The following is a 72,089-nucleotide window of genomic DNA, read 5'->3' as shown; positions in this document are numbered from 1 at the left end:
AAGCAGAGGCTCCATTTAGGACCATTTTAAGCGCCAAAGTGCTTTAAAGGCGCCCGAGCGATACTTGTTGATTTTTCATAAATTTTTTGGACAGTCGTGCGGGTTGACAAGAGTTATTGGCCAATGCGAGATGTTGAGTCAAACGCCCAGGATTTTTCAGAGCTTAATTCGGAGTCCGGACGAGGAAATGGCCAAGAAACCGGTCAAGATGCGAAAAGGTGGACAAAATTTGGCCAAAATAAGCAAGTGACCCTTGCAAAATTTATATGTAGCATGAAACTTTTCATGCATATGAGTGAAAAAACTTGGAGAAAACATGGAGGAAGATGACGCCCGAATTTTGCACTTCTTGGATGGAGGAGGCATCATGGCTCTACTGCAAACAACCCCTCCAATTGATCACGGGGCTTGAATCCCCCCTGCCTGCTCATCTTATCGCCGTGCTTCACTCCTCCATTGGCAGTCTCTATGAAGAATTCTGATTTCAGTCTTTCTCTCTCCTCCCTCTCTCTCCCCTAAAGGCAGATTCATGTGGTGAAGAAGAAGAAGAAGAATGGATGATGGATGCTTGTCCAATGAAGACCGGATTGCTTCGTGGTGTAAGAGGAAGGAAGATTGCTAATTGTGGACTGTCATGAGCATTAATGGTGGCTGGAAATCAGTCCCGAGATATGGCAAATAAAAACCCGCAACCCGCAAAGAATGGTAATCTCATTTTTACAAAGAAAAATGGTGTTTTTATGCAATTTGCTTCATGAGTATTTGTTCCCATGGGATGATTATGCATTATAATGTTGTTTGCAATGTCTTCCAACTATTTGAAATCAGAAAATCACAGAATCATAAGTGTTGTGGATGAAATTAATGGTGTAAAACCTGTAAAATACACGCAATATGGGAAAATTGGGTGTTTTTGAGATATCAATGAAAAATATAATAAGACACACCAACTAAATTTGTCTTTTTTCTACAAATGAACCTAAGGGCCACATCCCACAACTCATTTTGAATTTTTAGTCATTTAATATTGCAAAAAATACAAGAAAAATAGAGAAAATAGGGAAAATAGGGAAAAAATGGATTTTGAGTGCCGAAAATTAAGAAAAAATAAGATTCATATTTGTGGATGTATGGGGGGTTTGAAGTATGAGGTTTAGCCTCAATTCAGCCCTACCTTTATGTTTTGGTGAGTTTTTTATTGCTTTTCATACAATAACAATGTGGAAAATGAACCCTAAACCTATGCATGATGCACAACCTAAACAGGTGAGGGAGTAGACTGTATGAAAGGTGTTTAAATGCTGAATGAAATGATGAAAAGCTTGCTAGTTTCTATGCATACCATTTAGGTTGGTCGATAATTAAAAATTAAGAACCTAGTAGCATGAGGGTTTCTTGGTGCTAGGTTCATGCAACGCCGCATACGAGCAATAGTCAAACTCATTGAAAGAAATGTTTTTCACATTTGCACAAATGTTGATTTTCTTAATGGCTTGAGCATGTGGACATTCACAATTTGGATGAGGCATGAACTTTAAAAAATATCAGACAATACCTCCTGGATGCATGGCAATTGCTTTCTAGAGGAATTTGGCCAACGTTGAGTGAGTAAGGTTATCCCAAGCTGTAGGTTAAGCAGTGGGTCTTAGGGAAAAGAAAGTGAGGAAGCATCGTATATCTCCTGGAAATATGTGAATCATAAAAGAGAGAAGTTTTTGTGCAATAATGTGTTATATATGTTTAGCGGCGCATCGAGAGGCCAATCCCCAAGATGTAGGAGAGTCGCAGTGAGGTAGTGGCAGTCAGCCGTGGGAGGACCTCCTATGTTTGTACTTTGCGCTATTTGGCAATGTGTTGGGACTCCCTCTGAGGATTGTTAATTGGGTTAGAGTTGGACTACGAGACGTGATACAAACGCAAGATGTTTAGGAAGATAATGTATGTGTCATCCACGCTCCTGGCCGCGAGGCCGTGGGGTTATTGAGCGCATGATAGAGGTCCGGCTGGTGCATGAGCCAGTGCCGGCCTGTTTTAGGTCCCATCAGTGGTGCGTTTGTCGAGAGCCGCTTAGAAGTGGCGGTCCTTGAATCCTGCTTGTCTAGGGACCAATTAGCAGTTTATGCCAAAGGATACTAAGATTGATCCGCTATTCATCGATAAGCATCGTCTGGCCGAAATCCAAAAGCAAGAAAGAGACGAAAGAGCTAGGCGACGTGCTGAAATTTTTAGGAGATACTCCCCTAAGCGTAGCGGTGTTGAACCCTTACGAGGGAGTGGATCTAGTGGTCTTGGTGCCACAAGCAGTAAGTTAGGAGAAGGTGGAAGCTCTAGTGCTCCTCTTTCTTCCATAAGCCAGTCTACATCAAGTGCGGGAGGTGTAACCCCACCGTCCCCTATTTCTAGTGCAAATCAAATTTCCGTCATGGCGCAGCCTATTGCAATTCCTGTGGGAACGACGGATTTGTCGGCTCTAGGTTACCCGCTACCCATTTTTAATGGACTAGTTGAGGAAGATGCGGAACTCCACATCAGGGAGTTTCAAAAGCTGATGTTTAACTATCGCATCCAAGAAGAATGACATTTAATGATGTTCTTCAACATGACTCTCAAAGGAAGAGCTGCCATATGGTATCATGGTTTAGAAGCCGGAACCATATTGAATATTGATGCATTTTATGGAGCTTTTCGAAGGGATTTTGCCCCTGAAAGGGGTGGGCAATATTGGTTGCGTGTACTCAACGTGACCCGCCAAGAACCACACGAGGATATTCGTGCTTACGTGAAGAAAATAAAAGAGATTTTCCGTAAGTTGGACACCTCTATTCCTATCCCCGCTGCTGCTCAATTGCAATATTTTGTAAATGGTTTGGATTTTAATATCCAGTTGCAGTTGAGTAGTGTCCCTTTGGGGGATATAGATACTACCATTACACGAGCATAAGAAGTGGAATCCCGACTACAAGCAGCCTATGCCTCTCGAGGCAATTAGAATATGGGTCTAGCATTGGGAAATAATATGGTGACGGCCAATGGCAGTGGTAGCCAAGGGATAGCGATGGCTAATCCTAATGGGAGAGGGAACATGATGCAGAATGTGCCTTTATTACCAGCTCCCCCTAGCATGACGATGCCTACGGGCAGTCAAATGGCTCCAAATGGTGGAAGCTAGGCAGTTAATCCTAATACCATGCTTGTGGTTCAACAACCAGTGCCTAATCGAATTGTTAGGCCGATGGAATGACAAAGTAATGATCAAGGCTACGAGTCGAGCGCTTCTAATGTTCTTGGCGAGGTTAAGGACATGATGAAGCATTATACCAACATGATTACGGAGCAGTATCGACAAATAGCCGTTGATGTCAACTTCCTTAAAAAACAACAAAATCTGATAGGAAGTAGATACCCAGATGAGGGTGCACCTTCGAGGTTTAGCTGCAAATGGTGTGGTGGGCAACATTATCCATGAAATTGCCCAAATGTCAAGTGCAACATCTATGGAAAATCTGGCCATTTAGCAGCCACTTGCTGGAGTAAGATTAGTTCCCTCTAGCGAGGTAGTCGGCAACCAGGGCCTGTTAATCATCATGCACAAGGAAATGATTCCCAGCGAGAAGACGGACCTAAACAAATACTCCAACGACCAAAGACTACAGTGGAGGAGTTGCCTAGTGGTAGTGGGGTTAGCTTGATTGAGGCTGTGCGTGTTAATGATGCTGAAACCTCTAATCTACGAGCTGTCCTTACAAGAGGTCAAAAGGGTAGAGAGGTCGACAATGATAAGCCTATGGATGGAAACCCTAAATAGGGTGACAAAGGAACGCAAGTTCTGGATCCTACCATGGAAGCGGGACCTCTGAAGCCCGTGCAGAGTAAAGCCGATGCTAAGAAGGATAAGGAACCACCGAGGAAGAAGGTAAAAGTTAAAAAAGAGGCAATAAAGCCGGTTCAGCGACCTAAAGAGCGGATGGTTTGGCGTGAAAAGCGAACTCTACCGAACTATCATGAATTTGATTTGGCGAGCTCGCTTTGTGAATTCAAGCCCGATGTGAATCTTTTATAGCTTAAGCTTTCCCCAAGAGTATGCAAGGAATTTAGAAAGATCCTGCGTACCAGGTATCTCGTGGAACCTTTGGGTATTGCGCGAGTTGGTGATGACTGGTTCGAGCATGCTGAGAAGCATTGCCCAAGGGTTGCACCCTATGTCGATGGGATATTAGTAGATTATGCCATTATCGACACAGGATCATCTGTTAACATTATGAGTTTTGAACTGATGGAAAGGTTGGGTCTTGCGATCAGAGAGATACCTCCACAATTCTCAGAATGGCGGATGATAGTTTGAGACAGCCGGAAGGCTGCATTACTAAGGTTCATGTCACTCTTGCAAATGTAGAATGTCTGCTGGACTTTAGGGTAATTCGTTTTGCAGGGCGTCCAAGTTACCAAGTATTACTTGGACGACCTTGGATCTTGCAAGCGGATTGCCAAGTGGATATACCGGCCGGTTGGCTGATATTCGGCAGAGGTGCTCAGCACGTGGTGATTGATGCCTATCCTGAGTCCCCATAGAGTGAGAGAGCTCCTCTATCTTCTACAGAATTGGAGACATTAGAAGATTTATCTGCCAGTGAGACATCATCAAGTGATGAGTCCAAAGAGGGATCCACCACGAAAGACATCTATGAGATCACTTTAAACGAGCCGATAGAGGCCCAAGATCATATAAGAGATGCAGATGTTATCGAGCTAGACCTTGGCACGCCAAATGATTCGCGGCCAATTAAATAAGGTTCTATGCTCAGCTCAGCAAAAAGGGAGGACTATGTGTCCTTGATTCAAGAATTCCGCGATATCTTTGCTTGGAGTTATGATGAACTCACAGGCATTCCTCCTAGTTTCGTCGTTCATAAAATTCCGTTAAAGGAAGGAAGCCACCCTGTACGACAGAAAGTAAGGCGTATGCCTTTTGAACTAAGGGACGGGCTGTTTGAAGAGTTACAGAAGCTTCAGAAAGTGGGTTTGATTTTTCTTGTACAACACACGGAATGGTGTTCGCCAGTTGTGATCAAAAAGAAGAAAAATAATCAAATTTGATTATGTGTAGATTTTAGAGAGCTGAATAAGCAGATAGTTAAGCATTACTACCCATTGCCATTTATTAACCAGATTTTGGATCAATTAGCGGGTAGGGAGATATATTCGTTTATGGATTGCTTTGCAGGATATAACCAGATGGCAATTGCAGAAGAGGACAAGTTGAAAACAACTTTTATTACTGTCTTTGGTACTTTTCGGTACCATGTGATGGCCTTTGATTTATGCAATGCGCTTGGTTCGTGGCAACGAACAGCAGATAAGACATTTGGTGACATATCCCCTGAAGAGTTGAAGGTGTTTATTGATGACTTAGGGGCCGGCACTGTGAGAGAAAGGCAGTTGATCATTTTAAGAAAGTGCTTTGAGCGTTGTAGACAATTTTGTATCACTCTAAACCCACGGAAGTGTGTTTTTGGTGTACCTTATGGGCTCTTGCTGGGTGTACCTTATGGGCTCTTGTTGGGCCATGTGGTCAGTTCGGTAGGAATTGCGACAGATCCTGAGAAGGTCAAAGTCATAGTTGCCATGGGTCCACCACGCACTCGGAAAGAAGTTCATAGCTTTCTGTCTTCGATTGGTTATTATCGTAGATTCATAAACGCCTTGGCAGAAAGAACGTTGCCGCTTACAAATCTATTGTCCTTTAGCTGTTTGTTTGTATGGAGCGACCCTTGTAAGGTAGCTTTCGAGGATGTGAAGCAGGAGCTAGTAAAAGCTCCCATTTTAAAAGCACCTAAAAGAGGTGAGGTATTTTATATATTTTCAATAGCCACCATGCATAGTATCAGTTGCTATTTAGCCCAAATTTGGGAAGAGAAGTGGTATCATCCGATAGCCTTTGCTAGCCAAAAATTGGGCATTTCAGAGATCAATTATATCTACATGGAGAAGTTGTGTCTGGTGATGGTCTTTGGGACCAAGAAATTCAGGGCAGGAGTTTGATTATGAGATCAGGAGTAAGCCACCAAGGTTGCAAGGCATCGTGGAATGTCTTGTGGACTTTGGGGAGTCGAAAGAATCTATGGCTGAAGGTAGTGACACGGAGTCATTATTTAAGATAGATACGGCGTCTATTCCCTCCTGGTATGCTACAATAACGCATTATTTATCGACAGGAGAGGCTGGATCCAAACTATCTAAAGTTGAGAGAAGGAAAATTAAGTAGCAGGCATTAAAATTTTCCTTGATCGCAGGTACATTATATTGGCAAGGGGTTGATGACATCTATCGCCGATGTGTGATGCCTGACGAGGTGCCATTCATTTTGGAAGAGTGACATGATTCCGCTTGCGGAGGTCATTTTGCTGGACGGCTTACAGCACAAAAGGCTTTAAGAGCAGGTTAGTGGTGGCCTGCCATTTTCCAGGATGCGTTTGCGTACGTTAAGAGATGCGATATTTGTCAACGACATGATAGTCGAGAGAATAGGAAAAGACCACTCACCCCTATTATGGTGATACTTCCATTTGAGAAGTGGGGAATAGACTTTGTGGGTCCTATTACTCCGTCGTCGTCGACTGCGCAAAAGAGGTATATTATTGTAGCAACTGACTACTTCACAAAGTGGTCATAAGCACCTGCAACAAGGAAAGATGATGCTAAAGAAACTGCTAGTTTCCTTTTAGAGCAGATAATATGCCGTTTTGGTCCACCGAAAGAATTAGTGTTGGACCTGGAACCCATTTCCTGAATAAGGTGATCAAAAGCTTGACAGAGGCTTGGCAGATCAAGCACAATAAAACGACCCCTTATAATCCGCAGGCAAATGGGCAGGTTGAAAGTACCAACAAGTAGCTTGTGGGTATCCTATCGAAAGTTGTATCTAAAAAGAAATGCGACTGGGATAAGAAGCTGTATGTGGCAGTATGGGCATATAATACCACATTTAAGGGAGCCACTGGCCACACGCCGTTCAAACTAGTTTATGGTGAGGAGTGCGTTTTACCCTTAGAAATTGAGTTACCGACCATTAGATTAGCAATAAAACATTCTTTGGGTAATGAAGATGCCCTATTAGAGTGATTTACGACTTTAGCACACCTAGATGAACTCAAGCTGCAAAGCCTATTACATCAAGAGGTGGCTAAATGTCGCATGAAACAGTTGCATGACCTGAAAGCGAAGAAGTATACCTTTAAGAAAAGACAACTGGTTTTATATTACGATGTGCATAGGGAGCTGTTCCCAGGAAAGTTGGAACCTAAATGGGATGGACCCTACAAGATTGTTAGGTTAGGGAAGAATAGGTCTACAGTCCTATTAGCTGATCTACAGGGAGTAGAGTTTAAAAACAAGGTTAATCTTAATAATATTAAACCTTATTATTTCTAAGTCTGCTAATACAAAGAAATGCATTGTAGGTCTATGCTAGGAATGATCTGAGACCTACAGAAAAGAGCTTAAAAGTCGGTTGATGGGTCGGTTAATCCCTTACTTGGAGCACCCATATCTGGAGCAAAGATACCATCAGGGGAAACTCATCTGGTGGAGCAAGGGATATAAAGTGATTGAGCAAGAAGACGGAACCTTTGTGTGGGAGATTAAAGTCCTTTGCCATCACTGTTTACGACTGTTGACGAGTATCCGTGTTGAGTTCAATGAAGAAGGTGGGATGAAGCTGTCAGTTCATCCTCTAAACATGCTAAACTTTGACTATCATAACTACGAATAGAGGAGTTCCTGATGGCCGATTGTGTAAATCCATTGTGGACGTATACATTATATTTTAACGGAGCGTCCAGGGGCCCTAATAAAAAAGGGAGTGTTGGAGTAGTAATCCGAGATCCCCAACGTAGAGTTACGATGAAGCTAGCTGCTTATCTCGGGGTAGGATTCACTAACAATATGGCGGAGTATAAAGACTTGATTATGGGACTGTATTTTGCCAAGCAAGGTGGTATTCGTCGATTGTTAGTAAAAGGGGATTCCCAGTTGATCCTGAATCAGCTAGATGGGACATACACAGTGCGGAATCCCATTCTTTGTATGTATCATCGGACTGCGATGACCCTACTTGAGGAGTTTGAGAGAGTGTCTTTTCAACTGATTCCACGTTACTGGAATCAGTTTGCGGATTCATTAGCAAATCTTGCTTATGAAGAAGACCTCTTCTTTAATTGTGGTCCTAGTTTGGATATTGTGATCAATGATGCAACAGGACCCGGTCGCTTGTGGGGGATGTTATCAGAACATGCAATATATGGCTGACGATGGTTGATATGGATGATGCAACGAGTAGCCGAGACCAATCTACCGTTATTATCTGGGACCCATAGGTTAATTCGACAACATATTATGCGTACGCCTCTTGCTATCTATGCAGGAGGGATGGGTCATAACCTTATGCACTGTAGTGAAGTGTTTTATTTCATTAGGCCAAGAGGGCCCGTTGTTTGTTTAGTGCAGGTGCGGTTAATGGTTTCTTGTTTGAGTCCTGTGCTTGACAGATTTCGTGGAGCTGGAGGGAGCCTTTGTCGCGGCATCGACGCTTCTTGTGGCCCTATCCAGGTGATATCTTTCCTTTATGAGTACTGCGGGTTGTTTGTTATATGTGTTTGTGTACTTATTAAAGGGGTTTTTCTTTTTCTTATTGGGGACCGACGTCCAAGGCATGAAGTCCTAGGTTTAGGTTCAATATGTTTGAGGGAGGTCTGAGTGGTTGTTGCCTCCTGTAACGACATTGTCAAGCGTCAAAAGTCCTGTTTCAGTAGGGAGTCCTAGTGACCCTGTTCTGCTAGTCTGCTGGCAGCCGTTCTAGGCGTTCTTGTTAGTTGTGAGGCAGTTAGAGAAGCGTTCTAGGAGAAAAATGATTATGATAAAAAGGGAAAGAAACCCTGAATATCTGACAAGATAATAAATATAGATACAAAGGTGTGTAAAAAGGGGTTCTAACCCCTATCAAAGAAAAGAAAAGAAAAGAAAGAAAATCTTAGAAGCAGTTGATCATTGCCTTGTGAAGGCTTGGTAGATTCCTGGGGACGAGTCAGACCCGGGGCCGATGCCTTGTCCTCCTAGGGGTGGCATCTTGCTAGAAAATAAGAAATTTAGGAAGGTTGGAGCTAAAATAAAAGTGAGCGTCAGAAAAGGATTAAGTATCACCTTGCGAGGGCTTGGTAGGTTCTTGGGTACCCAGATAGGTCCTGAGGCCGATGCCCTGTTCTCCTTGGGTCACTACGCTCAGCTCCCTCCTTTTTACACGCCCAAGTATGTTAATAAAATAAACACCCTAAAAGAAGAGATGTGTTATAAGGAAATACTTTTTGATCAGGCTATAGGAGTCCTCGCCTAGTAGGAACTCCTAGTTGTGTTTTCCTTAGTTAGGTAGGTAGTTCAGACCACCACTTAGGGCAACCTCTTTGATAGTTCTTTTTAGTTTGGCCGTGTTGGAGCGGTTGGTTAGTGACTAGCTTCGAACTTTCTATCAGATTGTGCTAGGCCTACTCTCTGTGGATGTCATGCCTTGGTTCTGTCAGGGGGTAGGGTGAGCATTGTGCTGAGTTTTATGGTATATTTGTTTTGTATCAGCTTGATGCTTCCTTGGTTGTTTTTGTGCAGATATGTTCGTGGGATTTGACGGGCTGAGTCGCCCTATCCCGTGGTCGCCAATGAGAGCGGAATTTTGGTGCCAAGAAGTGCTTAAAAATAGCTAAAAATTATGAATATCAAGGGAAAAATATTCAACGTCGAAGGCGGCAGCTCGATTTAGGACCATTTTAAGCGCCAAAGTGCTTTAAAGGCGCCCGAGCGACACTTGTTGACTTTTCATAAATTTTCAGACAGTCGTGCGGGTTGACAAGAGTTAGTGGCCAATGCAGGATGTCGAGCCGGATGCCCAGGATTTTTCAAAGCTTAATTCGGAGTCCGGACGGGGAAATGGCCAAGAAACCGGTCAAGATGCGAAGAGGTGGACAAAATTTGGCCAAAATGGCCAAGTGACCCTTGGGAGCCAAAAATTTAAATGTAGCATGAATCTTTTCATGTATATGAGTGAAAAAAACATGGAGAAAACGTGGAGGAAGATGGCGCCCGAATTTTGTGCTTCTTGGATGGAGGAGGCATCATGGCTGCTGCAAACAACCCCCCAATTGATCATGGGGCTTGAATCCCCCCTGCCTACTGGTCTTATCGCCATGCTTCGCTCCTCCATTGGCGGTCTCTATGAAGAATTCTGATTTCAGTCTTTCTCTCTCCTCCCTCTCTCTCCCCTAAAGGGAGATTCATGTGGTGAAGAAGAAGAAGAAGAATGGATAATGGATGCTTGTCCAATGAAAACCGGATTGCTCCGTGGTGTAAGAGGAAGGAAGATTGCTGATTGTGGACTGTCATGAGCATTAATGGTGGCTGGAAATCAGTCCCGAGATATGACAAATAAAAACCCGCAACCCACAAAGAACGGTAATCTCATTTTTACAAAGGAAAATGGTGTTTTTATGCAATTTGCTTCATGAGTATTTGTTCCCATGGGATGATTATGCATTGTAATATTGTTTGCAATGTTTTCCAACTATTTGAAATTAGAAAATCAGAAAATAATAAGTGTTGTGGATGAAATTAATGGTGTAAAATCCGTAAAATATACGAAATATAGGAAAATTGGGTGTTTTTGAGATATCAATGAAAAATATAATAAGACACACCAACTAAATTTTTCTTTTTTCTACAAAGGGCCACAGCCCACAACTCATTTTGAATTTTCAGTCATTTAATATTGCAAAAAATACAAGAAAAATAGGGAAAATGGGAAAAAATAGGGAAAAAATGGATTTTGAGTGCCGAAAATTAAGGAAAAATAAGATTCATGTTTGTGGATGTATGGGGGGTTTGAAGTATGAGGTTTAGCCTCAGTTCAGCCCTACCTTTATGTTTTGGTGAGTTTTTATTGCTTTTCATACAATAACAATGTGGAAAATGAACCCTAAACCTATGCACGATGCACAACCTAAACGGGTGAGGGGGTAGAGTGTATGAAAGGTGTTTAAATGCTGAATGAAATGATGAAAAGCTTGCTGGTTTCTATGCATACCATTTAGTTTGGTTGATAATTAAAAATTAAGAACCTAGTAGCACGAGGGTTTCTTGGTGCTAGGTTCATGCAACGCCGCATACGAGCAATAGTCAAATTCATTAAAAGAAATGTTTTCCACATGTGCACAAATGTTGATTTTATTAATTGCTTGAGCACGTGGACATTCACAATTTGGATGAGGCATGAAATTTAAAAAATATCAAACAATACCTCCTGGATGCATGGCAATTGCTTTCAAGAGGAATATGACCAACATTGAGTGAGTAAGGTTATCACAAGCTTTAGGTTAAGCGGTGGGTCCTAGGGGAAAGAAAGTGAGGAAGCATCGTATATCTCTTGGAAATATGCGAATCATAAAAGAGAGAAGTTTGTGTGCGATAATGTGTTATATATGTTTAGCGGCGCATCGAGGGGCCAATCCCCAAGATGTAGGAGAGTCGCAGTGAGGTAGCGGCAGTCAGTCGTGGGAGGACCTCCTATGTTTGTACTTCACACTATTTGGCAATGTGTTGGGACTCCCTCTGAGGAGTGTTAATTTGGTTAGAGTTGGACTATGAGACGTGATACAAACGCAAGATGTTTAGGAAGATAATGTATGTGTCATCCACGCTCCTAGTCGCGAGGCCGTGGGGTTGTTGAGCGCATGATAGAGGTCTGGCTAGTGCATGAGCCAGTGCCAGCCCATTTTAGGTTCCATCAACAGTGTATGGCCAGTGGTATTGGTGAACTATAATACTCCTCCATCCATGGCAATTAAAAAGGGACATGTAATGTTGTCCCTTCTGATTCCTGGAAAGCACAAGTTAAAAAACATGGAAATTTACTTAGAGCCTTTGATTGAAGAGTTAGAAATGTGATGGGAAGGTATTGAGGTGCAAGATACAAGTGCATCTACATCCTCTAGAGATTTCACATTGAAGGCTATGTTGTTGTGGACCATGCATGACTTTTCAGGATACTGAGAGTGTTCAGGTACATGTATATAACACTATATTTGAAATTTAAGACTTGAATCAATTGCATTTTATTAATTCACTTGTTTTTTCAAGTTTAACCACATCAGGATATCATGCATGTCCTGTTTGCGGTCCCTCTCTAGTTTCCTCTAGGCCAGCATGTTTCAAGAAGGTTATCTACGACAATCATCATCAATTTCTTCCTATTGACCATCCCAAATATGTTCTCCCTACTAATGGAATGACTCCACAATCTCTAACCATTCGAGATTGGAAGGAGAGATGGATTAATGCTGACAGCCACCCTCCACTCGGCATGAGTCGGTAAGCAGTGCATTTCTCTTGATTGACTATAAAGTATTTAGCATGATGAATTTTTTACATAATATATTGTTTGTTTGTTAGGTTCTCTATATTTTTTTGTCTTTTGTACTGGATTGAACTCAAGATCAATCACCTGTTGGACCCCATGCACATATTCAAAAATGTTGTATCTACATTATGGGATCACTTGATAGGGGCTCGTGATTCAATCAATATAAGGGAGGATTTACGTAACATTGGTCGCATGACACAAGCCTGGCCACGCATTGGACCTAGAGGAAAGATTGAGCTACCCCATGCACCTTGGATGTTGTCAAAGAACGAGGAAAAAATAGTGAAGGAACAAATATGTAGCTTTCGAACACCCACAGGATGTATGAGATGTCTCAAGGGAGCCTTCATAAAGAAAAAGAAAAGAGGTGTGGAGCAACTATCTGGTTTGAAGTCCCACGATTGGCACAAAATGATTCAAGTAATGGTATATCTAACCATGAATATAGTAATTAGTGGAGTAACTATGTGTAAACTTTGGGGTATGATGACTTTTTTCTCAACTAATCATTTGATCTACGAATATTGTTTACATTCAGTTCGTACTTCCTACTACCATATCCCATTGTGTATCCAAAGATGTACGTGATATCATTTACATGATGGGAGAGCTTGTGAGGTGTGTATACATTGTATTTTTTCATTATATATCTTTGAATTTCTACACAAAAATAAACAATTCTCAAATACATCCTGACAGATATGTGAGCTCGAAGGAAATTGATCCAAACACATTGCAAGATGCTCGAGTATTATCTGTTGAAGTGGTTTGTTTGGTGGATGAAATTTTTCCTCGATCCATTTTGACTACTCAATTACATTTACTCGTACATTTGATTGATGAGATCGCACTTTGTGGGGCAGTTCATGCAAGGTGGATGTTTTTTCTTGAGCGCTTCATGAAAACCTTGAAAGATTTTGTGAGGCAAAAAGCACGGCCTGACAGAAGCATGGCTGAGGATTGGTTAGTGCAATCATCCCTTGTTTATATCTCTGAATATCTTGCTGAAGTGGACCCCTCTCAACCACGACTATGGAAAGATGATGAAGAATTGAGGATGACCTCTATAATACCTCAAGGAAAAGGAATGAGTAAAGTGCTAACAAAAGAAGAACTTCGTAAGTTAAATAGTTTTTGTGTGCTCAATAGTGATGTAATGAGCAAATGGGTGACACTATATAATGAAGCAAGGGCAAGAAGAAAAAGCGAAAGACAAGCATTTCGCACCAGATATGGACGTAATGTCTCATTTCCAGATCATCTAAATGCGCTTCCACGTCATATTGATATAGATTGGTTACATGAGGAAATGGAGAGAATGGAAAAAGAGGAGGAAATTAATATATCTCAATAAGAGTGGGAATACGCACGAGGTTGCTTATCAAAGGTGAGACATACTATCAATTAATTTGTTTCTATAAGTTATATTTTATATAAATAATTGACATGTTTGATCTTAATATTTTACTACTAGTGCATATTATTCAATGCTATTTGGTGTGAGGGTAAACATCTTCGAACTCAACGTATAGATGAAAAGAGAAATGCCCAAGATTGCGATGTCCTTGCTCACTTTGAGGATGCCAATGGTACCATGGAAGATTATTGTGGCTTGATCCAAGATATTCTTAAGCTTGATTTCAGACGATGCTTTATATATGTACTGGATGTGAAGTGGTTTAAAGAAGTGGTAACAAATGTTGAGCATTGCAAAATCAGACGTCATCCAATTGGTTTTGTAATCATTGACTCTACAAAATTTCACCAAAATAAGAATGACAGATTAGTACTACCTTAACAATGTGAGCAGGTATATATGCAAAAGCTAAATTTTTTATATGTATACATGTGATACATATACACAATATAATAAGTTTTAAGTTTCTTGCTTTTGTTTTTCAAATACAGGTTGTGTATCATCCAATGGTAAATAGTAACCGATGGTGGTATGTCATCCCTATATCTAATCATTCAAAACCAATATATGGTAATATTACCGACATAGAGATAGCAAATGACAATCCAACAGTTAATGATGATATACATGATGACACCATAATGGATGATATGCGTGATATAGTACAATATGAACCTTGCGAGGATGTTCAAGGAAACACAGAAGAAGACAATAATGTGATTGTCGATGATATTGATGAAGTCATTGAGCAATATAGCAACACATCTGATAGTGGGATAGACTTATTTGTTTTGTTACCTCTTGGTAACATAGACCTAGAAGTAGATAGTTTAGCAAGGGCTGATGTCATTGAAGATGAGATGGATCATTCACTGTAACATACTTAATTTGCTTAAATGTGTATTCTTATTCTATGGTTTTTATCATGCGCACACGTGCATACTCAATAATCAATAGTCAAGTTTAACGCTAAATTGAATTTTCCATAATAAAAAGGAGGTATTTTTTATCATCTTCAAGTAGAGAAATTACGAGATACATATTACAATGCTTGCTACTAATTGTATAATAGGGTTTTTGTCACTTGCTGCTAATTAATTATATCAAACTTGTCAACTAGAGGAACTGCCATTCATTAGAGAGCAATGCAAAAATAATTATTAACTCTGGTTTTTTTATTCAATGATTCAATGTGTATTCTTAATTCTATGGTTTTTATCATGCACACACGTGCATACTCAAGAATCAATTTCAGGTGGTTAAATAATTATTAACTCTAGTTTTTTTATTATATTAAGTCCAATTTCAGGTGGTTAAATAATTATGCGTCTAAAGGCACGTCTATATTAGCGTCTATTTACACGGATATATAGACGCAAAATTTGTGTCTATTTACACGCTCTTTTACACGCACATATAGACGCAATGATAGATGCGCCCAACTTTGCGCATCTAACATGCACGTCTATGCCTCGTTTCTATTGTAGTGATGACGAATACGAACATTCTGCATTGACTACAACTCCACTCAAGAAACACTCAAACTTATCAAATATTGAATCATTTCCATAACGATCAAGCAACTATGGACGTAGGTATTCATGCACTCTAAAGGTTGCAACAGGTGCAGATTCCATGTTTATGTCCCAAATCTTGAGAGTCATATAGTCCCTGATTAGGATGTAGTGATCACCTCTCGAGAAATTAAGATCAGAAATAGAAGCAATGATCTCTGTATAGACAGTTCTTGCTCCTTTTGCTTCTTGTTCTTCAAACAGTTTTCTGTGTCTATCACACAAAGCGGATTGTCGCATGTCTATAGGTCGAACAGTGCCTTTTGAACTACTGTAAACAGTGTGCTACAATGAGATGGATGAAATTCAGTTAACGTGATCACCTCAGCCAACTCCTCCATGTTGGCAGGCTTTATATCCACTATGTTGAAATTTTGGTCACACCATTGATATCCAGACTCCACAAATTTATCCTCAAATCATCAGCTGAAATATAAGTTTCCCCATCACTGTCGTTGGAAATGGAGTTTTATGTAATAATCATGACAATGGGCATAGATTCTCCTACACCTAGCTACATGCGTCATCTCATTGCTTTGATAACTACCGTGGGCAAATGAAGTGATGGAATCCCCTCTACTGGAAAGGCATAGTCATTATATAAAAATATCACTGGCCATTGAGATGAGCTCCGATTCAATGCACGTGATGCAGATCTGATAAGAGGGCTTCCCCTTACTATAGATCCATTATCCGTAGGAATCGAAGGCTCCACATTCATTTCTATCAGTTTTTTTTTTAAAGCTTCTTCTTTGAGATCTTTCACCTCATAATTTCTTGCCCTCTTCTACAATCCACTTCATCAACTTTTTGGTTTTAACACCACCTCTCACAAGTAGGCACACCAACATTAGACGACTGAGAGAAACAATATGAAGGATTCTCCTTCTGAACACTATGGTGACTTGGTTTATTTATTTGGGTAGCTCTAATTGCTTATTTCCAAAAAATCCATAATTTCTCATTTGAATTTCATAGTGACAGCAACCGTCTTTAGCCTTAATTGAAGAAGTCTCCTTCAAGATCAAAAGTTCTAGCTTATATGAACTTCACCTTTTGAGTCTTTAAAAAATCATATTTTCTTTATAAATTACTTGGTTTTTCATGCGATGTGTCCTGGTAGAAATTTTCTTTGAAATAGAACTTCATTCTCATCAACTCATGATTCGAGAAAATATGCAATGTTGGATCAATGAGATGTAATCAATCAAACGAGGTCGACAGAAAAATTATGAATGCACTAAAGAAAATGTGCCTAGCCTATTTACATGTGCTCGTGTGTCATGCAAAATGTAAATAAGAAGACACACACAACGAAAAACAAATTCTTAATGATGCTGACTAATGAGTTTAAATTCCTGGTGAAAAACTCTACCCTCAGATTGCCAGTGGTGGACACACAACGCCACGACAACGTACCTCATTTTCTATGGGTTTGTCAAGCATGCCTAGGTCCAAACGTTCGTAACTTCTAGCAAAGAATGTGAAAGTAGAGTCGAGTCATTGAATGCATGTTACTATGTCACTCCCTATATACATGGCCATGTTGAAAGCCACTTCAAGAATGGATCGTCATTATTGTGGTAGCTTAAGGCTTGCATTAACTTTGGTTTAGTTGGACTGGACAAGTTGGGACATGATATTTTCACCTTAGGATTCTCATTGGGTTTGATGATCTTGGTTTGAGAAGTTTAGAGTTCAGTTGATTTGTTATCATCCATTTTTGCAGTGATAATCACAATAGAGTCATTAAGTAGGAGATCATTTATAGTTGGGTGCATATTGGGGCTAGGTTCAGTTTTTGTTTGATAGACCATTAAAATGCTCATGGATTGAGCACCCTGCCTCTTGATTTTTCTCCTACCTCGTTTTGATTTATATTTCTAAGCCTTATTTTTTGAAGCATGAGATGGAGGATCATACATGCCACTTGTGAGTTTAGGTAGCCATACCAAGGTGTTATCTTCGTAGTAACCTTGGGCACACAATAGGGATTTTGGGACCCAATGTGGCTTAGTCACCTATGAATTATGGAAGTTCCAACTCCTTAGTTTAGGTCTAGAGTGTGAGGCATGGAAATTATGAGTTCCAAATGGCTGGTGTTTGTAAGGTTGTGGTCTATTCCTGGGAAATCAATTGATTGTTTGGATGGTAGCTTTGATTCTAGTCTCTAGACACTAATGGGACTACACCATGGGTGTATGTTGTGGTGCACTACCCCACTCCTTAGGATTGATACTAGGTTTAACTACCAGTTGCACTACTAGCTCTTGGATGGCCATGGTACCCTTGTGCTGAAATCCCTTACTATTCTAACATTGCTAATGGCAAGGTGGATGCGTTGTGAGTCGTAGTCAATATTATAGTAAACTTAGTTTGTGAACACATGACAAAATAATGATTTCTTACCAACACTTTACTTGTTAGGTAGCACATAAAAATGATGGGTACACATTAGTTTGCATTTTTCCAAGAGTGGATAATATTTCCCCTAAAAAGAGCTAAGTTTTACATGGGTTAGTTGCAATTGGGTTGCCCCATAGCAATGCAGAGATCATGCGTTAAGATATGAGAGTTATCTCCCTCATCAATTAGCATGTCAAAGGTGTATGCCTTTTGAGAGGTCACGGTTATTCAGAGGTAGGCAAGTGCTATTGGTTACTCATCCTCATCCTCTAATTCAGTAATGGTTGTAACACTCACATTCATTGGTGGTTGTATCAATAGAGGTTCATGGATTGGATGTGATGGAGGGTAATACTTTTTTATGCCACTTTTGTTGAAAAATCCTATGCTCTCATCTAGGATTTCTAGTTAGATATTTCATGCTCCACTAATATTGCAAACCTTGAAAGGTCCTAATCCCCTAAATTCATCTTTTTCTTCTGTCCCTTAAGAGAGTATAGCAAGACTAGGTCTCCTTCTCGAAGTATCATTGCTTGATATGTTTGTCAAACCAACTCTTGCATCGCACATTGTCACAGATTAGAGCATGGGTTGCAATGACACAAGTCTCAATAGGTGTTCTAGCTCTACCAACCAATTTATCCATGCTTTCTTTCCCTCATATTTCTCTTGGACTGCTATTCTCAAGCTTGGAACAAAGAATTCTATTGGTAGAATTTCTTCAATCCTATAGGTTAATTTAAATGGGGTGTGTCCTATGGCCATTTTGTAGGCCTTTCCATATGCCCATAAAGCTGCCATGAGCAGGTTGTCTGAGTTACTACTATGTGGAGAAAAGACTACCTTTGTTAGGACATTCACCAAGATTTTTTTCGTGGATTTGGTTTGACCATTAGCTTGAGGATAATATGGTGAGTATTTCATGTGGATTATCAAGAAGCCTTGAATAACAAATGAGCAATCACTTTATAGATGAAGTGTGTGCTTTGTCACTGTCCAACTCTATTATAGCAAAACCAAATTGTGAGATTACTTGCTCCCAAAGGAACTTGGCCATGGTCCTAGCATAATTTTTGCAAGTTGCTTGAGCTTTTGTCCACCTTGAAGGATAGTCTCTGGTAACAATGACATAGTTGGCTTGTCAATAATGTGTTGTAGGGATGATTGAACCAATGAAGTCAATTCCCAATTTCTCAAATGGTTGGCATGTGATCACTGGGATGAACTCCATCTTGTTCTTTTATGAATAGGGACTTTGGTCCGTTAACACTCATCACAGTGATTTACAAACTTAGTTGTATCATAGAATAGCATTGGCCACCACAATTGAGATTTGAGCACCTTGTGTGGTGTGGTGTCTCCATTAAAATGTCCTCAAATAATCCCACAATGTGACTCTGTGTGAGAACATTATGCATTTCATATTTTCACACACATATCCTTAAGATTCCATCCTATCCTAATCGATACAATTGACTAGCAATCAACTGATAGAGTGGGATCTTGAAGATCAATCTTTTTAACCTAGATTTTTTGACAAAACATGGATCTAGAGCATAGCACTGACAATGGAGGACGGAAGTCGATAACAAGACTCATAGTGACATGGATAAGAAGAAAAGCTGATGCTCAAGTGAATTAGGTTCCAAGATGTAAGCTTGGACTCATAAACACAATCTTGAGCTGACCATGACAGAGACACAGAATGAAGTACAAAGTACAAATAGCATTGCATTGAAAAGTGAACCAAGTACATGTCTTTATAGCTTTTCAGCTTCTCCACTCTTCTCACTGTGCATATGGGATTCAGGACATCTCTTCCTAGAGCGTATATAATTCGTTATTTCTCAAAAGATTTTTATATGGGTTGTTCAGTCAATCCATTCTCTAGAATGTGGACTATATCATCTGCTCAATATGGTGTGAGTTCTACTTTAAACAAATCTTGTTTACTAGAAATTCTGAAAAGATGTGCATCTAGTAGGTCATCAATGATGCCCTCTACAACCGCTTTACCTATGGGTATCAGGACATGTGATCTACTATATAGTATGTTTTTACTTTGTGTACTACCATAGAGAAGTTAAATTCCAAAAGAACAAGTAACCATTGAGCAATCTGTCCTGTTGCATGGGTTATGTTCACAAGATAAAGCAATGCTTGATGATCCACAAAGAAGGTAAAGGGTGTCGCTAGAAGATAGTGTCTAAACTTCTTTACAGCAAACACCATGGCTAACCCTTTCCTCTCTATTGTGGAATAGTTCATTTTCATATCAGTGAGTTGTTTGCTAGCAAAGCTCACTAGATAATCAAGGTTATACTCACCAGTTGGTAGAACACTGTCCCTATAGCCTATTTTGATGCATTAATGTGCACATGGAAGGTGATGAAACAATCTAGGGCTCTTAAGATGGGGGATAAAGTTAGAGCCTATTTAAGACTATCATAGGCTTGCTGACATTCATTGGTCCACTCAAATACTATCAATATCTAGTTAGAGAACTCAGATTTATAAGATCATTCTCCTCCTCCTTAGGGCATCAACTATGTACACAAGTCGAGGCTTATCCCCTTCCCTTGCCAAGTCTATGACTTTCTTGTCAAGATTGTGGGAGAGAAGGAAGGAGTCTCACTTGTAGCTTTCTCACTTACATAATGGGGGAATATACATAAAAGTGGAGGCTAAAAACAGTTTTCCTCTTCTTAGTTGTGTAAGCCAAAAAAAGAACTCAAGTACAGAGAAATAGAAGAACCCTATATATGGGTCTCAAACCAAACTCAACTAACTAAGGCACTAACTGAGCCACGAACTAGAGTAGATAAGGATAGCTTTCATCTAGCTATTATTCATGGGTGGTGTACCAACCGCATCTGCAGAGCAGCTAATAAGTCGGTCACATAAATGCACAACGGTAACCCTGGCATATCACGAGTGGAGCTCGATATCTCAACACTCCTCCTCGAGCTCAATCCCAATTCCTGCACATCAAGCAGGTCTCTCAACTTGCGCAGCTTCTACGCGCCCAATGCCTTTGTGAATATGTCAGCTACCTGATCCTCTGTGCTGACATAAACTAGATCAATAAGACCTAGTAAAACCCTCTCCCGCACATAGTGATAATGCACCTCAATGTGCTTTGTTCTAGCATGATAGACTGGGTTATTTGCCAATTTTATACTGCTCATGTTGTCACAATAAATGACAACTGGCCCATCTGTAGGCTGATGCATATCATAAAGTAGCTTATGCAACCAAGCTACCTCACATGTAGCCATTGCTATACCCCTGTACTCAGCCTCTGTGCTCGACAAGGCAATTGTAGGCTGTTTCTTGCTGCTCCAAGTGACTACAGCACTCCCAAAAGAGAACACATATCCACTGGTAGATCGTCTATCAGAAATACTACCAGCCCAATCACCATCAATGTATCCATGCAACTGTATCTGAACCCCAGTCTCATAAAATAGTCCATACTGCAATGTGGACTTCACATACTTGAGTATGCGTCTAGCCACATCCAAATGCGGTTTCTTTGGAGCCTGCATAAACTGACTTACCAATCCAACAGCATAGCTCAAATCTGGCCTGGTAATAGTCATATAAATCAAACTTCCTACTATGCATCTGTACATAGTAGGGTCTTCCAGAAGCTCACCTGCATCTGCGCTCAGCTTCACATTCTGCTCCAAAGGAACTGAAATAGGCTTACAACTTGTCATCCCATATTTGGATAGCATGTCCAATCCATACTTCCTCTGTAAGAGTCGTATCCCACTTGGTGAGCTAATCACCTCAATGCCCAAGAAATAACGCAGCTCTCCCAAAATCCTTCATCTCAAACTTCTGCTTTAATAGCATTTTCACATGAAGGATATCTTCATCACTATCACCTGTCATAATCAAATCTTCAACATAAATGACAAGTAGCATAATACCTCTCTCTGTTTTTCTCACATAAAGTGAGAAATCTGCCTTGGAAATCTGAAAGCCAATAGTGACAAGATATTGTCCTATCTTGTCAGACCATGCTTTAGGTGCTTGCTTCAAGCCATACAAGGCTTTCTTCAACCTGCAAACAAACTCAGGATGAATAGCATGCACATAACCTGGTGGTTGCTCTATATAGACCTCTTCTTGCAAATCACCATGCAAGAAGGCATTCTTTACATCCATCTGATGTAAAGACCATCCCTTTGATGTAGCCATAGCAATGACTACTCTTACGGTTGCCATCCTTGCAACTAACCAGACTGAATGTTTCTTCATAATCAATGCCATATGTTTGTGCATACCCCTTTACTACTAATCTTTCCTTGTATCTGTTCACATAACCATCTGCATTGTGCTTCACCTTATAAACCCACTTACAACCAATTGCATTCTTATTTTTAGGCAAAGGTACCAATTCCCATATAGCATTTGCTTCCAAGGCATCCATTACTTCATCCATGGCTTTCTCCCATTTTTCTTTTCCCATGGCTTGCTCAAAAGAAGTGGGTTCTAGTTCCTATATCACTTTGACCATATAGGCTGTAACGTGTCCACTAGAATCCTCTAGGACACGTCTTGGCAGTCCATCGGAAGGCTGTCTAGAGAACTCCGCCCGGCACTCCCATGGAATGTTACGGGTTTTGTAATCTAGGTCTTTCCGCGTCTGCCACGTAGCGGAAGTGTCCTGGCCGTTTCCCACTTAGGATCGACCGGAATTAAGGTTTTCTAGTTTGGTCATTAGCTAGCGGCAACTAGCGTCAGACCCGAGCGAACTACTTTACGCAGAAACGCCAGGTCCGAAGCGGATTCACGCTGCACTTGGTTCAAGGAGAATGGGAAACGAGAGGGATGCCATGCTCAACCTCTCTGCCCTAAGGCATAGTCCCATTCCGTTCCCCTAAAACAGCGTGAATCGGGTAACAGGTAAATCTAAGTCATCCTTCTCGTTATTTGCTCGGTGATGATGATCATCCCTCTGTTCGTTGAAGATTTTTGAGAAAAGTTCCCGGCTAACCGGGACCACCCATCCATAGGACGGACCCATGGTCCATCCTCCGCACTTTCCTCGGTTTGTTTTAGTTATGTAATTACCTACCACATTAATTTGACATATAGCAAACAGCTTCTTTGATTAACCCTGTTAAGCACTGGTTCCTTCACGTAATCTTATCACAGGACATAAAGAAAACAATGTCAAACAACTTCTTTATTATCATTTTATCCTTTTATCTTTGAAATACAAGGAGTTCCGCCCGTAGGCTTGTACATAATCCGCCCGAAGGCTATCCAGCAATCCACCAGGGATCACTAATCCAAGCTTCTGCCCGTAGACTAGTATGCGGGCCTCGAGATCCAATCCCGAGTCACGTTAGCCTCTTGTGCAGGGCCCGGAAGGCGAGGGATTTACGGCCAGAGCCCCCTCTGGCACCCAAGCGTCCTCCTGCTCCAAGTAGAACTCAACGGAGAGACCTCTCACGGCGGGTTCGATCCACGTTCCCGGCGCGGTTAACAACCCCCTTGGTTAGGGTCAGGCAGGCAGTCGGGGGTAACTGAAGCTGCGTCTCCCTTCAGGCCTTCAACCTGAAGTATTTAGATATCATTTCATCCTTTAGTTCATTGAGCAAACAATGCAAACAGTGCTTTCTAAACTGTTACAAGCACAATCAATTCCAGTGGTCGTTTTAGCTGGCAAACTGTTAAGGAGTGACTCCTTTTCTCCGAATGCAACCCGCATTCGATCCGGAATCAATTGCAACCTGGCAAGATTCCTATCGTTCTTGGGCTAGGGTCATACCCTGTCATTACTTTAGGTTTGGTTTATGGTAAATTCCGGCGACCATGTCGCTTTATTTTATTGATTAATCATTTGCGTCCAAGCAAATGCCTAGCTTCCCTTAACTTGACAAAGTTTCCCTAATGAGGATAGAGTAAAAGGATGACTACCCTTTTCCCCTTGCGAGTTTAAACTGGCGCAAGAACCTGCCAACCTTAATCCACGGAATGGCAAAACTTCTTACGATCAAACCGCAAAGCTAAGTGATGTTGCAATGTATTGCACAAGTGTCGCCTCCATTCTAAGAGATCATTTCACCTAATGAATGGCGTATTCAGGTCACGGAATTAACTTCAGACGAGAAGGAGGGTTTAGGGTGTCTTTTTACCCACCCATCCTTAATTTCACTAAATCGACAGTGTTTAGTCCAACTCAAATCGAGATTCGTCCTCCTGAACGCTTGGTCCATAAGGTAGGAATCCTAGATTATTGTTTACATGAGCATCCAATTAGCCCAACATTTTTGGGAATATGGTCAGGACTATTGGGTTTGAAGGTTCTGACTTAGCGACAATGGGAAAACTTGGCCGAATCCTTAACGCGCCAACCCCTAGTTAGTGTTTGGGGTATCTAATGTCTTGACTGAACCACACTCATACGAAATCCTTTGTGGCTAGGTGATTTGGGTAATTCATTATGCTTGTCTTGCGACAAGGATGAATCCTTCCTAGAGACAATAAACTAGATCTAAAAGAGGAAAAATAGTTGCAACTACCACAATACATGTAAACATGTGATTCATCGCCTCTACGCATCACATGGTTCAAAATGACTCCATCTTTCCTTGTATCGTAAAAATGCATGATAATCTGGGTACTAACTTTCCTAGGACCTACTAGGAGGTACATCAAATAATCATGCCTACAACCTTGTTGTCTACACTTTAGAATCTCGTGCTTTGATAAACCATGCGACCTTTCCTAAATACGGCTCCTGATGAATGAAATTTCTGCATGATGACTATGCAACATGCAACTTTCCCCTAGCTACAATGTAGTTAATGAAGTTCATACCAAACTAAAGCTAGTGTTAACTTATTCCATGTTACATGCTACTTGCAAGTCCATAAGATCATTATCGTACTCTTCTATTTCTTTTCGGGTAATATCTTATGGGTGTTAACTTTTCCCCACGAATCATTACAAGGAAGATGTTGCCCAAAATGCGGCACACGCTTATTCCTACCATGTCAAGTAACCTAATGCACTTATCAATTTTATTTCTTTGCCCTATATGTTTAGACTCATTACTTTGATAATGTTCCAAAATAGCAACATGCAGCTAGTCTTTTAAGGCGGACAACTCTAGAAATGCAACCGTTTCAATTCCATGACATGCTTCAACCTTATCTAATGTTTAAAGAGATAATTTATCAAATGTATTATTAACGCTGCCACAATGCGTAAAATGCGTTCTTCCTTATGGAATTAAGCGTGCCTAAATATTTCTTTATGCGAGAATAAACTTGAAAAAACCTGGACTTGTGGGCTCGGGGAGATGTCCACTTGTATGCTCGGAGATGAACCTCCCGCAGGCGCACCTTGTGATCTTTTTGGGGCCATCGTGGGCGTGGTCTCGGCTTCTGGTTAGCCTTTGCGGTCTACGAATTGACTTGCCTTGGCATGCAACCTCCCGACCTTTGCCTTTTTCCCTCGTACGCAGGAGATTCCTTTACGAGATTTTGGATAGATGGTGCTTGCGGAAGAGGGCTTTATGAGTTCTTTAGGGAAAACCCGGGTTGGCACGGAATTGATTCACGGATGGCTTGTGGGCTTTGAAGTCTTTTTGCGAAAAGCCTTTTACGAAGGGTCTTGTGGGAGGTCTTTATGGGCTTCACCTTCTCCTCTTCAAAGTCCCGGGGAGGGGGGGGGTATGAACGGGTCTATGGGGGATGTAGTGGGAAGGGGGCTTAAGGAAGCCCCCCCCTTAGAAGCTTCTTAAGAAGCTTCTAAGAAGCTTCTGAGCTTCTGCAGTGACGTCGAGGGGGGAGGAGTTGTAATCCAGCAGGCGGCGGCGGACTGAGGTGGCCTGGCGGTCTGGGGCGGCAGCTATGGCGGCTGGCGGCTGGTGGACTGGGGCGGCAGCGTGGCGGCTTCACGACGGCGACCTCCTCCTTCTCACAGCCCGCCCTCCTCTCCCCCTGACTCCCTTGGGAGGGGGTTTTTATAGGCCTTGGGGGGGGTGGGGAAGAGGGCCTCCACACGCGTGGAGGACTCCCCCTCATGCAGTCCAACTCACTCCTCCTTGGCCATTCCCCCCCCACACTCCCTCTTCTCCAGCCATGCATCAGTTGGGGGAAGGGATAATAATTAAAAAAATTTGCCTTGAATTTATCCAATTGCCCCTTCAAAAAGGGTGTTCCCACGCGGTTTTTACGGTCCTCAACCCCAGCCTCTAATTTACAATGTGGCGGCCTCATTTTTGAGCGTGAATGGTATGGATTAAGCTACCAATAATACGATGTAGGTGATACCCTTGCACAAGATTTACACGGCGTGCGGGAAGTCAATATTTACGGTACGCAGTGTGCGGAAATATTACATAGGCATAGTGAATGGTTGTAAATCCATCATATTTCAGCCTATCCACAAGATACCTAGCTCTGGTAGACCTGCGCAAAGTAGGTTCACTCCCAGGTGCTCTCAAAACATCCCTGGTCATCCTTACTCCAGGTCTAACAATAGAAGGAATACCCAACTCATCATCAATGCTCTGTTTTGAGCCACTGGATTCACCATCCACATAAGAGTGGCATGCATTCACATCAAACATGGGCTGATCTACCTTCTCTTTTCTTTTTCGTGATACATGCATACCACTATCTGCATTGCTTTGAGACGATTCTTCTGATCTCAATCTGCCTGTCCATGGCAAAGAATGTGAACCACTGCTAGAGGACGCTCCAGGTCCATTAATATCTTGTGACTGCTGCTGTGAATTCTGTGCAGCATTACCATTTTGTGCATCTACATTATCAATCACATTTATTGGTTTATACCAGCTACTCATCTCATCAAAAACAACATCTCTACTTACTGTAAACTTACGAGTAGAAGGGTTATAGCATCTATACCCTTTCTCCTGCAGAGAGTAACCAATAAAGATGCACTTCTCAACTTTTGGATCCAACTTGGATCCTAACTCATCTGGCACATGAACATAGGCAATGCAACCAAAAATTTTCAAATGAGAAATATCTGGTTTTCTACCAGTATACCTCTCCTCGAGAGTCATGCCATTTATTGCTGCAGTGGGAGTCCTGTTCATTATGTAGACTATTGTAGCAACTGCCTCAGCCCAGTAAAAATCTGGCAGGTCTTTTTCATTGAGCATGGCACGAGATACCTCTCCAATATGCCTGTTTTTTCTTTTTGCAATTCCATTTTGCTGTGGGATATGACTACATGAATATTGCTGCTTTATGCCATGCTCCTGCAAGAACCTTGCAAACTCATTTGAGAGGTACTCTCCCCCTCCATCTGACCTTAGGCATTTTATTTGCAGGCCTCTTTCTTTTTCAACCATAGCTTTAAGAGTTTTGAAATGCCCAAAAACTTCACTTTTCTTTTTCATAAAATACACCCAAACTTTTCTGCTATAGTCATCAATAAAAGTGACAAAATAATGACAACCTCCAAGAGATGCAGCTTTAGTAGTCCACACATCAGAGTGGATTAATTCCAATGGTTTCTTACTCTCTTGAACATGTCTAGGAAATGGTTTCCTTGCCTGTTTTCCAAATTGACAGGCTTCACATACCTTATGCATTTCTGCAACCTTGAATTTAGGCAATCCTGCAATAATATTTTGGGCTTGCATTGATTTAAGTCGTTGTACATTAACATGACCAATGCGTTTATGCCAAATATCAATATCTGCAATTACACCGGTCCCATGTGCAAACATTGTTGCACTCAATTCATGCATGTTTGTATCCAACGTAAACATTCTGCCCTTCTTCTTTCATTTTGCAATCAAGCGACCTTTATTTTTTATATCCTCAATAAAGCATCCATGAGGATTGAATGTGACCTGCAAGCCCTGCTCAACCATTTGACCAACACAAACCAGGTTCTTGGTGATATTCGGGACATGAAATACATCCGACAGGTATTTCTTTTTCCCATCTTGCATAGACAAAGGAAATTTTCCAATCTGCACAATAGGATGTGCAGTATCATCACGAGTCTCCACAAATCCTGGTTTTTCCATTTTCCTTGCATCCTGCATCCATTCTGCATGACCTATCATGTGGTTTGATGCACCTCAGTCAACATACCACACATCGTTGCTTTCTTCTGCACTTGTCATAGAATTGGTCATGTGCTGCACCATAAACAACTGCTCATTTCTGTCATCACCCTGTCTACTAAAAGATGCACAATTCCCTTGTTGTAGTTTTCCATTCATGATGTCATTCTACTTTTTATAGCAATCTTTATCCATATGACCCATTTTACCACAGTAGTAGCATTCAACATTGTTGTTTGCATTTTTCCCTCTTTGCCATCCACCACGACCTCTTTGGCTCCCCTTGCCTCTAGAGTTACCATGTCCTCCTCCATAGGACTTCTTTTCTTGAGTTTGCTGCATATTCTGATTTCTACCACAGCCTCCAGATCGGCCTCCTCTACCTCTACCTCTACCTTTTCCAGCATTTGAGTAGAAGACAGCTTCTTTTGAAGTTCCTCCTGAAGAAGATGCACCACCATTTCTCTGCTCCTCAGAAATTAGAAGAGCAATCAACTCCTCAAAATCAGGAAATCTTTCATGAACAGAAATGGATGTTCGGAACTGTGCATAATCCTTTCCTGGACCATTCAAGGTCACAGAAACTAAATCATCATCTTCCACTTGGTGACCCAATGGAAGCAAGAGCATCTGCAATCTTCTTCACCTTCATGTGGTAGTCATTGATGCTTATACTTTCTCTTTGCACATTGCACAACTCTTGCTTGAGCTGCATTTTCCTGGCTTGCGTATTTGTGCTATACGTTTTTGACAAAATATCCCATGCCTCCTTTGGCATACTTGCATCCAGAATATGCACAATCATAGGGTCTGAAATACTGATAGATAGCCAGTACATAACTTTTCTGGCTCTCTCATGCCATCCTTTGAATGCCTGCATTTGTTGTTGATTGGGAACATCAAGAAGAACTGGTTCTTCTTCATTTCCTGCAACAAATTCCCAATATCCTTTTCCCATAAAGAAATTCATTATTCTATACTTCCATGCTTGGAAGTTTTTCTTGTCAAGCTTTTCAGTGACAATATGTGAAAGAGAATCAGATGCCATTACAGAACAGTGCAAAAAATTCTGTCACTGCAAAAAACATAGCTTCAGCCTCACAAGGGCAAATATGCAAAACTGACAAAAGTGGTATTTGACCACACAGCCACTTCCTAGTGACGATTTTGCATCAACAAGAAACAAGGATGATTTTGTAACTCCCAATGTCTTTGCGCACAAGCATACAATGCAAATTTTACGGTAACTTTTCACTAGCCTGTAGAACAGTGGTCGCACAGCAAAAAGCAGGGCCTTTTCATGAAGTGCGTGCGGAAAACTTCTGCTTCCAAAACAGGCCCCGAAATGGCCTCTAATCAAAAAAACAGGGCAACCAAGGGCTAAAGCTTTTGCCCGCAGCATATACTGCCCTCTTGCTACACCGCGAAGGGAGTCTCAACCTGAGACAATGCACTCTTGCATTTTTCGGCTGTGCTACCTGTAGAGACTTGCTCCCAAACTCGAAAAATGAAAGCAACATTGGTCCTCCTACCAGAACACCGCGAACTTGGTTTGCTTTCTTGAGCTCCTTACCACAAACCAGGCTCTGATACCATGTCAAGATTGTGGGAGAGAAGGAAGAAGTCTCACTTGTAGCTTTCTCACTTACACAATGGGGGAATACATACAAAGGTGGAGGCTGAAAATAATTTTCCTCTTCTTAGTTGTGTAAGCCAAAAAAAGAACTCAAGTATAGAGAAATAGAAGAACCCTATATATGGGTCTCAAACCAAACTCAACTAACTAAGGTGGCATACTAACTGAGCCACGAACTAGAGTAGATAAGGATAGCTATCATCTAGCTATTATTCATGGGCGGTGTACCCAACCGCATCTGCAGCTAACAAGTGGGTGACATAAATGCACAACGGTCGCCCTGGCATATCACGAGTGGAGCTCGATATCTCAACATTTCTTAACTTTGTTGGTCCTTCGATGGGTTTACTTGCCTATCCTTTCCACTTGCCTCCTACTAACATCACTATTTGATCACTCTTCATGAAGTGCTTGGTAGGTCGTAAGTTTCTTCTATCATTCATCTTCTGAAGACTTTGAATGTTTCCTTCTCTCCTCCTTTAGCCTCTTGTGCCTTAGGTGCACAAGGAGGTCCCCCTCTGTGCATTTGGTCTCAGGTGGTCGAGGAGTTTCAAGGTTGCTATCAGAGCTCACCTCTCACTTGGAGTTGCTATCACAGCTCACCTCTTACTTGGAGTTATACTCACCATTCTCACTAGAAGAGGTTGTTTCCCTTGGTGGTCACACATCTAGAGTTGACTCCAGTACAAATAATGATGTGATGCTAGGTTGAACTAATCTTGCTTGCTCATAATCTACTACCTCTAGGCATTCTAGCCAAGTTTGATCATAATCTACCTTGACAACTCCTTTGTTCATTTTGAATATATTGACCTCTTGGGATTTAGAGTATGTGTTGATTTGCTCAATCACTCTTCCATCAGTGTTATATTCCATGGTCTCCATTTCCTCTTTGCTTTCCTCACTGATGGAACTACAATCTTGTACTCCTCATCAAATACTCTTTATTTCAAATAGAATCTCTCCCGTCTATTTGGAAATTTTTAAACCGCAACTCATCGGTGACAAATTAAATATGCATCATTATCGCTAATACAAAAGAATCCTCATACTTAGACTTTGTGTTGCTTTCAAGGTTCTTGTTCTCAAGCTTTTTCTCACTTGTCATGAGAGTCTAGTTGTATGACAGGTTTGAGTCATGCACCTTAGTCCATCACCACTCCGTACTCTCCCATGAGATTGTTGAAGGGCTCTAGGTTTGCAATTGGATTGCTAGGGAGCTCACTTGATAGGCACTTGAAGATTTTATGGAGTTCCAATTTGTTGGTTGGGACATGATAGGTGATTGGGGTTGGTTGGATGATGGAACTTCTCACCATCCTCCATAGAGGCACTGTGGGTAGGTTTGAGGTTATGGCTTTGTTTTTACTAGTTGAATCTAGAGCTTTTCTATATTCACTCTCATCCTCCAAGAATATAAGATCAAGGATTGCCAATACATGCATCTAGTCACCCTCATCATCAAGACAAGGAATGTACTTCGTTATAGGTCCATACTTGCTTGTGGGCTTTGAGTTACCCTTTAGCATGGCAGAGATGGAATTCAGGTCCACTAGCCAGGTTTTCCAAGTTTCCATCTCTGCTCGGACTGCTACTAATCTATTGCCTAAGAATATCACGCCATTAACCTAGTCCTCTATCACTTAGAAATTCCTCATCCAAGGTCTGCATAGAAAGATATCATAATCCACTCGCTTCATGACCATGAAGTTCACAAAGAATTGGACTTCCACTATCTTTAAAGGACAATCCTTCAAGACTCCCAATGGTCTAACCTTTATTTCATTCACTAGAGTGACATTGAAGCATATAGTTTCTACTAGTGGGTTTTCCATGCTTACACGATCTCATAGATAATTATAGTAACTCATGCTCATATGTTTACTAGCCCCTTCTACATAGTATGTCCTAGGGCAACGACACGTAAGACTACATGCATGTTAGTGTCTTCTCAAAAGGTATTCACTTGTGGGGACTTAGAAATTGGATTCAGTGTTAGGCTTGGTATGTGCATCACAACATCATGGTTGGGCCATCGGTTTGTTCTACGTATTGCTTGAGCCCCTACCATAGTCAAGGTTTTGCCTAAGCAATTCACCTAGTGGCAACATTACAAAAGTTTACATAAGCATGTTTAGAAAGTTTCCAATTGTCTTTCCCTCATGGGCTTCTTGGTTTTCCTACGAATGCCCTTGGGTGACCCCTCTATTCGTGGCATCCATGCTCTACCCATATAGTTGTGCATGTGATAATATTGCCTCTCTTGTTCTCAAGTACTTGGGAGAGACTGGTGGGCTCATGGTTGAGAGTTCATTGATCTTATACTCAATGATAGGTTTATCATCTCACAAGTGATCTTATGCTTGTTTTATACATTCCTTGACCTTATCCACAAACTTTAGTTGCTGGTTGGGGTCAAGATACTCTCTAACATTAGAACTTTCCTTCTCTCTTGTCTTAGGAGCAGATGTTTTTGCTTCAGAATCAGTGACCTGCTTTTCCTTTGTTAAAGTGGTCACACTCTCTATTTTGAGTGTATTTTTGCGTTTGTCCTCTTTTTTCTCCTTAGCGGGCTCTTATTCTCTATAGAGGTTGCATCTAGGTTACTAGGTCCATGTAATGATGTGGCACAAATGGTACGATTGCCAAACTAGTGGAGGTTTTTCACCTAGGAAAATTGGTGAAGAGATGTATAAATTCACATTCATGGCACCTTAAGTCGTCCTTCTCCCTATTTACTTTCCCCTTTTCAAGGTAGAGAGATGATAACATGCTATGGGCTCATGGTTCTAACATCTTCCAAGGCCTCTACCTCTTCCTCTACCATGACTAGCATAGGCCTAAAGTCTATCAACATGGGATTACCCTCTTCATCATAAGAGACATAAGGGTTCATGTATGAGTCTTCCTCTAGTGGTTCCTCTACAAATTGCACTCGAGTATCACTTGGTGGATGGGTCAGTATAGGTCCTCACGGTCTAGGGATTCTAGTTGGGTTGATGTCGATCCTTGGAGTGTGTGGCTTTGAATCATTAGGTGCGAGTAGAGCCAAAGGGACTCCCCTTCCATAGTAAGGCTGCTTAACTCCTAAATAGTATGGTTGAGTATATGATTACTGGTATGGCAACCCTTTTGGCACTCACAAATGCATAGTACCATGCACGAATCTTCTCTAGTTGGGACAAGGTTGGGATCTAGGATCGAGACATTCAGATGGCAATTGGCTCCCTCCAAAATGCACATACGGCACATGAGGTCATATTGGCCTTCGTATTGACTCGTACAACTTGGTCATTGACCTCAACTATCGCTTGGCTCTAGTTGATGCTCTCTAATTTACCTTGCTTGCTAAGGACTGCTAGTTCACTAAGTATTGTGATTCTATAGGCATTTCTAAACGTGTTGCTACCTTGTTGCATAGCCCTAGAGCTTCTCTTTCTGAGCAAGTCATCCATCCATATGGACTCCTCAAAGTATGAGAACATCCCTTTGTAGGTTTGAGTTTCTTGCTAAGGCCTTATAGACTTCTTGGTTATGGATTCTGTTAATGAATATGGTGAAGAACGCTCTCTCATTGGGTTTCTAAGCTATAGGTATCCTCTTATAGAGACTCCTCACATGTGTGACGTAGTCTCATATGTCCTCTTTGTCTTTTTGACTCATATTCATTAGCTTAACAATGAGGTTATTAGAGTATCCTACCTTTGAGAATCTCCTGATGAAGAGATCCTTTAGATGGATAAAGTTATTGTGTTCAACATCATATCGGTAAACCAAGTCCCTGTCCACTGTCTCCCAAGCAATGACCAAATGCTTGTTGAGTGGGGTCCATGAGGTTGTTAGCCTTGCACACTTGCTCAAACTTCTTGACAAAGATATAGGGATCATTGCTTACTTGATATTTATTGAGTTGCTTGGCCATTATGGGTATCTTTGTTTGGCTCCTGGTATTTGGGGTGACTCCTAGCCTGGCTATCAATTATGTTGCCAAGGTTTTCCCACTTTGCTTAGGGTTGGTATTGTTTAACAATAGTTTTATGAGTAGCTCCTTCATTGTAAGGTTGGCTTCTAAGACTCTCTCCCTATTGGCATTGCCTCTCATTCTGTTTCTACCTGGGATGTCTAGGATTGTATGAACCTCATTGAGCTCTGTCTCCTGGCATATTCTTTGGGCCCTTTGCTCCTAGCTATCATCTCCTCCTCAAGAGAGTTTATGATATCAACTACAGGTCTTCCATGATGTGTTATCCTTGTCTACTGGTTATACTCCATGATAAGTTGCCATCTGCTTTCTATGTACCTTGCCACATTAAGGTCAAGGTCAAGGTTGAGGTCAATCTCCTTTGACCTGGTACCTGCCATTGTATTTGTATCTTGACCCACTAGTATTTCCATGAGATCGACTAGGCCGGAAAAAGATAGGTCTCTAATCCTGGCCAATATGCCCTTCCCTCAATAGTTTGATGGTTTTGTCTTCCCTAGATATTTCCTTCTGGCCACTTTGGTTACCCATCTCATTCCTAGGGTTGCACTCCTACTAGTGGGTTTTTTTAAAGGTTAATGCTCCTTAGTGTGTTTCTTGTCAATCCAATCAGTCTACAAATTACACACACTTATACACTTGAGTGGTGCAAGTCAATGTGATTTATGTGAAATCAAGCTTTCCATATTTCACATGCGCTTAAGTGTCTACAATGGAGAGTGTAATCTTCGATGAAATCAATCACATCCAATCAATTTTATACCATTGCATCTTTCCCATGTGGATCTTGATTACATCTAGTAGTCAATTTTGGATCTTTCATGGGTCTTGATAGGTGGTTTGATGGGTGTTAAGCCCACATATTCAACGTAGGTCTCTACTAGGGGTAAGCCACTTGTGGTTAGTTATTTTAGTCACTCTTGGATTGGTACGTCAAAGTTTTGAGTACAAATAGCTCTATGATCTCATCTAAGAGGTCTTGGAATGATTAAAAATGGTAAAAATTGGTGTTATGGGCAACTTGTTTGAGTCCTAGGCTCGGTCATTCAAGTGGTCTTTGAAGAAAAATGATTGTCAGAGTGGTTAGGCTCAAAATTGGATGAGGGGTGCCCATTGAATCATCTAAGTCAATCATCTGCTAAGGATTGAGGGTCAACCATTTGAGGCCTGAAAGTGGACGCAATTGGATTCTTGTTTGAGTCAGCATGCATTTGAGTGGACTTAAGTGACTCAGATGTTTGAGCCCAATGGGGATTCAACTGTTCAAGGTTTGTGGTCATCATCTGAGTAGCACATGAAGAAACACCGAATTGCACAGGATTAATTCAAGGGATTCAATGTACTACTTGCTACTACATCCAAGGTTTGAAATTAATGCAACACACATCCATGAAGATTAAGGGCATACCTAGAGCACCTAAATGTGACAATGCCAAGGATTTTTGGTATTGCTACCTCTTAACCTGTAGTTCTCTATCTCTCTCAATACTTCTCTCTTTCAATCTCTCAGTGTGCAAATGAGCTCTCTCTTCCCCTTTTCCACATTTTACTCCTTTGTTTTTTTCTTCTCTATCCCTATTCTTTTTTAGGAATTAAAAATATTTTTCCTTTCTTTCTCTATTCCCTAGTTATACAAAGACTTATCTTTTTCTCATTTTCTCCTTATTTCCGGCACCTTAATGTCTCAAATTTGATCAAAATTCAGTTCTCCTACTCTAACCAATGCATATAAAGCTTTCTCAACCTAAACTAATCTACAATTGAAATCAAATGGCCTCTAGCTCTCTCACTTCCTACCTAAAACCAAGCACTTCTTTGGATAAAAACTCATACTTCCTCACTCTATTTGGGGCATGCAAGCACTCAAGCTTGAATCCGTTTGTCCCAGTAATGGAACCAAAATGTCACCCTTGCGAGCACACTAGTAGGACCCACATGCCGCTTATTGCTTCAAGCATTTCAAACCAAGAGCTATGACTACCTCTCACATAGCCATGCACACTCTTTCACACACGAATGCATGAACTTAGATTTGAATCTCATCAAAGTGCCACCTCCTAGGAATCCATTGATAGCTCCACAATCCAAGATGCACTCTCACACAAGTTCCAACTCCATGCTCCAAGCTTTGACCTCTATAGCCATGTGTACGAGAAAGGAGAAAAGAAGATTAAGATGCAAAGAGAAGAAGAAGAGCCTCTCAATGGTTCCTCACACTCTCTCTCTCACTCTCCCTCTCTCAGACTCCCTCTCTCATGCACATGAACCAAGAGCAAGAAGCAAGAAGAGAACAAGTTTGGCCACACACCAAGAATGAGCTTGTCTATTTACTTTTTGAATTTTATGCATACCCTATCTCCTCCTTGGGAAGCCATCCTCTTTTTGGTTATACTTTGTCCATTCCTCCACTCGTTTTTCCTCTTATTAGCACTGGCCTTAGCCTTTGCACCTCTTATTCTTTACAACTTACATGCTGAAACTCTATTACAAAATGAATTACAATGTTTTTGGCGCTCTTCTTGCTAAAATATTAAGGTGCGCTACATTTAGAATTTTTCTTCTGCTCAGTGTCTTCAGATTTTTCTGAGCGCACCTTTTTCCTCTATCTTTCTCTTGCCTTGGAACTATCTTTCACTTTCAATGGATTGAATTTTTCCATCTTGGTCTTCCAAGGGTTAACAACATGTTCACATTATAGACTACTTATGTATTACATATACTTTACTCTGTTTATTCTTGGTAGACTATTATAGTTGAGACAAAGAAGCAAAAGAAGAAGCATTAGCACCTCCATCTTCCTATCTTGTGTGCATTCTCTATTTATTACGTGTTTTACAAGACCTCAAGCTCTCTATATCTCCCCCTAGATTTCAATAGAGGAGATAGAGGAGAGAGAAGAGAGGAGAAAAGATAGAGAGAGGGAAGAAGAGAGATGAAAGAGAAGAAGAGGATAGAGAGTAGAAGGAAGGGAGAAAAAGGGAGAGAAGAAGAGAGAAAGTGGAGAGAAGAGAGAAAATAAATGAGAAAAGAGAAAAAAAGAGTGGATAGTAGGAGAGAGGATGGGGATAGAGAGAGAAGAGAGATTGGAGAAAGAAGAAAGATTGGAGAGAGGAGAGGAGGGAGAAGAGGGTGGAGAGAGTAGAGAAAGTTGAGAGTGGTGAAGAGAGAGAAGTGAAATAGAGGATGCATAAAGAGAGGAGAGAAGAGAATGGATAAAAGAGAGCATAAGCCAAGAGAGAAAATATGGGCAGAGTGAGGAGAGAGGAGAGAGAAGAAAAAAAAATGAGAGGAGAGACAAGAGAAGGGAGAGGAGAGGAGCGAAGAGAGGAGAAATAAGAGAAGAAAATAAAAGAGAGAAGAGGGAAGAGAAAAGAAAAGATTGGAGAGATATAGAGAGGATGAGTAGAGAGAAAACAAGAGAGAATAGAGAGAGACAGAGAGAGAATAGAGAGAGGGAGTATGAATAGAGAGAAGATAAGAAATACAAGAGAGTATGGGTAGAGAGAGGAGAGAGAGAGAAGATAGAGAGAGAAAAAAGAGACAGAGGAGGGAGAAAAAGAGAGATAAGAGAGAAAAGAGAAAAATAGAGTAGAGATTAAAGGAGAGAAAGTAGAGAGTAGAGAGTAGGAGAGAGAGAGAGACGAGAGAAGAAAGATAATAGAGGAGAAGATAGAGAGGAGAGATATAGTAGTGAAATGTGAGAATATAATTTTAATTTCACAATATTAGTGAGTTTGGGAATCTCCCAATTCCCATTTTTTCAATACTAAAAAGGTGTCACCCAGATAACATGTCCATAAGGTTCTCAAAACCATATGATGTGACCTGTCATTGAAAAGCACTTGAAAAATGGAATCTATTGAGCTATAGAGCGATTGACTTGGAGTTATAGTGTTCAAGTTATGACAAATCCAAAGATTTCAATAGAGGACATAGAGGAGAGAGAAGAGAGGAGAAAAGATAGAGAGAGGGAAGAAGAGAGATGAAAGAGAAGAAGAGGATAGAGAGTAGAAGGAGGGAGAAAAAGAGAGAAGAAGAGAGAAGAAGAGAGAAAGTGGAGAGAAGGGAGAGGGAATATGTGTAGAGAGATCTGAGAGAAAAAAGAAGAGAGAGCAAAGAAATGAGAAAAGAGGAAAAGAGAGTGGATAGTAGGAGAGAGGATGGGGATAGAGAGAGAAGAGAGGATGGAGAAAGAAGAAAGACTGGAGAGAGAAGAGGAGAGAGGAGAGGGTGGAAAGAGTAAAGAAAGTTGTGAGAGGTGAAGAGAAAGAAGTGAAATAGAGGATTGCTTTAAGAGAGCACAAAAGAGAATGGAGAAAGGAGATAATAAGCCAAGAGAGAAAATATGGGCAGAGTGAGGAGAGAGGAGAGAAAAGAAAAACAAAAGAGAGGAGAGACAAGAGAAGGGAGAGGAGAGAAGAGAAGAGAGGAGAATCAAGAGAAGAAACAAAACGAGATAGAAGAGGGAACATAGAAGAAAATATTGGAGAGATATAGAGAGGATGAGTAGAGAGAAAAGAAGAGAGAATATAGAGAGAGAGAATAGAGGGAGGGAGTATGAGTAGAGAGAAGATAAGAAATAGAAGAGAGTATGGGTAGAGAGAGGAGAGAGAGAAGATAGAGAGAGAAAAAAGAGACAGAGGAGGGAGAAAAAGAGAGGAGATAAGGGAGAAAAGAGAAAAATAGAGTAGAGAGTAAAGGAGAGAAAGTAAAGAGTAGAGAGTACGAGAGAGAGAGGAGAGAAGAAAGATAATAGAGGAGAAGATAGAGAGGAGAGATGTAGTAGGAAAATGTGAGAATAGAATTTTAATTTCACAATATTAGTGAGTTTGGGAATCTCCCAATTCCCATTTTTTGAATCCTAAAAAGGTGGCACCTGGATAACATGTCCATAAGTTCTAAAAACTATATGATGTGACCTGTCATTGAAAAGCACCTGAAAAATAGAATCTATTGAGCTATAGAGCGATTGACTTGGAGTTATAGTGTTCAAGTTATGACAAATCCAAAGATTTGACCACGTGTCCCAAAGGTATGGAAAATTCCCATATTCCCCAATATGGTGTGATAAGTGAAGAAAAGAGAAACTATGGGTATTTGGAGGAGAGAGGAGATAGAGAGAGACATAAGTATGGGGAGGAAGAGAGTAAAAAGAAGAGAGAGAATAGAGAAAAGAAGAGAGAGGATAGAGAAGAGAAGATATATAAAAGGAAAAAGAAGAGAGAGTAGAGAGAAGAGGCAAGAGAGATAATAGAGATATAAGGTGGAGAGTGAATAGAGTATGGAAATGTAGAGAGTATAGTGAGAAAATGATGGTTTGAGCCGCAATGCCAATTGTTGTAGCTAGCATCAAGAAAAAACATAATGAACTAATTCTTACACCATGCTAAAATGTTATATTTTTCAATTCTTTAGCATGCTTAGGATGTGTGTGTGTGTGTGTGTGGTATACTTTCACTTAAAATAGTATGAGAATAGAGGGCTTCATATCTTAAGTGTGTAGAATGATGAAGCATTATGTAGAGATGCACACATGAAAAGAACAAGGGTTGCTTTTGGTATATGCACATTAATTTTCATAGACTTTCTTTAAGCAGATGGTATACACTCTCTCCATTACGTGTTATTTTGCATACACTAATGTATTACCATTGTTTTTAGATTCATTTATTGTGTGAGAGAAACCCAAGGTGTAGATAAGTTCACGGGTTTAAGTGGGGTAAAGTAGAAGTGCTATGCCTATGTGAAAATAACATCTTTTGAGATCTATGCACTGTTGGAAGTGTATCTTCAACTACAATGTGTTCTATTGTATTTTCATTCATTCATTTTCAATTATCATAATGGATATGGCAAGGTTTTTTCAGATATAATCTTTATTCTTACCATTTCCTATGTATTCTTTATTTTATTTACTATTCCTATTCACTATGATTTGGTATTCCTTGCTCTATGTCATGTATGGATCTAGTTTGGTAAAACCTGATATATTCTCTGAATTTTTTTTAACCAAATTACAATATTATAGAGAGAAATCTTCAAATCCTTTGTACTGTATGAACATTTTAGATCACCATCTCTAACCTTCATAAATCCAAATAGTCTACTTGATTTTTCAAAATATCATGATCACCATGTCTAACCTCTTTGAATCCAAGTATTATGCTTGGTTCTCCAAAATAACATGATTTTTTAGTTAGTCAACACTTTTTTATTTTGGCTACATGTAGAGTCATGAATTATTTCTAAATGCATTGTCCATGCTTATTCTTCATGGTGTCAAAACAAATAGCATACATTCAACCATGAGGATGTTGTTAATAGCTTGTAGATACTATTTAAACAAATTCAAGAAGAAGATTCATGGAGATGAAAGAATGGAAGATATTAGGGAGTGATGTGTAGAAGATATTGGTGATTGTGTGGATATGGCTATGTGAGAAGAGAATATTTCTGAAATAGAGGTAAGTGAATGATCAAATTGGGAGCATTTCTTGCTAAGAGACACGAAAAAAAGGTTCTCTTAAGTATAATGTCACCAAAAGAAGTTTTGGGGGAAGAAAATACATTTTATGGAGTGGGAGAGAATCCTCAAACTTTATGCTTTCTTTTTGGACTTCTAATGAACCCACTAGACATAGGGATTTAAAGGAGACATAAAGGAATAAGCTTATAAGTTATGGGTCTAAGCGGAAAAAGGAAGTGGATAAAATGTAAACACTAAATTTTCTCCCATTGTTCCGTGTCAAATATCTTAGAACAAGGGAAGTTATTAATGCATAACCTAAGGGTCCCTTTTTGAGAGCATATTTTTTCTAATGTAAAATTACAACTCTTCTAAAAGTGTATGAACTGTTTTTAAATAAGTTACAAGAATAGATACATATAGGGATCCATGATCATGCACTATAATTGGATGACAATTTGTGCTTTCATTAAATGATTATAATATGTATAGTGTGAAGCCACATAAGTTATGTGATGCACACAACATGTAATATGTGCATGGAAGGGATAAACTAGCATCCAATGCCCTAGTAAAGTTGAGCTATAAGGATAAAATAAAACTTATCATAGGGTTGGAGAGCTAATAAATGTAAGTAATGGATTCTAATCCCTTGCTTTGTAGATTATCTATAGGTATATGGGTTAAGGGCACATTAGCTTACTCTGATTGAGTATTCTACAAGCCAAAGAATCTTTCTCTTTAAATTTCCATGGTAGCTATGGATCTACCCTTCTCAAAATTGGATGCATATATTTGCAACTGTGGATCTGTCCAACTCAGAATTGGACGAATATAAGGAAAAAAGTGAAAAGATTACTATCAAAGAAGGAAAAATGGAATTCAAATTATGCATAGATTTACTCCACAATGGGATCATTCTTCACATCATACCAATGGCTCCTAATGCTTACATAATCAAATATAGGTCTTGTGTGAGGAACCATAAGTAATAAGGGAGAATAATATATAGGCACAAGATGACCTTTTGTAACTAAATGGGGAGTCCTTCCATATATAGTTGTGCCATTTGGCTAGCCCACCCAATGCACCAATGAACCAATGCACTCACAAGTGTAGCAATGCACCAATTATTTTGTAAGGATTAATGTGTGATATATACAAGGACATATTGAGAAACTTTGTCAAAATCCTCTCATTAAGAACCTCTATGGGCTCCATTCAAAAAAATTACCTACCTTGGAAAAGTTAATAGGATTATCTAGCTTGTTAAAAAAGGTGAGTCTTAGAGTGAAGGAGGGAAAAACCACTACAACTGCCAATTTTAGAGAAAAAAGAAAGTATTCTAGATCATTTGGTACTAAGAGATGAAGTTGTAATAGATTCTTGCATGGAGAGGTTTTTATAAACCTTTTTGCTTGAATAGTACTAAGGTGACTAGTCCCTTCTTGGGTAAATACATTAGTATAGGGGTATTTTTAAGTTATGCAATCATTACTTAACCTTTATGCAAAATCTTTGTAATATTGAAAATCAGCTACTATTGATAGTAAAGCATTATGAATATCATTTGAGCATCAAAGAGATGGTATCTAGATTGAATTTGGAGCTCTAGCTTGTTTCTATATGTTTGTGTATAACACTTATGTGGGTTCTAAAGAGCAATAATCCATTATGTTCTTGGATCGTTATCCAATCCTCCATTAGTGTTCTATTTCTCAATGAGGGTCTTCGTAATAGGAGTTCATGGTTTTTACATTTTATAGCCATCACATTAGTAAGGATTTCACTCCAATCTTAAAATGCCAATTTTGAAAAACACAAATGTCCTCTAGAGCATCTAGTATTCAAAGATGGAATTGGAATAGATTTCTTAAAGAGGCAAGGGTTGTTTTAAACCTTTGCCCTCTAAGATCTATTAAAGATGCTTAATGTTTTCTTTAGTATATAGATTTTAATTAGAGGACTCATTCTAAATTATGAAATCATCACTAGACCTTTATGAAAACTCCTTATAGTCTTGAGTATTATGTCAAGATTGTGGGAGAGAAGGAAGGAGTCTCACTTGTAGCTTTCTTGCTTGCACAATGGGGGAATACACACAAAGGTGGAGGCTGAAAATAGTTTTCCTCTTCTTAGTTGTGTAAGCCAAATGAACTCAAGTACATAGAAATAGAAGAACCCTATATATGGGTCTCAAACCAAACTCAACTAACTAAGGTGGCATACTAACTGAGCCACGAACTAGAGTAGATAAGGATAGTTGTCATCTAGCTATTATTCATGGGCGGTGTACCAACCGCATCTGCAACTGACAAGTCGGTATCATAAATGCACAACGATCACCCTGGCATATCACGAGTGGATCTCGATATATCAACACTCCCCCTCGAGCTCAATCCCAATTCCTGCACACCAAGCAGGTTTCTGAACTTGCACAGCTTCTCTGCGCCCAATGCCTTCGTGAATATGTCAGCTACCTGATCCTCTGTGCTGACATAAACTAGATCAATAAGACCTAGTAAAACCCTCTCCCGCACATAGTGATAATGCACCTCAATGTGCTTTGTTTTAGCATGATAGACTGGGTTATTTGCCAAGTGTATACTACTCATATTGTCACAATAAATGACAACTGGCCCATCTGTAGGCTGATGCATATCATAAAGTAGCTTATGCAGCCAAGCTACTTCACATGCAGCCATTGCTGCACCCCTGTACTCAGCCTCTGTGCTCCACAAGGCAACTGTAGTTTGTTTCTTGCTGCTCCAAGTGACTGCAGCACTCCCAAAAGAGAACACATATCCACTGGTAGATCGTCTATCAGAAATACTACCAGCCCAATCAGCATCAGTGTATCCATGAAACTGTACCTGAACCCTAGTCTCATAAAGTAGTCCATACTGCAATGTGGACTTCACATACCTAAGTATGCGTCTAGCCGCATCTAAATGCGGTTTCCTTGGAGTCTGCATAAATTGACTTACCAATCCAACAGCATAGCTCAAATTTGGCCTGGTGATAGTCATATAAATCAAACTTCCTACTATGCGTCTGTACATAGTAGGGTATTCCAGAAGCTCACATGCATCTGCGCTCAGCTTCACATTCTGCTCCAAAGGAACTGAAATAGACTTACAGCCTGTCATCCCATATTTGGACAGCATGTCCAATCCATACTGCCTCTGCAAGAGCCGTATCCCACTTGGTGATCTAATCACCTCAATGCCCAAGAAATAACGCAGCTCTCCCAAATCCTTCATCTCAAACTTCTGCTTCAATAGTATTTTCACATGAAGGATATCTTCATCACTGTCACCTGTCATAATCAAATCATCAACATAAATGACAAGTAGCATAATACCTTTCTCTGTTTTTCTCACATAAAGTGAGAAATCTGCCTTGGAAATCTGAAAGCCAATAGTGACAAGATACTGTCCTATCTTGTCAGACCATACTCTAGGTGCTTACTTCAAGCCATACAAGGCTTTCTTTAACCTACAAACAAACTCAGGATGAACAGTATGCACATAACCTGGTGGCTGCTCCATATAGACCTCTTCTTGCAAATCACCATGCAAGAAGGCATTCTTTACATCCATATGATGTAAAGACCATCCCTTTGATGCAGCCATAGCAATGACTGCTCTTACAGTTGCCATCCTTGCAACCGGGCTGAATGTTTCTTCATAATCAATGCCATATGTTTGTGCATACCCCTTGACTACTAATCTTGCCTTGTATCTGTTCACAGAACCATCTACATTGTGCTTCACCTTATAAACCCACTTACAACCAATTGCATTCTTATCTTTAGGCAAAGGTACCAATTCCCATGTAGCATTTGCTTCCAAGGCATCCATTTCTTCATCCATGGCTTTCTCCCATTTTTCTTTTCCCATGGCTTGCTCAAAAGAAGTGGGTTCTGGTTCTTGTATCACTTTGACCATATAGGCATAGTGAATGGCTATAAATCCATCATATTTCAGCCTATCCACAGGATACCTAACTCTGATAGACCTGTGCAAAGTAGGTTCACTCCCAGGTGCTCTCAAAACATCCCTGGTCTTCCTTACTCCAGGTGTAACAATAGAAAGAATACCCAACTCATCATCAATGCTCTGTTCTGAGCCAGTGGATTCACCATCCACATAAGAGTGGCTTGCATTCACATCAAACATGGGCTGATCTACCTTCTCTTTTCTTTTTCGTGATACATGCATACCACTATCTGCATTGCTTTGAGACGATTCTTCTGATCTCAATTTGCCTATCATGGCAAAGAATGTGAACCACTGCTAGAGGACGCTCCAGGTCCATTAATATCTTGTGACTGCTGCTGTGAATTCTGTGCAGCATTACCATTTTGTGCATCTACATTATCAATCACATTTACTGGTTTATACCAGCTACTCATCTCATCAAAAACAACATCTCTACTCACTGTAAACTTACGAGTAGAAGGGTTATAGCATCTATACCCTTTCTGCTGCAGAGAGTAACCAATAAAGATGCACTTCTCAGCTTTTGGATCCAACTTGGATCCTAACTCATCTGGCACATGAACATAGGCAATGCAACCAAAAATTTTCAAATGAGAAATATCTGGTTTCCTACCAGTATACCTCTCCTCGAGAGTCATGCCATTTATTGCTGCAGTGGGAGTCCTGTTCATTATGTAGACTATTGTAGCAACTGCCTCAGCCCAGTAAAAATCTGGCAGGTCTTTTTCATTGAGCATGGCACGAGATACCTCTCCAATATGCCTGTTTTTTCTTTTTGCAATTCCATTTTGCTGTGGGATATGACTACATGAATATTGCTGCTTTATGCCATGCTCCTGCAAGAACCTTGCAAACTCATTTGAGAGATACTCTCCCCCTCCATCTGACCTTAGGCATTTTATTTGCAGGCCTATTTCTTTTTCAACCATAGCTTTAAGAGTTTTGAAATGCCCAAAAACTTCACTTTTCTTTTTCATAAAATACACCCAAACTTTTCTGCTATAGTCATCAATAAATGTGACAAAATAATGACAACCTCCAAGAGATGCAGCTTTAGTAGTCCACACATCAGAGTGGATTAATTCCAATGGCTTCTTACTCTTTTGAACATGTCTAGGAAATGGTTTCCTTGCCTGTTTTTCAAATTGGGAGGCTTCACATACCTTATGCATTTCTGCAACCTTGAATTTAGGCAATCCTGCAACAATATTTTGGGCTTGCATTGATTTAAGTCGTTATACATTAACATGACCAATGTGTTTATGCCAGATATCAATATCTGCAACTACACCGGTCCCATGTGCAAACATTGCTGCACTCAATTCAGGCATGTCTGCATCCAACGTAAACATTCTGCATCCTTTTTCTTTCCTTTTGCTATCAAGCGACATTTATTTTTCATATCCTCAACAAAGCATCCATGAGGATTAAATCTGACCTGCAAGCCCTACTCAACCATTTGACCAACGAAAACCAGATTCTTGGTGATATTCGAGACATGAAATACATCGGATAGGTATTTATTTTTCCCATCCTGCATAGACAAAGGAATTTTTCCAATCTGCACAATAGGATGTGCAGTATCATCACCACTATCCACAAATCGTGGTTTTTCCATTTTTCATTTATCATCAAATTTATTCCTAGTAGACCGTCATGCTCTATGCCTATCATAGCCATGAACTCACTAAGGATTACACTCCAACAATCTTAAGTGACAAGTTCCTAAGGAATCCACACGCTTTATCTTTCAAACATGGACAATGGATCTGAAGGTCACATTTCTTTTACATGCATCAAAATCCCTCTTCCTATTGGTATATAGAATGTGGGTAGATGTCCAAAAGAAATGGGATTGACATTGGTAGAGAATCATGCTTAGGTGATTTTGGGTTTTAGGCCATCACTTTCAAGTTTGCATGGTAAACCCAACCTAACTTGCTTTATTAATGATTGTGCCATAAAAGGATAGCACATTAATCACCACATGAAACAGTGAAAGTAATGGATGGAGTAGAAAGATATTATGCAAAGTTCCAACTTTCCTATCTAACTCTTAACGAGGACATTAGAAATAAAAAAGACCCTCATTGAGAAATATCTTGAAAATTAGTTGGTCTTTCAATGGATACTCTCTTATCTTGGAAACTTTTGATTTCTCTATTTGTTATATAATTCCTAAAATTATGCTTTGGTGATAGAATTACATAAACTAGCTTTGTTTTACTATTGATATTTAAAGTTAACCTTGCGAGCTTATTTTCTTAAGTCCCTTTGTGGTTTTCTTCTTGATTGAGAAATCCTCCATTATTGAAGGTCCTAGGATGCTAACTCCTACATGTTTGGTTTGGTTTTTAGTTGTGAAGTTTAATGAGTAGATCCAAAATCCTTGTCGAGGACCTCAACTCTAAAGGGACTTGGGATGATTGAGGTCAATATTTTCCTTACTAGTAGATTACTATATTTTTAGGGCAAGCACAAAACATCTATGTGACACCACACTTCTGTCATGCTTGGTGTATTTAGTTTTCTTTGGTTTTACCATTTTTTAGGAAATGAGATGAGATTTACCTTGAATTATGCAAATTCCATCAAGAAATATCCTCTCTTTCCTAAACTAAGTCACATCGTTGCCTTTGTGCAAGCATCATCATTGAACTTGGTTTGAATTCATGAAAAATGTATTTATGTCTTTATGCCCTTCCTTGATATGGGACATAAGGATTCTTATAAATATGTTTGGGTGGTATCTTCTCTTCATACTCATTAAGAACATTCCTTGACAAGTTGCGATGATCAATTGGATACTCTTGAAATTCCCAATCGAACTATGAATTCTTTGGGTTAAAAGTTAGGTGCTACAAGTCTTTAGCTCTGGGATTCTATCACGACTAAGGGTTCTTATCTTCTATATGAGATCCCTCTATAGCTAGAACATGGCTTCCTACATATGACTCGTGAGGTCTTCTTAACACATGTTGGCTCAATCTCTACTATCGTGGTAGTGGTGCTTGAACCTTCATCTATCACCAGGCTCATGGTGGCTGAGTCCTCCTCCCTGGTGCACTATTCTATTGACATGCAAATAGCTTTAGTAGTGTCTTTTTCTCCTTCCTTGCATAGTCTTTCTACTTCTTCTTCCAATTTCCTCACCCTCTCTAGAAATTTTCTACTCTTCTTGCACCTTTTGTAGCTCAATCTTTGTATCCATGCCAAACAACCCAATTCTTGAGCTAGCTAGAGAAGAGGCATGCCATGATCCAACCTATCAGAAGATGCTAAGGGAGATCCCTATCAAGGATCAAGACCCGAAGCTACAGGCAAAGTATCAAGAACTCTCTATCAATGGTGGACTTGTCTACTATAGAATGAAATTATGTATACCAGTAAGCCAGTCTCTCAAGCAGAAGATACTTTGGGAAGCTCCTGACTCCCCTTTTTCAGGACATCCTGGCTATGCCAAAACCCTCAATGCAATCAAAAAGAGCTATTATTGGGAGAGGCTTAAAGGCGACGTTCTCAAATATTTCACTAAATGTTTGTCTTGTCAACGCATTAAGGCTGAGCATGTCAAAATGCCAAGGAAGTTGTAACCACTTGACATTCCCCAAATGAAATGGGAATTCATTAGTATGGATTTTGTTGTTGGCATGCCCAAAGTTCAGGGAGGATACAACTCCATCATCGTTGTGGTTGATATGCTAACCAAGGTTGCACATCTTATTCATGTTAAGACAAACTATAAAGCCTCAGACATTGCAAGGTTGTTCATCAAAGAGATATTCAAACTACATGGGTTACCCATAAGAATCATTAGTGATCGTGACTCTCTCTTCACATCACACTTCTGGAGAGCTATCTTTGAAGCCATTGGGACTCAACTCTGTTTTAGTACAGCTTACCATCCCCAAACCGATGGTCAAATGGAACAAGTCAACCAAGTCATCGAGGATATGCTAAGGGCACATTGCTGTGTGAACCCAAAAAGTGGATCCAATATTTGCCACTGGTTGAGTTTGCCTACAATGCTTCTTATCAACAAAGCATTCAGATGACCCCTTTTCAAGCATTGTATGGGCACGATTGTCGAAGTCCTTTAAAGTTTTTAGATCCAACCTTAAGGGTTGAAGCTTCAAAGCAAATGATGGAAGATATGGATGATCAAATGAAGTCAATAAGACAGGACATCCAAGCTGCCAAGGATAGATAGAAGGCATATGCAAATTTGAAATGACAAGATAGATCCTTCATTGAAGGAGATATGGTCTTCATTCACGTACGCCCAAAGAAGAGCTCCCTATCCTTAGGTGAATGCAAGAAGCTAAGTCCAAGGTATTGTGGACCCTACAAGATTCTCAAGTACCTAGGACCTAATGCTTAAAGACTTCAACTCCCTAAGAACCTAAAGGTTCATAATGTATTCCATATCAGTCTACTAAAAAAGTATGTATCTAACCCTAGTCATATACTTGATGATCAACAAGTTGTAATGCCTAGCCAAGGAGTCCTTGAGCTACGGCCTGACAGGATCTTAGATGTTAGGGAGAGACATTTGAGATCCAGAACCTTGAGAGAATACCTCGTCCAGTGGAAAGATTATCCCAAGGAGGATGCCACTTGGATGGATGAAAGTGCTCTCAACCAACAATACCCCCAGTTCTTCTCCAGATGAGGACATCTCGATTCCTCTAAGGGGGAGAGAATGTAATATTTCCGCTCGAAATATTAAGGGACTTTGATCACCGCACACCCCCGAAAAAGTTGTGCCAAATCATCTCGCGTGTTGATTAATGTCGGTGGCTAAGTGTTTCCTCCGCGCACCATGTTGAATTTCGGCTCCGTGTCGTGCAAATGAGACTAAGGCTTGAAAATCGCAAGCCGCATGAGAAACACCCCTTACGTAAAGGCAAATGCATAAATTATTAAAGTAGTGCAAATTTGTTTATTATTTACCCCCTCCCCTCAGCTGATGCGAGCAAGTGGAGCTAAGTGGAGGGAGGGAGGAGTGTGGTGTGGGGATGCATGACGAAGGCTCCACGTGTGTGGATCTCCCCCCCCCCTTACACACTATAAAACCTCCCCACTAGAGCTTGAAGGGGGAGGCACGAAGTGAGAGAAGAGGAGGCCGTGTTGTCAGAGAGCACCACCAAGCTAGGAAACCGCTGTCACATGCCGCCGCTGCCGCTTGTTGCAGCGCTGCTGCTGCTCCACTCTACCATCACCATCATCATTATCACCTCCATCTTCGTCATCGCCATCTTCTCCCACTAGACTACTTCTTCTCTCTCCACGTAGTTTCTGCCCAGAAGCATAGAAGCTCCTTAGAAGCTTCTAAAAACAAGGCTTTTATAAGCCTTGTTCACCCACACTATTGCAGGTTAGCCAAAAATCACATTCTGTAAGGGCTATGTCCCGCGCAGAATAGAAAAATCCAGGGCAGAATGGGATTCGATACGCGGAAGAGCCAAAGACAAATTGCTAAATTTGACACGTCAATGGATCCCAAGAAAATCACAAGAGGCACACACGCGGGAAGTTCTTCCCCAAGCATACGCGTGGACATCCCTATGATCCCTCAAGCCCAGGTTCTTAAAAGAATGATTCCGCATTAAAGCAATGCATTAGGCACGTTAAATTTTCATGGGAAGAATGCATTTACGCATGTTGCTAGTTCACGTAGTCTAGTTAAAATACATTTGGGAAATTATCTCCTTGAACAATTTACAAGAGTTAGTGCATGTCGTGCAATTGGGTTGCTAGCATTTCCAAGTTGCAAATCCCAAAGCGCATATTTCTTAGGTTTAAAAGGTGAAATTGTTTAAATGCATCTTTGATTGATTGGGGAAAAGAAAAGTGCATAACGCATTTAGGTAGTAATTTTCTACTTGTAGATTCGTATGACATAATCATTGTTGATGTTGTCCAAGTAGTTGCATTGCATGGAAATGAAACCATGAACTTTCCTGTTGCATGCGATGATGCTTGCATTTTAAGTCGGATTAATTGTCGTAGAACGGATTAAGTCAACATAGTCTTATGACATTCATCATGCATGCACTTCATTTAACGAAGTTGTATCTAGAAAAGGTTGCATGTCACATTTTCGTCATGCATGAACTTCAAATGTCGAAGTTGTATCTAGAAAAGGTTGCATGTCATATTAAAGCTTGAAAATTCAATTGCATTAAACGAAAGGTTGTAGGCATAGCTCCTTGATGTAAATCTATGTAGGTTTTATGCAAGTTATTCCCCAAATTGTCAATCATCATGATTCTAGTAAGGGAAAGAAATGGTATTTGCAAACTTTATAGTTGCATAGAAGTAATGAATCACATATTTGCGCATAATGCGATGTCTTGCAACTATTTATGCCTTTAGAACAAATTTAGCATCTCTAAGAAAAGATTGTTTCTTGTCGCAAGACAAGTAGACCGATTTAGCTAAATCACTTGTAATGACATAACCCACATAGGATTCTTAAAATCATAAGTAGTTAGTACAACGAACACCTCAAAGTGCTAGCTAGGGCTTAACACTTTAAAAATTCTACCTAGTATCGTACTTGGGATGCCAAGTCAAGACTTTTGAACCCAAAGGTCCTACCCACATTTATGGAATGATTGGGTTAATTGGACACCCAAAAATAACGATTTAGGGTTTTTACCCAGGGCAAATTGGCCTAATATTAGACTTCCGATTCACATTAGAAACCCTAGGGCCAATCGTTATCGGCCTAGTAAGGTAAGGGTTGTGGTGGATAAGAAGACATCCCAAACCCTATATCTTAGCCAAACATATTTCTTGACCAAGAAACGCTGTTTGATGGGAGAAATGATCCCACAAGTTAGATGCGACTCCTATGCAACAAGTTGCAACGTCGCATGGCTTTGTGTTTTAATCACAAGATAGATTTGCCACTCCTTGGAATAAGGTTGGCAGGTTCTAGTGCAAGTCTAACTTACAAGAGGATGAGTAGTCATCCTGCTACATCACCCTTTATGGGGCTGATTTGCCAAGATAAGGAAGTTAGGTATTGCCTAGCAAGTGGATTGATCAAATCAAGTTAGAGTGACAAGGTCGCCAGGATTTACTGTCTTATTTTTAAGAACCTAAGGTGTTGGTTAAATTGGATTAATAGGATATAAACCCTAACCCCAGGATAAAAGGGTAAAAAATCAAACCCTTGTGGATATTGTCAAGTCGCAATCGATCCCGAATCGAATGCTGGATGCATTTGGAGAGACGGATTCACACCTTAGCAGCTGGCCAAACAAATGACCACTGGATTGATTATGTTTGTACAATTTAGGAGCACTATTTGTATTACTTTGCTCAAAGAACTAAAAGATGGAAAAATAATTAATGCTTCAGGTTGAAGGCCTGGAGGGAGAGGCAGCATCAGTTACCCCCGACTGTCTTCCTGACCCTAACCAAGGGGGTTGTTAGCCGCACTGGGAATGTGGACCGAACCCACTTCGAGAGGTCTCTCCATTGGGCGCTACTAGGAGCAAGAGGACGCTTGGGTGCCAGGGGGCTCTGGCCATAAATCCCTTGCCTTTCAGGTCCTGCACAAGAGGCCGACGTGACTTGGGATTGGATCTCAAGGCCCGCATACTAGTCTACGGGCGGAAACGTGGATTAATAATCCCTGAGGATTGCTGGATTGCCTTCTGCAGATTATGGATTGCCTTCGGGCGGATTATGGATTGCCGTCGGGCGAATTATAGATAGCCTTCGGGCTGGATTATATGAAGTATTCCAAAGATAAATAAGATCAATTGTTGTAAAGGAACTTGTTACATTGTTTTTCTATGTTAGTGCTAAGATTATGTGGAAAAACCGGTGACTAATTGGATAATTAAGGAAGATGTTTTATGCGTGTCCAACTAAATGTGGTAGGTAATTAGACAAATGAAGCAACCCCGAGGAAAGTGCAGTGAATGTGGCCATGGGTCCGTTCTATGAATGGGTGGTCTGGGTTGGCCGGGAACTTTTCTCAAATGAAATTGATAGCAAGGAACGATGACTTAAAATCCAGGATACTAGAGTCCCAATTTATGTTGTTTTAGGGGAACGGAATGGGACTATGCCTTATGGGCAGAGAGGTCGAGCTTTGCATCCCTCTCATTTCTCATTCTCCTTGAACCAAGTGCAGCATGAATCCACTTCGACTCTTACGTTTCTGGGTAAAGTAATTCGCTTGGGGTTCAACGCTAGCTGCCGTTCTAGGAATTTGACCACTAGAAGAACCCTAATTCAGGTCAATCCTAAGTGGGAACGGCCGGAATGCTTCTACTTCATGGCAAACTCGAGAGGACCTAGATTGCAAACCCCGTGACATTCCGTGGGAGTGCCGGGCGGCGCTTTCTAGACTCCCTTCCCGATGGGCTGCTAAGACGTGTCCTGCAAGTGAACAGGTGGACACGTTACATAAATGGACCACCCACTTGACTTAGAGCCCCATTCCAACCCAGTGAACAAACCCCCCTATAGACTCTCCAAGTGTGAGCGTGAAGAGGTTGCAAAGCAAATCACGGAGTTGTTGGAGATGGGTTTCATTGAACCGAGTTCTTCCCCATATGCATCCCCTGTCCTCCTAGTCAAAAAGAAAGATGGCTCCTTTCGTATGTGCATTGACTACAGAGATTTGAACAAAATTACAGTGAAGAACCGCTACCCCATCCCACGGATTGATGATTTGATGGATGAGTTAAAAGGGGCATGCTTTTTCACTAAGATTGACTTGCGCTCTGGCTACCATCAAATCCGTATGCGGGCAGGAGATGAGGTTAAAACGTCCTTTAGGATTGATCGTGGACTTTACCATTTTCTTACGATGCCTTTTTGGTTGACTAACGCCCCTGCCACCTTTCAAAGCCTCATGAACAAAATCCTACAGCTCTTTCTATTCAAGTTCGTGCTTGTTTTCTTTGATGACATCCTCATTTATAGCAAGTCATCTATGGAACACTTGACACACGTTTGGAGGGTGTTTGACATATTGAGAAAGCATCGACTCTTTGCTAAGGAGAGAAAATGCATATTCATGCAGACATCTGTGGAGTACTTGGGACACATTGTGAGCAAAAATGGTATATAGGCTAACTCGAAAAATGTGCAATTTGTTAAGGATTGGCCCACTACTTCCACTACACCTCCTTGCGTGGCTTCCTTGGTCTTTCTTCATTCTATAGACGCTTCATTAAGCACTATGCCACCATTGCAGTACCTTTGACTGATTGCTTGAAAAAAGAGTCATTCTATTGGGATGCCACTGCTGATCATAGCTTCAAACAGTTAAAGAACGCGCTGACTTCAGCCCCCATCCTTGTTTGCCCTGACTTCTCTAAGCTATTTACCATTCATTGTGATGCCAGTGGCTGGGGTTTTGGTGCATTCTTGTTGCAAGAGCATGGTGTGATTGCATTTGAAAGCTACAAGCTTGATGAGAAGGAGATGCAAATGAATGTATATGACCAAGAGATGTTGGCCGTCCTCCATGCCATCAAGAAATGGCACCACTATTTGTACGGTAGCCGCTTCCAAGTAAAAAGCGATCATCGAGTCCTCCAATACTTCTTGACTCAGTCTACTTTGGCCCCTAAGAAAAGGAGATGGTTGGCAACCTTACAGAACTATGACTTCAACATCTCACACACACGGGGCAAGGATAATATTGTGACTAGTTCTCTCTCTCGAATGTGGGCATGCAAAGTGTCATCTATCTCAGAATTGCACAGTGATTGGGTTGAAGAGCTCCAAGAGGCTTACTTGTTAGATTATCATTTCAGCCACATATTTGAGAAATTACAGCATGGGGTTATGGTTGAAAACTCCCAATATCAGCTCAAGCATGTCCTTATTTGGTCCCATGGCAAGATTGTCATCCCACACACTTCCCCCTTCACGTAAAAGATCACGGAAGAAATGCATTGTTGCCCCATTGCTGGTCACGTGGGTGTTTTCAAAACATATGACAGGATTGCCAAGAGCTTTCATTGGAAAGGCTTATGGAGGGACGTTAAGGACTTTTTGACCAAATGTGTTCCATGCCAACAGAACAAGAATAGTACACTCAGGCCCGCTGGCCTCTTACAGCCTCTCCCTATTCCTGAAGGGAAATGGACTCACATCACAATGAACTTTATCATTGGACTTCATGTGACCAAGAAAGGGTGGAACAATATCTATGTGATAGTTGATCGCCTCACCAAAGCTGCCCACTTTATCCCCACTAAGGTCCAATATACCACCTCTCAGGTGCGCACCACTCAGTTTATGGAAATATCTTCAAGTTGCATGGCTTACCACAAGTCATAGTACATGATCGGGATGCAAAGTTTATGAGCAAATTCTGGCAGATAGTTTTCACCTCCATGGGGACCAAGCTTGCTCCATCAACTACATACCATCCTCAGACTGATGGCCAAACTGAGATAGTGAACAAATGGCTTGAGACATATTTGAGGCACTTTTTCCATGATATACAACACAGTTGGGATACGTGGCTTCACTTGGCTGAGTTTGCATATAATCACTCCACACACTCTAGCATTGGAGTTTTCCCTTTTGAGGCCTTATATGGGTATAAGGTTCCCCTTCCTACAGTCTTTTTTACTGATAAGATCAATCCACATAGTCAAGCTTAATTGGATCACATGCAAGCTTTACTTCAGTAATGCAAAATGAATCTTCAGAAGGCCCAAACACATATGAAACTCTATGCTAATGAAAAAGGAAGGCACTTGGAATTCCAAGAGGGAGAATTGGTCCTTTTGAAAGTGCCTAAGTCCCGCTACTCCACTCTCAAAGAGGGCAGTAGTAACAAGCTAGCCCATCGCTTCTATGGCCCATACTCAATCTTGAAGAGAGTCGACGACTTGGCCTACCACTTAGAACTCCCCCCTACCACCAAAATCCACAATGTGTTTCATGTTAGTCAGCTGAAACCCTTTTTTGGCTCCTCAGTGGAGTATGTGGAAAAACTTCCCCCCATAGATGAAGAGGGCATCACTCAATATGTTCTTGAAGCAATCATTGGGCAGCAAGATAAGCACTTACAATCCAGATCCATCAAAGAATGCCTCATCAAATGGAAATGCCTAACCTTGGAAGAAGACTCTTGGTGCCTAGCAACCATTCTCAATGAATTTCCCTACCTCTGTGAACCCCAACGGCTGGAAGACTAGCCGGTCATGCCCCAAATTGCCCACTTCCCACCCGCAGAGTGCACACTATTTTAGAACAGTTTTGTACTTACTCAAATCACATGCATGTGCATTCTACATAGGCTAAAAGTACTCGTCATAAACTCCGTTTTGATATATAGTATACCCTATTTGGAGCAGCCTATCAAAAGTTATGACCAGTTTACTTTAGCACACCGGTTCAGAACTACATGCTGTCCCTAGTCTCTCAACCCCTAATTTTCATTTTGTCAAAGGGCTCTGAGTAGTACTATGCACCCCTCCCTTAGCCCACCCATCCCTCCCTTCTATTTCTTCTTATTTTTGAGGGAAAAAACCTTTCGTGTGGGGATGGATTGTAACAAGTGGGATACACATGGACTAGCATTTAGACACCCTGTTGTCGAAGGGTTTTCGAAAGCAAAGTCATGACCACAAAGGTTCTTGAGAAATTCCAAGATTGAAGATCAATCAAGCGAGATCAGGCTATGCAGGACAACTTGTCCGATCTAGCATACATGTCAACAAGAGCACCTCCAACAAAAAGATCAAACTCCAAGTTACTTTCAAGAATATGATTTTGAATAAACATCCCATGGGATAAGGCTGCTATGCTAGAGCATACTTTAAGGACAGTCACAAACAGATATTTGTCTACTTTCACACAAGACTCATACATCTTCCAATACAGTTGCACAGCTTGCTCCTCTCATCCAAACTGCACATGAGCTGAAATAATTGCAATCCACGTGAAGACATTTTGCTGTTGAATATGCCAAAATACATAAAGTGCTTCTAGCAAACTGTAAGCAGGTGCTCCAGCTCTGGATTCTGACACTTGTAGTTGCAACCTACTTGCAATGCACAAACTCCCGATGGTAAAAGTGGCACAACACCTCGTCACTGCCTGTGACTTCCCCCAGAAACTTCCCTTCAATTCTCTATTTTTGATCTATCCCTTGTAAGAGGATTACATAAAAAATACAAGCATACAAGCACAATATGCTTGCACCTTGCAATACATTTTCCACAACATACTGAACACTACAAAGAATGATAAATAGTGAAGATACAATCTCAAAGAAGAAAATACAATCATGCAGGCCATAATAAAGTCACATTTGAATTGGAGAAGGACTCTTTCCTTTAATGTGTTCAAATCAGCCAACAAGTTCGACTCTGCATGATTCCACCAAACATCTCTGTTGATAGTTCATCCTCTGCAGGTCCTTCACAATCACTCACAAGTTTAGTTGCTTGTTTGCATGCTCTGATGTGAGAGTATCCTGTGCTGGCCTTTTTTATCCCAATTTTTGTTTTGCATGCTGATAAAATTGTTACAGTAAGATATTGGTTGCCTCAGTTGATATAACTTGACTAGATGGAGGTATTGTCCAATCATGTGTTGCATAGTATGTAGCAGTGCTTCCTCTGGCTATGGCTATGCATAGTATGTAGCAGTGTTGCATAGTATGTAGCACTGCTGATCAAGCTTTGATTTTGAGTTCTCCCTTTGTTCCATGTTGGCTGTGACTATCCTCCATTGTCCTCCCTTGAGAAGCGTGCTTGAGAGATATCAGGTTTGGTACTGCCCAGCCAAACATTGCTTAAAGAACAATCCTCAACGCAAGAGCTCCCCCTTCTATTGTGCTGTCAAATTTCCGGTGCAGTGGATAGCTTATCATCTGCTAGATTCCAATCAATCCAAAAGCCCCAAAACTTTGAGCATAGCCATGGAAATTGAAGTAACTACCCACAGGATAAAGAATGTAAGACAGCCAAGCAACAGGCCTTATCACTACACGTGCCACCTCTGCAGCATTATGAACAGCTATACTTTTTGGCATAATCTTTGTCAGTAAAAGAATAACAATGGTCATTACTCCAGTTGTAGCGTTGACTCCTACCTCGCCGAACACGGCAGTTGCCGCATCAGTTACTAGAGCAGTTACTGCTATATTTGCAACTGCTGTGCCAATAAGAATTGTTGTAAGGAATCGAGTGACATCACGTCGTAACATTTGAAAAACACCTCCTTCTTTCTCCTTTTCAGCTAGTTCACAAACCTACTCTTCCTCTTCAATAGTTCCACTCAACTCTGCAGCCCTTAGCATCAGCTTTAGCTCTTCCTCCATCACAAAAGGCTCTCCACTACTTTTAAGCCCCAATGGATTACCACCAATCTAGTTTAGACCACATTTCCCTGCTTTCGTTGCTTTTTCTTCACCAAATTCTCTGCCCGTAAGGTGTCTTCGAATCTCGGATCTTCATCTTGCCTTCACAAACAAAGCTTCTTTTAGAATTTAAGATCTCCATCTGTCTACGATCATCTTCACTTGAGGAGGTGACTTCTGATGACGATGTCTCATAATCTGAGCTACTATCAAAACTGTCATCTGAATCAGAGCTTTCAGAGTCAAAATCAGAGTAGTATCTTCTTTTCTTCCTCTTTCTTCTCTCTTTCCAATGCCATTTGCCTCTCTTCCTCTTCGAATCATTGTTCTTCTCCCCTTTTTCAGACCCTACAATACGCTCCCCTTTTACCAAAAAAGTGACCCCTCCCACAATAGCCATCCTAGGGAGAGTGGGTCGGTGGTAAATAGAGCTCGAACAAAATAGATTTGAACCCAAACAACATGTTCTCCTCAGCCATAGAAAATATTAAGGTCTTTATAGTTCTAACGAAGGTGAAGATGAAATGATTTCAACAATTACCCACCACTCCTATTATTTCACCATCCATGCCATTATAAAACAGAGCAGGACATACACGTTGTAGTTGAGCAGAGGATATCATATCTCTATGCATTGGGAGACTCAACATCAGCAGTTTCCCCCCACCATATTTCTTCCAGTCATACTTTACTTGGAAAGGAACAGACAGATCAGCATGCCCTTGCATAGGATAGGCTGTACTGAACCTATCCAAAATGTCTTCAGCACTATCATCCCCTATAAGCAACGCAACTCTTAAAACTCCCTTAAATTTTTGACTTGCAGTGAGGTTTGCAGACAAGTATAGACCATCAGAGCTTTATATTAGCCAGGTTTGGCCATTTTTCATTGTAACCTTATGCTTGGTGTAACTTTCATCTGATGTAACCTTGAAAACCGCATGAATGGAGGAAATTTTCAACATGGAATACTCATCAAAGATCAATGTGACATAAGGAGACTCTCTCACAAGAGGCACAATGAGACTACTTGGAAGCTCAAGAGATACACTCAGATCATCATAGTATGACACAACATACTTGCCAACAATAGTCTTCAAGCTCTCTGTGGCATCTGTGTTTCTTTCACCAGTTCTAGAGTGGTAAAGCACAAAACCTAAGTATGTACAAAGTAACAAATGTCACACACACACTTTTTGGTGGATTTTACACCTCGGATGCGTAGCATTACGACACCGTCACACTGATGTAAGAGCCCCAGATTAGGGCAACCAGTTATTATCAAGATCAAACTCTTCACCTTCATCTCCACCTTCCATTGCTTTCTTCTCCCTTCTCTCATTTTCTCTTTTTTTCTCTCTCCTCTTCTAGTCTTCTTCCTTCTTCTTCTTGTTCTCTTTCTCTCTCCTCAACTCTCATTCTCTCTCCTCTCATCTTCTTTCATTATTCGCTAAATGCTAGGCCTTGGCTGATGTTTCAATGGTTCTCCAGACACAAGTATTCAAATTGACTTCATCTAGGGCTCTTGTCGCGATGCTTTCAAGCATAGGCACTTGGATTCTCTTCATAAGCTCATTTTACCTATGTGACTGGAGAAGAGTGCATGCATTGTTTTATCTTGCATCTAAACGGTAGCATTAGGAATGTTTGCTAAATTGATTCCATCATTAGTGTGTGCCCTTGCCTTTGTCATCTTCAACATACTATAGATATCCGTGTTCTATATTTTTCCTTGGACATTTGCTAACTCCAATGCTTTCTCCACCAATTCCAGCCTTAGTGCAACTTCAACCTTCCTAGGATATCCTCTTCACCACATCTTCTATATTTATTAGTTCCCTCACGTTGTCAATGCTTTGATACTTGAGTTGGTTGAAGACTCTTTTCTGCAACAGCCAACCAATACCTATTATGCTCTTCTTCCGAGAACGGAAGTTGTGCTACCATTTTGGGTTCCTGCCAAGATGCAACGACTTCTATTAGTTCACTTTCAAGGCCATTTTCCAACATGAAGGTAAAAAGACTGCAGCTTTACACAATGAGACAAACGAACTTCAAAGATAGAATGGAAATTTTTGCTTCAATAATCCATAAATTCCAAGCAAGCATTTCCTAAATATTCTTCTTAAGTGTAAAGTCTCTTTATCCATCATTTTACTTTCGCATTTCCATTTTAAAGTTTTCTTCCTATTTTCTTTCCCTTTTTATGCTTTTATTATTCATGTTCCTATGAGGTTTTCTTTTCCACCTTGCCCCTTTCTTTTCTAGCTTACCCCCTCCCCCTCGAGGATGATGCGAATCCTTCTGAGGATTGGAGGATGGGCATTAAGAACATGGGTGTGATGCTTTTACTTTTTATGAGCCAAGCATAAAACTATGGGTTGTACTCTAAGGTAGCATGACAAAGGTCTAATGCTGACGCACGTAATGTAGGTCAATACATTAGTTAGGAAGTCACCACAATTGATTCGACAAACAATGTGTAGTTCTTCCTCACTCTAGATGCAATCCAAGTAAGGATGGGCCGTAACATGATCTTCTAAGGATTGACTATGGGTGATCACCCATACTTTAAATGAGGTCCCTGCCACATAAGTTGAATCATACTCTGTGGTTTTAATGGCATGTCTCTGCTCGGAATTGATCATGATTTGGTAGCCCTCTTGTTCCCATTGGAGATTGAGAGCATACCATTTTTCTAGAAAAGAAGAGTTAGAGTTGGCCCCATGTTTTCAGCTCTTCTAGTTCCTGATTGGTTATAGAGACTTTGCTCTTGCTATAGGATGTGATCAATCATTTTTTTGGAGCTTGCTCTCAAGAAATTTCATTGGCAATCAAATCCTTATCTACCAAAGGGGACTTTAACAAATATGAATTTTGATTCTTTCTAGGTGTATGGCAGCATGTGTACTTCCATTGCTAAAGGCTTGTCTAGGAGACCTAAGTCCAAAAGAATCCCATGCCCTCTCCCTCTAATTTGTTGAGCTCTATTTGCTGGCTCAAATAATGTTGTGAAATTTGAAAGGCCTTAATCCTCTAAATTTCATCTTTTGCTTATGACCTTTCACTAGGTATAGAAAAAATAGGTCGCCTTGCTGAAAGTCACATTGTTTGACATGCTTGTCAAGCCAACTCTTACGTATTGGCTTCTGAAAAATTAGCACATGAGTAGCGAAAATTATTGTTTTAGAAAGGCGTTCTATCTCTACTAGGCATTCCTTCCATGCCTCCTTTTCATCCCATCTCTCTTGCACTGCTACTCTCAGGATAGGAGTGAAAAAATCTATTGGCATGATCACATTGGTCTTATAGGTTAGCTTGAAGGGTGTTTGCTAGACTACCATCTTATAGACTATTGTCCTATAGGCCCACAGCATTGCCATGAGCTTATTGCTCCAATCTCTATGTGAGGCAAATACTACTTTAGTCATCACATTCACTAGGATCTTGTTCGTGGATTCCACTTGACCATTATCTTGAGGGTAGTACGGTGATGATTTTCTACGGATGATCAAGAAGGTGGAAAATAGGTGTAAAATTACTTCATCAATGAATTAAGTCCCTTAGTCACTAACTAGTTCAATGGGGCAGTCGAATCATGAGATCACATATTCCTAAAGGAACTTAGTCCTAGTCCTACCATCATTTTGCATAGTGGCTTGAACTTCGGCCCATTTTGTGAAGGTAATATGTTGCTATAGTGATGTACTTGGCCTAGGAGTACTGTATTGCGAGGCTGATGTTGGGACCTAAAATAGGCTCGACAATTGGCTCTATGGCACTAACCCGGCCTCTACTACTCATCTCAAACCACCCCACAGAGCCTCACGACTAGGAGCATATGAAACTTTTTGTTTGTATGGTTTGTAGTCCAATGGATATCTTTCCCCCACACTCCTAAGAGGGAGTCCCTAAACATATTGGTGTAATACAACATGTAGCCACATACAAAGAGCATCCCTCGGCTGATTACTATAACTCCACTACAGCTCTTGTACATCTCCGAGATTGGCCCCAAGAAGTGCCATGAACACATAAAACACATTCAAAACAAGATCCACTCTTTTGATTGAATTGATCCAAGAGATAATAGATAGACCTCATTGAATATCCCCTAGGGAACTAAATCTTTGACCCTACAACTTAGGGTACCTCCCACTTTCAATGTAAGTCATCACTCATACAAACAGTTACTATACATCAAGGATAATTACATTTGGTGCATGCAATGCAATTGTGGATGACTAGTGTACTCAAACAAGGTTATCGATTAGCAATCAACATTATGAAAGTCCAAAGTTAGTTCTTTTCATGCTTATCTTTGAATCTGCGATTGTTGCATCACTTAGGGCTAGTATTGAGCTTCCTCATGCTACTAGACCTCGTTAATTTTAGATAACCATGAACCCTATATGATGTGAATCATGAAACATCATAATTAAACATATTTTAAACACTTAAAAACCCCCTTCTCCCTACCATTTAGAGTTATACATTCGTTGGTAGGTTTAAGGCATATTTTTCATGTATTTTTCTTTTACGAAACCAATAAAAACTCACTTTAACATAGAGATAGGACTAAACTGAGGCTATATACCTCATGCTTTGGATCTACCATACATTCATAAATATAAATCTTATTTTTCCTTATTTTTTGAATGCAAAAAACCTATTTTTCCTAATTTCTCTTATTTTTTACTATTTATTTATAGAAAATTATTGATATTGATTAATTTAGTAGTTTAGATTGATTAATCTTATTTAGAATGATTTTCTTATCATGTTTCAACCCATAGGAACAACATACCCACGACAAAATCACAAAAACCGCATAATTTTCCTTAAACTGCATAGTTGTGGATTTTGGGTGTTTAGCATAAAATTATTATACATTTAATTTTTCTTGATTACTTGAACATGGCTGAAAATTTAGAAAATTGGTAACCAAATACAATCATTTTCAACCATTTCCAACCAAAATTTATCATAAAACAATGAAATCTATGACTTAGTCATGATTTCACACTTTATGATGTACATATTTTGAGATTGGAGGCCCACTAACCCTCTTCAATAGCCCCATTGGACAATCCATCCAACCCCGATTCACTGTTATTTGCACTGCCACATCATTGTACGATCAAAATCTTTCATCTCAACCCACCCCCTTCTCTCATACACTAATCCATAGAAACATACAAGAGAAGAGAGGAGACATGAGAGAGAAAGACTAAAATCATATTTCTTCATTCAAAATGCATAAAATTATAATATGTTTATCATGATGGAGGGCGAGAAAATTAAGTATATTTGTTCCTTGAGCATTTCTTGTAACTCTACTAGGTTGAAAAATGAAAATTTAAATCATTTTGGGGGCGCAAAATATTAGTGCCCCCCTACGTTTCATGAAAACATGTGACTCTTCATTTCTCATACACTAAAACAAACTTAAGGATTAACTTTTAAGAAAACTAGGCCCAATATTTTATATTCACACTTGGTTCAATGGTTCTTTCGTCAAACGAAGGCCCGAATAACAGACTTTGATTCGTGAATAGACTAGACCGCTGGCATCATGATGCCGAAATCTATAAAGCTGGCCTTCTTCATTCACTTTTTGGCTCCTGGATCACATAGCTACTTTATAATGCGAAACCTTGCAATCAATGGGGGGTCAAATGGATTCCGATCGATGAATGGAGACTTGCATTGGGTTCATGGCATCAAACTCCATCTAAGAAAAATTGAGTTCATCATTTTGCAATCATTTCATTTTGCATGAAATGTTGGTTTTTTATGGTATGTAAGGCTATTTTCCACTTCAAAACAACAGACTTTTAAAATTTTCTCTCGTTGATGACCACAGGCCAGGGTGACTCATCCCTTAAATCCCACAAACTAATCTATATAAACAATAACCGGAAAAAGCATCAAGTTGCCACAATAAAATACTCAACAAAGCATAAGAACAGATCTCACCCTATCCCTCCTAACAGAATCAAGGCATGAAAATTTACAAGGGATAGACTCAACATGATCTGACAGAAATCCAAAGTAAGTCACTAACTAGTTGCTGCAATACAAACTTACTAAAAGAACCACCAGAGAGGTCATCCTCATGGTGGTCGGAACTACCTACCCAACTTAGGATAACTAGGCCAGGACTTCCTACTCTATGAGGACTCCTATAGCTTAGTCATCATATATATTTTCTTAACACACTTTTGTTTCAAAATTTCCATACTCCATCATGTAAAAAGGAGGGAGTTGAGCATAGAGTAACCCAAGAAGAATAGGGCATCAGTCACAAGTCTCGACTCAACACCCAAGAACCTACCAAGCCCTTGCAAGGTGACACTTAGTTCTTTTCATTTTCACTCACTTTTATTTTTTCTCCAACCTTATTTCTTTTTATTTTAGCAAACTGCTACCGCAAAAGGAAGACAATGCATGGGCCCCATGTGTGACTCCCCCAAGAGCCTACTATGCCTTCGTAAGGCGTAATAAACTCCTCTTAGGATTTCTCTTTCTTTTCTTTTATATTTTAGGGGTTTAGAACCCATTTTAACACACCTTTGTATTGTTTTATCTTTCAAGTATATTCGGATTTTCCTCTTCTTTGTATTGTGGCAAGCTTCTTTAATTGCCTCACACTAGCAGGAACTCCTAGAATAGCAAGCTAAGGAAATAAAGTTACTAGGACTATCTTCTAAAACAGGTCTTTCAATACCTAACAATGTCTTTATAGGAGGTAGACAACAGCTTAAACCTCCCCCATATATATCTAAGCTAACCCTAGGACTTCATGCCTTGATTGCCGGTCCCCACAAACGAAAAGAAAATAACCCCCACATATACATGTAACACTTAATCAACTTAAGGGAAAAACTCAGAAAGGCGATGACACCACTTGGAATGGCCATAAAAAGCTCCCTCCAGACACTTCATCAAACATGTTGGATGCAATCATTTAAAAAAAAACCATTAAATGCACATGCACCAAACAGACATAGGGCCCTATTGGCTTGAAGGAATATAACATTTCACAACCAACAAACCAACCCTCTTGGCCTAATGCAATCAAACATTAAATCCCAACAGAAACAACCCTCTTGGCTTAACGAGATAATCCATTGTACTACCATTCAACAACATACTACTAGAACAAACCCTTGGTCCTAATATAACTCTACTAAAGCCCAACCAACCAAGGATAAGGGCACCTCTAGCCCTACACTAAGTGCATCAAGCTACTAGCTGACCCCCTACATAAATAGCAAGGGATGTATGATGAATATGATGATAAATGATCCTATGCATCCATGACAGAATAGGAAGGTGCTAAATTGTGCGACCTCACTCATAACCCAAACTAACCATTGGCAACCAAAATAGGACATGTCAACAAGAAGACCCCAAGGTAGTCCATGGATAATGTTAGAAGCTAATTGTAAGAGCTCCCCTTGACCACAATTAAAAAATACATCTTCAACGAAAGAATAGTTAGCTATGGAATCCGCAAAGAGATTCCAATATTGAGAAATTAGCTGACTTGACACCGTCTCAAAAATATGCAACCTACCCAAGGCTGCACAACGGTACATCCGTAACATGGGATCTCATATACTATATGTCCCATTGAGTTGATTGATCACTAATTGTGAGTCACCTTTCAACAATAATCAATGGATATCACCACATCAGGCTACGTTCAGCCCCATAATCAAGGCCTTCTATTCTACCATATTATTAGTAAAAGAAGGTCGTAAATAGACACCCATTCTGATGACAACGCTATGTTGGGGGTCTTTAATGACCACACCATGCTCGCATGTTTAGCATGCCCTCTAGAACCCTTCTGAAAATAAAAGTATAGACCTAGTCTCCAGTGATAGGCCACACAATATTGATCAGCTCACTCATACTTATGATAATCAAAGTCAAGTCGACAGAGAGAATATATAACAGATACAATCCCTCCTTCCTCGCTAAACTTGATAGGAATGCTAGTCAGAATCCTTTGACAATGATGCTAATAGACCTTCATCTCCCATGTGAAAGATCTGTCTTGCCACTCAATAACCTGATAACCTTTACTCTACCAGATCACTCGACCTTGGTGGTAACATTGTTCTAAATACAGATTCTCCAGATAGAAAATTACTATTTCTATCCGATTGTCTTGGTATGTAGTGCAAATTAAAGCTCAATCATGAAGGACTTGCATAGGCACCAGGTCCAATGCAGTCCTTACATATAGTAAGACTTCAGGTTATTAAAGTTAACTTAATTTTTAAACTCTACCCACCTACAAATTTGCTAAAAGGGGTGTAGAGCCGTTCTTTTCTAAATGTACAAATTTGTATGGCCCATTCCACCTACCAAGAAATAGCTCACGAGTGATGAGCATCATAGTACAAAACCAATAGACCCTTCACAAATTTATATTTCTTACCCGAAGGTCGTGAAGCACTTTCATTTTCTTTTTCCCTACCTCTTCATGTAATAAAGCATGAAATTGAATTTCATCAACATACGCAAGAGAAATAAATCTTTTCTGCAATACTTTTGCCTCACCAAACAAATGATTAAGAGAAAAACGCACAGTGGACAACTCTATTTCCAATGGTAAAACACACTCTTGCCCATATACTAGATTCACCACTATGTGACATGTAGCTCTTTTGAATCTTTTATTGTAAGCTCAAATAGCCACATAAGATTTCTTATCCCAACCTCTCTTACATTAAAAAAAATATTGGATAAGATCCCTAAAAGTTTTTTATTCCACCTAAATCCTTTATCTCAAAATTTTTCTTCAAAAAGTCCTAAGCTACACTAATCCTACAGTCAGTTTACATGTAATAATCAAGCCATCCACATAGATGACTCTATGATGATCAACCTTTATCTCTCTTTCTCAAATAAAGTAAGTGATCAACATCAAGAATATAAAATCCAATGTTGACAAGATACTCTACAATCTTGCCAGACCATGCTCCACCATGCGCTTGTTTTAGCCCATAAAGTGCATTCTTTTGTCAAGAATCGTGTGATGGGGGAATTTGCTTGAGGTGCTGCCAAACACACACTATATACACAAGAGGAAGCTTACTCAAGGAACACAAGAAGAGAGATGGAGGCCAAAATGTTTTCTGACTGGTTTCTTCTTCTTCTTCCACACACTATAAAATCTACGCAAAGTATAGATAAGATACAACATAAAGGAAAGTTGCCTACTAAGTCAAACAGTGCATAGCCGACTACACTAATCGACTGGCGCTATGTCTTTGCCAGCTGTAGGTAGGTGTAACAAACTAAATATAATAAGTGATAAGTCAGTGGCCATGTGAGTATCATAATGACCACCAACGTGCTAAGTGTAGATGTGTGGACCTATCTAGCTAGGCGGTCCATCATTCATGACCGCACATGTTGAGCTTTCCATCTCAACACTCCCCCTCAAGCTCAACTCTATCTCTGCAACTCCAAGTAAGCTTCGAAACTTTCGAAGCTTCTCTACACCCAATGCCTTTGTGAAATTTTCAGCTATCTGATCCTATGTGCTAACATATACCAAGTCAATCTCTCCTGCAAGTACCTTCTCTCTCACAAAGTGGTAGTGCATCTCAATGTGTTTTGTCCTAGCATGGAACACTGGATTCCTAGCTAGCTGTATGCTACTCATGTTGTCACAATGAATGACAATTGGAACATCTCCCTGCACATCCAAATCACCTAATAACTTTTGTAGCCATACCACCTCACATGTTGCCATAGTAGCACCTCTATACTCAGCCTCTATACTCGATAAAACAGCTGTAGGTTGCTTTTTCCTGCTCCATGTAACTGCTGCACTACCAAGGGAAAACTTGAATCCACTTGTAGATCTTCTGTATGACATGCTACCAACCCAATTTGTATCCGTGTATCCAAAGATCTGTACGTCCTTACCTGCATCATAAAAAAGTCCGTAATGTAAAGTGGACTTCACGTACCTCAATGTACGTCTAACTGCATCAAAATAAGGCTTTCTAGGCATCTGTATAAACTGATTGACAAGGCCAACAACATAGCTCAAGTCTGGCCTTGTGATAGTCATATAAATCAAACTCCCTACTATCCTCTTGAACATAGTAGGGTCTTCTACCTCATCCCCAATGTCAGCACTCAACTTCACATTTTGCTCCAATGGTACTGAAAGAGGCTTACATGCTGTCATACCATACTTGGATAACATATCCAAGCTATACTGCCTTTGGGATAGCCATATATCATCATCACATTTGATCACCTCAATACCAATAAAGTATCTCAACTCGTCCAAAATCTCTCATCTCAAACTTCTTCTTCAAGAAGTCCTTAACTTCAATAATCCCATTGTCACTATCACCTATAATAATCAAGGCATCCACATAGATGACTATGATGACCAAACCTGAATCTCCCTTTCTCACATAAAGTGAATGATCAGTAGAAATAAAAAATCCAATATTGACAAGATACTCTCCAATCTTGTTAGACCATGCTCTAGGTGCTTGCTTCAGCCCATAGAGTGCCTTCTTTAACCTACACACATATGTGAGATGCTCTAAATCCTCATAACTTGCTCACTGCTCCATATACACTTCTTCTTGCAATTCACCATGCAAGAATGCATTCTTAACATCCATTTGCTGCAAAATCCAACCTTTGGCAACTGCCAAGGCAATCACACATCTAACAGTTGCCATTCTAGCAACTGGAGTGAATGTCTCTTCATAATCTATGCCATATGTTTGAGCATAGCCTTTTGCAACCATCCTAGCCTTATACCTGCTCACTAAACCATCTGCATTATTCTTGACTTTGTAAACCCACTTACAGCCAATAGATTTCTTACCCTTAGGTAAGGGTACCAAATCACAAGTCTTATTGTCTTCTAATGCAACCATCTCCTCATCCATTGCTGCATCCCAATGAGCATGACCAACAACATCCTCAAAACAAGTGGGCTCAACATGCTTAACTATTTTCATCATATAAGCATAATGGTGAGCTGCGTAACCTTCAAAACCAAATCTTTTAACAAGTTATCTAACCCTACTAGATCTTCGTACCATCGGATCACTCAATGGAGCCTTTACGTTACTATGAGCTCTCTCTATACACCTGGCATCTTGACTGAAGGAATGCCAAGCTCATCATCCAAACTCTCCAAACCACTAGAATCTCCATCAAATCCCAAATGATTGGTAGATGCATCATTACCATCCAACACTTTCTTCTTTCCTTTGTCCTTCCCTGCAACACTTATAGATCCACCTAAAGATGTGGCGCTACTCCTTAGTTTCCTAGACCAAGGGCTCAATGTAGATGTAGTACTAGATGATGTTTCTGGTCCACTAAGACTCCGTGATTCTTGTTTATCTTTCTGCACATAGCTATCCTGATCATTATCCCCATCCAAAACATCACCATGAGGTGTATACCAACTTCCCATCTCATCAAAGATAACATCCCTTCTCACTCTAAACTCACCTGTGACAGGGTCATAATAGTGATACCCTTTCTCCACTAAAGAGTATCCCATAAAAACACATTTTTCTTCCTTTGGATCAAGCTTCTTTTGTAGCTCATCTGGCACATGAACGTATGCAACACAGCCAAATACCTTCAAGTGCGATACATCAGGCTTCTTGCCAGTAAAGCATTCTTCAGGAGTCATCCCATGAACTGCAGCTGTGGGAGTTATGTTCATAATGTAAATAGCAGTATGGAAAACCTCAGACCAAAAAATGTTTGGGCATATTCTTTTTAGCCATTAATGCCCGTGCAACTTCTGCAATATGCCTGTTTTTTCTTTTTGCAACACCATTTTGCTGTGGGATATACCTGCAAGTAAATTGCCTCTTTATCCCATGAGTCCTCAAGAAGCCACTGAACTCATTAGAGAGGTACTCTCCCCCTCCATCTGATCTCAAGCACTTTACTTTTAAGCTTGTTTTTGTTTCAACAGTTGCCTTAAAAGATTTGAAGTGCTCAAAAACATCACTTTTTTCCTTCATGAAGTATACCCATAACTTCCTTGAACAGTCATCAATAAATGTGACAAAGTATTTACTACCACCAAGAGATACATTCTATGTAGGGCCCCAAACATCTGTATGCACTACATCAAGTATTTTTCTACTCACTTCTCTATCATGCGAGAAGGGTTGTCTTGCCTACTTACCAAACTGGCATGCTTCACAGACTTTATGCAATTCTGTAGCTCTAAATGAAGGAAACCTTGTAACCAATCCTCTAGATTGCATTAATTTGAGCCTTTGCACATTTGCATGTCCAATACGTTTATGCCATATTTCAATATCTGCAAACTACTACTTTTCATTTAGCATACACAGCAGCATCCATTGCAAGAATTCCACAATTTAAAGTGAATATTCGGCCAACTCTACTTCCTTTTGCAACCAACCTACACTTATCATTAAAGTCTTCTACAAAACATCCTTTTGCATTGAATCAAAACTGCAACCCCTACTCTACCATTTGGCCAATAGACACTAGATTCTTTGTAATTGATGGCATATGTAATACAACTGCAAACTCTTTGTTTGGCCATCATACAAGGATAAGGGAACCTTTCTAATATGTGAAATTGGGTGGCATGAATCATCACCCGTCTGCACATAACCTGGGTTTTGTAAGTCCTGTATCTCTCCAAACCATTCAACATGACTGGTCATTGATTAGATACACCTGAATCGACATACCATACATCATCATGTGTCCCCTTTCCTGTAACTGCATTCATCATATGCTGCATAACAAACAGATCTTCATTTTTGTCTTCGTTTGTTATCAATGACTGCTCATTGGGCACATGAATAACTACAATATAACAAACACTTTCAAGTGTGATATATCAAGCTTCTTGCTTGTAAATCATTCTTCATAGGTCAATCCATGAACTATAGCTATGGAAATTATGTTCATAAGATTAAAATTAGTATGAATAACTTCACATAAAAAATAATTTTGCATATTCTTTTTAGCCTCCAACAATGTTTGTGTAACTTCTAACCTGTTGAGATATTTGCAATCACACCTATTGAAGCCTCTTTGTATGAGGAAATCTGTAATATCCCGCGTTAATAAGAATGAATTAGTTAAATAGAAATTTTATTATTATTATTCCCCCCTTATCCCTCCAGCCGACTGACGAGCTGGAGGAGGAGGGGAATAGAAGGAGCTACTAAGCTCCTTGGTGGAGCCTTTGGAGGGAGGGAGGACATGCGTGTCGACACGCAAGAAGAGAAGACCCCCCTCCCTCCACTATTTAAACGAGGGGAGGGGGCCATTGAAGAGGAGGGGGGCTGAGCCGTGTGAGAAGAGAGGAGACGACGTCAGTTGTTGTGCCGCTGTGGACCAGGAATCACCGCCATCAATCGTTGGATGCCACCGTCTGCGCCAACCCTTCCGCCGCCTGAAGGCCGCACGCCACATTCCACCTCCTAGCCATCATCGCCTGGGGGAGTCAAATTCCCCCCCCATGTGGCCCTTCCAAGAAGCTCCTTGGAAGGTTCCAAGGTGGGCTTCCTAAGCCCTTGTTTTCCCCCCTCCCGAGTTTTAAATCCCCCCCCTAAGCCCCCTTGTTTTCCCTCCCGGTTTCAATTTCCCCCCCTGGTTTTAATCCCCATAAGCCCCCTTGTTTTCCCCCCCTCCCGGGTTTTAATTCCCCCCTAAGGCCTTGTTTCCCCCCCCCCTCCCAGGGTTTTAAATCCCCCTTAAGGCCTTGTTTTCCCCCCTCCCGGGTATAATTCCCCCCTAAGGCCTTGTTTTTCCCCCTCCGGATTTTTTTAATCCCCCCTAAGCCCTTGCCCTTTTTGGTGCGCAGATCGGTCGCAGTATGCTCACGTAGTGAATCCCGGAAGGTCCCCAAGAACAATGAACTCTACCTTTTTGCACAAAAAACAATGTAAAAGCATGAACGACAAGAAGCAAGAGACCAATTGGGTTCAATCTCCCCCCATGCCTTGTGTGAGCGCTTCACAAAGCATGTATTTTATGTATATTTCCATCTTCATGCTCAATAATATGCCCATGGAGTCTGGCACGCCCAACACAATCTCCAAATAGAAATAACATATCCGTGCGCATAGGCGCATACAAAATAATAATCAATAATCAATGTCTCGATAGACATAACAAAATATAGGCGTGGCGCCTATCAAAATATAATCCAAAGGTCGAATACTCGCTAGACTCCAATGCTTTCCTCCGCCACTGCTGCTATCTCTACACATCAACTGAAGCATTCACAATCGTTAGTAAAATAATACAATTAAACCGACAAAAGTGAATACCTAGCAGTCTTCAGCTACATAAATAAATCAACTGGTTAGAAATAAATCCTAACCTTAATTTATTACGAGTGCGCACTCTAAACTCATAAATGTTTATTAATTTAATATGCATTTTGCGGAATCACCCGCTATGGAATCACCCATGTACACACTAAATTAATGAAACGCCCGAAAAGGACAGGCGTCCCCATCAACTTCTCGCACAAAGAATCCTCTTTGTGTATGTGCCCCGGTCATCTAAGTTTACGGAATCCACCGTAAAACCTCACGGAATCCACCATGGAATATGCCTCCTGGCATCATACCCCCGGGGTGGGATAGCAATTGACCTCAATTGCTATTAGCTCAATGTGGAGCTAACAGA

At 40.5% G+C, this 72,089-nt stretch overlaps 1 pseudogene; it reads right to left on the bottom strand.

Moving 5' to 3' along the window:
* Positions 1-15,349: 15,349 nt before the first annotated feature.
* On the bottom strand, positions 15,350-57,777 carry LOC148017892 (serine/threonine protein phosphatase 2A 55 kDa regulatory subunit B alpha isoform-like; annotated as a pseudogene).
* Positions 57,778-72,089: the final 14,312 nt, after the last annotated feature.

This window comes from Lygodium microphyllum, chromosome 21 (assembly GCF_053477565.2).
Source record: "Lygodium microphyllum isolate KBCC chromosome 21, Lygodium_microphyllum_v1.1.10, whole genome shotgun sequence".
Classification (NCBI taxonomy): Eukaryota; Viridiplantae; Streptophyta; class Polypodiopsida; order Schizaeales; family Lygodiaceae; genus Lygodium; species Lygodium microphyllum.
The sequence above is the reverse complement of the archived record's forward strand: the minus strand, read 5'-3'. Positions and strand labels throughout refer to the sequence as shown.